The sequence below is a fragment of the Eleutherodactylus coqui genome, chromosome 6, assembly GCF_035609145.1.
Source record: "Eleutherodactylus coqui strain aEleCoq1 chromosome 6, aEleCoq1.hap1, whole genome shotgun sequence".
Taxonomy (NCBI): Eukaryota; Metazoa; Chordata; class Amphibia; order Anura; family Eleutherodactylidae; genus Eleutherodactylus; species Eleutherodactylus coqui.
Window position 1 is genome coordinate 76,486,080 of NC_089842.1, and position 60,948 is coordinate 76,547,027.

The 60,948-nt window shown below is 45.2% G+C and overlaps 2 protein-coding genes across 4 annotated transcripts in view; one reads left to right on the top strand and one right to left on the bottom strand.

Annotated features, from left to right (window-relative positions):
- The window catches only part of LOC136631348 (apolipoprotein A-I-like), a 6,091-nt gene extending 2,770 nt beyond the window's left edge, over positions 1-3,321 (bottom strand). The window contains exons 1-2 of the mRNA XM_066605609.1: positions 3,263-3,321; positions 2,150-2,225 (exon numbers count right to left, since the gene is read on the bottom strand). Of these exons, the coding sequence (XP_066461706.1) occupies positions 2,150-2,189 (40 nt within the window). The 5' untranslated portion in view covers positions 2,190-2,225; positions 3,263-3,321. The remainder of the gene's footprint in view (positions 1-2,149; positions 2,226-3,262) is intronic.
- A 24,054-nt stretch (positions 3,322-27,375) lies between these two features.
- On the top strand, positions 27,376-43,954 carry LOC136631349 (apolipoprotein A-I-like). Of its 3 annotated transcripts, none has more exons than XM_066605612.1 (5): positions 27,376-27,526; positions 29,394-29,494; positions 40,255-40,317; positions 41,787-41,934; positions 43,294-43,954. In XM_066605612.1, exons 2-5 carry the CDS (start codon positions 29,431-29,433, stop codon positions 43,832-43,834), a joined length of 816 nt encoding a protein of 271 aa, XP_066461709.1. In that variant the 5' UTR covers positions 27,376-27,526; positions 29,394-29,430; the 3' UTR covers positions 43,835-43,954. The 3 variants fall into 3 exon arrangements, with proteins under 3 accessions (XP_066461709.1, XP_066461708.1, XP_066461710.1); XM_066605611.1 differs by having other exon boundaries at positions 27,379-27,526; positions 29,375-29,494; XM_066605613.1 differs by lacking the exon at positions 29,394-29,494 and having other exon boundaries at positions 27,382-27,526.
- The last annotated feature ends 16,994 nt before the right edge of the window (positions 43,955-60,948 follow it).

The following is a 60,948-nucleotide window of genomic DNA, read 5'->3' on the forward strand; positions in this document are numbered from 1 at the left end:
CAATCTCGCTCTGTCCGCAGTCATCCCTGTCTGTAGCGCCTCTCCTGAAAGTTAATCTAAACTCAAATACTATTTGATTTATTTGTACTTTATTAGCATTTTTAGATTTGAGCTTAGATTTACAAAAGCGATTGGGGCTATGAAGACAGTATAGGATTAAGCACCTTGCATTGTATTCTATCACATGCAAACTGTAGAAGCCAAGCAGAGAAAAACTTTTATTATAAAGAAAAACAATTGCAAATCTCTTTAATTTGTAAAGGTACATTCAATGCAAAAAAAATGTTCAGATGTGTCCATAGCTTTTAGTGGGGATGCCTCGTGGAGTCACCCCTTGTTCATATACTCTTTTAGGGCACATAGTTTTTATAGAAGGGTCCCCTACTTAGGGAAATAGAGGATTTGACCATTTATTTAAATAACCATATAATGCAACATGTCCCATGCTGATCACCAGGAGGTAGAGAAGCTAGAACCATTGAGATCAGCTGATTGCTGTGCCATCTTCCAATTACATATGGGTTACCTTGATAAGTAGTGATGAGCAAACTTTTGAAAAGTTTGTCCAGTTCACTGAACTTTTTCAAAAAGTTTGGTTTGGTCTGAACTAGTTCAAACCGAACTAGAACTTCACCCAAACCCCTTTACAGTGTTATACGGGGCTTTTATGGTTCATAGGGCGCATTGCACTAAATTTTTCATCTGAACTCAGCACGAGTTAATTGAAAATCACGTAGGAAAGTGTTGCATTACCATGGTTTAGCCCGTGATCTATGTTCAAATCTAGGTTTATTCTGATCCCCAAGTTTTGGCTGTTCAAACTATTTGAAGTTAGTTTAGCAGCCGAAATGCGAGATGGCAAACTCAGCTGAAAGCCTGAGAAGATTTTCCTGGGTGGTGAAATTACACCAACATTTGCTGCTGGTAGCGGACATATTTTTATTAGCACTATGTATGCTGGGAAGATCACTTGACTACAGTAACCAATCACTGTGTGCGATACATTTCTTCTAGGATCAACCTTTGATCACAGATCAAATTAACTTCATTTTATAAATCTTATATCAGAAGGTGTTGTTGCAACACTTATTCCTTAAACCAAGTTCAACAGCTAATCGCTATCTAACTAAACCTGGATCAACAGCATGGTTGGTGCAACCAGCCCACAGACTGTATTTCAGTGTTCAGGGCTAGTGTTGAGTAAACCTAACCAGTAGAACGCTGTTTTGAGTAGAATTTTGCTAAAAGCTTGGTTCAGGTTTGTGTTAAACTGAGCAATTAGCAAAGTTTGACCTGAAACAGAGTTCTACTGGTTTGGTTTGCTCAACACTATTAATGAGACAAAGTATGTAATCTATAGCAATTAGAGATGAGCGAGCATGCTCGTTTAAGGCAGATACTTGAGTGAGCATCGGTCTACTCGAGTAACTGATTACTTGTCCGAGCAAATGCGGGGGGCGGTGGGCGGGAGAGTGAGATGTCTCTTTTTTTCTCTCCCCCGCTCACCCCCCTGCCCCGCCACACCTCCCCCCCCCCCCCCCCCCCGCATTTGCTCGGATGAGCAATCAGTTACTGGAGAAGACTGATGCTCGCTCGAGTATCTGCCTTACATGAGCGTGCTTGCTCATCTCTAATAGCAATGTTAATAAAAGTGTATTCATATCTTTTTGGAAAAGCTGAATGGAGAGATCAGGGTTCCTAGTCGGCAATGGTCAAAAAATTCTACAACCCACATCTGTTTAATACCGTAGTGTTTGCCACAACTCAACAAGCCCTCCTATAAAGCAAGCTATGGGTACAACTACTGAAACGCCGGGGGATCAGCTGTTCGGAATGATGGGCAATACAGCCAATCCTCACATTTCTACTGTGGAGGATACTGCAAGTAAAATGTAGCATTACATGACATCTAGTCAAGCTGACCATACAAGATCAGACATTTGGATGGAGGTTGTTGAGTTGGACAATTCCTTTAACAATATTGATTCTTCTTAACATCAAATACAAGCTGGTTTTATGACCTGCGTAGAGTAAGATGGCTGTACAAATACAATAATGCTAGTCAATAGTTACATAAGACGATACAAAGGTGAAGGATAAGTGTGCCCCAGTAAAATTAGTCATACAACTGTCCAAAGAGTCATCATACCTGTGAGGAGCAGGGCTACAGATAGTAGCAAAGCTTTCATGCTTAGGCAGACCCTTCGATACGCCAATTAAGCAACCTGTAATAGATGTATAAAGATGATATAACTCACAGGTACTAAAACTAAATAGTATCAGGAGATTTATTTACTTTTCTAACACACATAAGTAGTTTGTCATCTTATCATATTCTTTATTGCTTTACTAGCAATAGGTTTGTTAGCAAATTAACCCTTGGTTAGGATCTATTAGTACACTAATAAAGTTTCTCATTAGGGTGCGATTACATTATAGCTAGCGTGCAGCAGATTTTGTCTCAGATTTTAGTGTGGATCTGCGGCACATTTCACCCTTTCAATTAAATTAAATCAAATGATTGAAATGTGCTGCAGATCGGCACCAAAATCCACAGCAAATCAACATGTTAACACACCCTTAGGCTTTATTCCCTTGAGTGCATATATGCTGCGTTTTTACGCCCGGGCGCATATATGGTACCCATATGAAGCATTGATTTCCAATGTAGCAGTTCACATGGGCGAATATGTGGCACGTAAATATGCCGGCAGCACAAAAAAAAGAACATGTATGCGGCCGGCACATATACGCTCAGCCAAAACATAGTTCTGCAACTGTGTTTTGGCTAATATACGCCGACGGGTCCTATAGACTCCCATGGGAGCTGGGAAAGAGGAGGGAGGGGAAGGCATTTTTGCAGCATCCAACGCTGTAAAAAGCTTACTAGTGCCTCTATATAGGCACTGGAAGGCATCCCAAGGATTTTGGCAGAGAGAGAGTTTTCCAGGGTGCAGCGTATTTTTTCCGCTAAAAACGCTGATTGTGATCGCGGAAAAAAGCCCATTTAGGTGCTTATATGGAGTAAAAACATCAAAACGCTGTCACTGTATATGCGCCCGTGGGAAAGAGCCCTTAGGGTAAGTGCACATGGGTTGGAATTAATATAAATCCACAAACAATATAAGCAAGTCCCCAGAAAAATCCACAACTTTTCTTCACATGTAATTTAACCCTTATGTTGAGTAATTTCAGTTTTAACATATGCAAATCTCTACACTGTGGGAAATAAACTACATATTCAGCTAAAGAGGTAACTTACAGTTTTGCGAACATCCAAGATGCAGTGTGAGCGGTCGTTGCTCAGTGACTGGCATATATAGTGATTCTATGACTGATGGGCACCTATCCAATCAGATTACTTAGACACGTTTAATACAAAGTTCAAAAATACCAATAGCACAGTACACGAGTGCAGAGTGAAGATTAAGAGGAGGGAGCAGGAGCAAAATCCATGAGATAAGGGGAGGATTCCACCTCAGGTAGTGGAGTGGTATCATCTTGAGATTCTTGACACATACACAGTCTACTTCTGCATTTCTTTAATGTAAAGTTTTGGGCTTATTTTTTTTCTTTTGTGTTCACCATGTGGGATAAATGTGTTCATCTTGGATTATGGATGCAATAATACTAAATATGTATTTTTTACAATTTTATTCTTTTACAATAGTTTTTTAAATAAGAAATTCAGCTTGCATTTATTTTCTACGTCTCAGTTGGGGACTTGAACATGCAAACTTCTGATCGATCATATAATACGTGGCCATAATTCCATTCCCTGTATATTCATAGCCACAGCAGGACTGTAGACCATTGTTGGGCCTCTGGCTGCCAAGACGACCTTTCACCTCTCCGGTGATTTGCTCATTATGGGTGACTGATACAGTGACAAAGAGAATCCTCCTTTGTCAGTCTCTTAGATGCTGCAATCACAATTGACCATGACATCTGAGGGATTAAATGGCCAAGATCCAAAAAGAGAAACCCTGTTTCCCCAGATCCACATTAAAGACCTTTCACCCAGCCAATCAGCAACCAGTATTGATTAGGGGCAAACACACAGAAACAGCCTTTCTGCAGATGATTTTATTTTCCTTCTTTTGAAGAATTTGGCTCGGCTTATATCCCTAGTCATGTTGCAAGGCCTGATAAAAGGCCTGTCGGACATTGATTTATAGCAAGTCACCTTCCATGTGGAGGTACTTTTCCATCCACTATTTTCAAAGTGTGGAAGTCAGGGGCATCACTAGCATTCGAGATCCAGGGCATATACCTCAGACCTCCAGCCAAGTGCCATGAAACCCATGTGAGTGCCGCACTCAACTGCAGGATGCTGATACAGTTGCTAACAATGGAAGACCAATCACTGAAGCCACACATGTGCATAAAAAAATACTACACCTACCTAAACCCTAAGTAGCACAGCATCTTCTTTCTTGCAGGTTAAAACAAAAACAGAGTATAATACCAAACAATTAGTTTCTTAACCCCTTAGTGACCAGCCCATTGCCTTTTACGTCCTGCCCAAGTGGGCTTTATTCTCTGAGGACGTAAAAACATGTGTCCTGCAAAGAATAAAGCCACGTGGGCTCTGGACGTCACAGCTCCATGCGGTCGGTGCCCGCAGGTAGCCGACAGCATGGAGCTGTCATCCTGGGCTGCGGGCAGTCCCCCCCAGCAATGCAATCGGCGCTATCCAATGGATAGCGCCGATCGCATAAAAGTTGAAAACAGTTTTTAAAACGTTAAAGATTCAGCTTCCCTCATGGATCAGATCCATGGGGGCAGCTGAGATTACTCACCCCCGGCCGCCACACTGCTCCCCGCTGTCCTGGTCCTCCGGGCCTCGAAGCCGGCCTTCTGCGCATGCACGCCAGGCGGCATTACGTCAGTCGCATGCACAGAAGGCCCGGGAAATTTAAAATCTTCTGGCTCCCGGCTCCTGTAGGTAGCCGGGAGGCAGGAGATGTCAGCGGAGACAGTGGTGAGTGGTCCCCGGTACCGCGATCGCTGTTATCCAATGGATAACGGCGATCGCGGAAAAGTGAAGAAAAGTGTAAAAAAAAAGAAAAGTTTCACCTCCCCTCATGGATCGGATCCATGAAGGAAGGTGAAAAATCCTCACCCCCCCCTTCCTCCATGTCCTCCGGCCGGTCTCGGGACAAACCGCTGGCTTCTGTGCATGTGCAGATGTGGCGAGCATGTGCAGAAGGCCGGCGAGCCCGGCAAATTTAAAATCTCCCTGCACCCAGCTGTCACAGATAGCCAAGTGCAGGGAGATATGACTGGGGACCGCTGTATGCGGTTCCCAGTCACATGATCACCGTTATCCATCAGATAACGGTGATCATATAAAGTTAAACAGTAAAAAAAAAAAAGTTAAAGTTTCATCTACCCTTACGGGGGACTTGTGATCCGATCTTTTACGACCCTAGCAATGCCCCCGTTGGAGATGAAACCAACCACAAAAATTGCCGTGTGATTAGGTACCAAACTAGGCTGCATACTTGAGGAGTTAAAGAGTTGCTATTATTATGCTAATAGAAAATGCCTACATTTAGCATAAATTAATTTAGCAGTTGAAGCTCCATTCGTCATATTCACATATTCATTTTTCAGAATCCCGTGTTCCATGGTGTAAAAATTCTGGCTGCCTCTAGATGGCGCTTGGTGAAAAAAGATTTCTGCTGGTCCCATAAAACTGCAATTCACAGTTCAGCGATGTCCCGGGAGATAAGATTATTTGTAAGGGTTATAAAATGCAACATCTGTCTGTTTGTTCATTTACAACATGGAGAACCGCTGGTCTGATTTTCATGCAGTTTTCCTTATCATGTTCAATTCAATTAAAAGGGTGAAATGTGCTGCAGATCTGCATCAGAATCCACAACAAAATCTACTCCAAATTAGCTGTGTGTGAACGCACTCTTAGAGACAATGTCACGTGACTCAACAGGTCCTCAAGGAATAAGGCCTTATGTCCACGGGCGGGTCGGATTCTGTGGGCGGAAGCCCCCAGCGGAATCCCACCCTGCCCGTGGCAAGAGAACATTATAGATCTTCTGCGTGGGTGTGCGGGTCTTCCGTCTTCTCCTCTGTGGATGTGACTGGGCGCGTCGCAGACAGGTGCAACGGGACGGACTTCACATCTTTTCAGTTGGAGCACAAGTCAGGAATCAGTGAGTGTTTGGAGTGCCCATTAGGTTCAGGTTGAGAGGGTTCTACGAACAAGAGACTGTCCATTTGCTCTCTTTTAAGAATCCACCGTCAGATAACTGAGACTGACGGCAATTGTGTTGATGGAATGGAGTGTTAACAAGGTGGTTGGCAACTCTAATGGGAAAAAGGGTCCAGATCCGTTGTTACCTAAGACTGTTGCAGCTTGTAAAGAGAAAACCAATGTTATCCATGTTAAGTAAACCATGTACCTCCGTTTCAACCAATGAATGGATTATTGACTCTTTATTTGATTCGGTTATTTCACAACTCTAAGAGGAACTGGCATCATGTGAACACTCTAAATTAAGCGGTTACCACGATTTCTGTTATTTTACCACTGTGCGCTACCATGCTGTGCCATGCCCAAATACTCCAGGGAGGGATGGTAGAGCTGCCGTTGACAAAACCATCTTAATCCCCGCTGTCTCCTCCAGAAGGCCTCCGCTCGGCTGCCATAACTGCAGAGCGTGGAAGAGATCAGAAGTGACCACCCCTATGTTAACTCTGCCAGCATTCTGTTGTCATTTCAGGAATCATTCACTAGAAACCGCTTTTTTATACTTAAAAATATTGTGTTGCATTTTTTAGTCCATACCACTGGAGGCTGCTATTTACACTTAAACTTGCTCTTAACCAAGATGGCCAATAGTAACTCTTACAGAAGTCATCTTGCTTCCTGTTTGGGGCTACTTAAAGGGGTATTTTGTAGAGGGGGCATTTTGTCCAGTTTTCACCCACTTCCCAGGGATCCCCCACCAATTCCTAAAAATGGGGGTTTCTATTTCCCCCCTTCTGCTCACTGTTGGATCGCTGTTCCGACTGTTGGCATGGCACATTAAATTGATCACTGGCTACTCATGTGCACTGCCGCTCCATTCATGTCAATGGGGCTGACAGAAATAGCGAGTGCTATAGCCAAGTATACTCACTGCACTACATACAGATATTAGACAAGGGGCATCTCTGCCATCCTACATGTCCATATAATAAACTGACCAGTTTATGTATTTATATAGATGCATAGGCTGGCTGAGATAACATTGAGGTGTACTGGAAGGCAACCCAGTGTCTTCCCTGATAGGCAGGGTACCGAGAGGCTCCCCTGGGCAGAAACAGCCAAAGGAAAAGGCCAAGCAGCAGAATACTTTTCGCCACAGATTGCTTTCCACAAGGAACCTTCTTAGGGATGAGGTCAGACGAAAAGCACGCTGACATTCAGTTTTACTACAAATCGATAATTTTCTAATTGACTGTTAATATACACATGGTTTTTTCGCCATTCCCGCAAAACCACATTGACATTAAAAATCAAGTTAAAAACCGTGGCTTTGCAATAAAAATGCACATCAATGTACTTTTTGGCCATGATTTGGCCATTACTTATGACCTCACTCTTCACGGAATATGCTATTAATGCCAACTTGCATTAATAACGCTGTGACCAATCAGATGCAGCACCCAGCCATTCAGGGGTTGCCTTCATCCCGCTCGGCAGCAGCGCCACCCCCATTGAAAGCAATGTGATAGCATCGCGCTCCTCTGCCACTGCAGGGAGTCCTATCATCACTGAACACTGTGACAGTGCTGTCAGTGTTCAGTGATGTGGGGACCTTCGTGGAGCAGCTGCCCGTTCACACGTTTTCCGCGTATGTGAGGAGTGCATTTTTTTCGCGCACATAGGCGCACAAAAAAACAGGCTTCTCTGACCAAGGCCTTAATCTAAAATGCACAGAAGCGTCCACCTTCTATTGCTTTCCATGACTCTCTTCCATTTTTCTTCACCTGCACAGCGGCCACAGCACAGAGTTTACATGTCCCTCAGTTTCTGCTGGCCTTCCCCGCCTCTCTGGGCCTCCCTTCCATCATTTTAGGTATTTCTGGCCACTCTTCAGCATGAGGAGATGGCTGCCTCCAGCCTCCACCATTTCAATGACTGTCTTATACTGTTTTTCTTGCTGCGTCACACCTCACTTTATATATGTCAACATGGCGCCTGCTTAGCACCTAGAACGCCCTCCTCTGGGGACTAGGCTTAGCCTCTTACATTGTTGCTTACATGAGGCCAGATCTTCTGGGTGGTGACACCAGTCCCATCAATGCCCACGTCACAGAGAAAATGGAGCCTCGGTTTTCTGGCACGCACTTACGGCACCTGACACCCTCTCCTCCTGCCCACATCACAGGCAGGGGGCAAAGCACCTGGCAGAGTAATTTGGCTGCTTGTCACCTCCTTACACTCAGAATACTGGTAGAGTATTGATATAGGTTATTTGCTTAAAGGACAATTACAGTTAAGTAAGATAAAGTGTTTAAAGGATAATTGCTTAAAGGGGTCCTGTCATTAAAAAAAAAAATTCTATAATTCTATACTTACCTATTCCTCCCCCGTCAGTCTAGTTTTCTGATCTTCACCTCCCCTATCTTCTCCTGTCTCCTGCAGTCCAGGGAAGGGGGTCACTTCACCTTCAGCTGCCTGATTCTTCTGCTTCCTGTGAGGTTACGTACATTCACAGGCAGTCTTCTTCCTGCTGGCCATTGTAAGTGACTCATGTTGCTCATGTGAGCTGTCTCTGCAATAGATCAGCATTCCTTCTTAGGCAGTGAACTCCACCGCGCAAGACCGTGACCTTCACTGACCCGGCCGGAAGGAATGTGAGGAATACCGGCTTCATAACAAGATGGCCAGCGTGCGGTGAGGTGACCTGGGACACTGCAGAAGCTTGACGGGAAAGTATAGAATTTTTATTTTATGACAAAGCCCCTTTAAGTTAACTTTTTTTGTTCTGAGTTGGAAAGTAAATAGTGAAATGTAAATGTTAAACTACTGTGCCCTCCTATGGAGAGAAGTCGAACTTTATTGTTATGCAGAGTCAAGGTATTTAACCCTTTTGTGGAGGGCTGAAATGTAATTAATATTTTTTCTATTTAGTCAAAGTTTATGTGGCTGCATTGAACTGCTTCTACCTCCATCCTCAGAGAGTTAAAATGTGTTTGTGGTGATGGACTATAAGATGCACCAAAATAACAACATACACCAAAATGTATGCTAAACCTTGACACGCTAGAACTAGGCATGCTCCATAAACACTTGTCGATTGGCTGAGGCTGAGATATAAAAAGACAATTCCTGCTGCACCACAGGGAGAGCTCAGGGTGCTACCAGCTGAGCAGGAGGTGCTGCCAGGGAGCTGCTGGAGACTGCAGGGAGTGGCAGTGAAGAGGACAGGACACAAAAGAAGAGGAGGATGCTGATAGAGAGCAAGCACAAGGAAGATAAAGGAGAGTTGAGCTAAGCTGAGCACCAAGCAGTAAGGAGGGCATGGAGAACCTTTCCCCGAGCGGGCGAAGGAGGATTCTGTGGCTCTCAGTGGGGAGGACCTGACCAAAATTGACCAGGACACAAACAGAGGAGACTGGAAAGTTTGTCTGCAACGATTTGTAAGTGAGGTAGGTCTCAGAAAAGCAGCTAAGTCTGCACACAGTGGAGAGGATTAAAAGGTCAACTGCATATTCATTACTATTGTATCATTGGACATTTCTACATTTCCTTTGCTTTAAATAAATATTGTATATTTTAGAGACTCCTTCTGCTGCATCGTATCCTCACTCGTGCATCACAAAACCTCACCAATAGAAATAGCTCACTGTGGCAAGTTGGGGTTACTTGCCCGGGATCTCCTGCTTACTTTAGCCTGCCCAGGGGTGGCAGCATCACAATGATATCCAGCATTTATTTAAGCATAGCAGGGTTTTCAGCATACATACAGTCCAGCATGTCATATACAACTTCACACTGTTCTCAGTCACAGTGCACACAGCAACGCAAACCGCTTCCTTCAGCGGTTCAGGAAGGTGAATTCGCCTCAACAGGCGATGACCGAGGGCCGACTACCCCTTGTCCGCTCCGTGTTTCCGGGTCCCTCACAGACCAGCATCAGGTCTACATAGACCTCAGGCCCCAAAGGACTGAAGCTCCACAGCTTCAAGGACCCTGAGTTTGTGAGGGAGGGGAAATTTAAACTGTGTAGCCGCACCCTTGCAGGTGCAGGCTAACTAAATAAAACACAGTGACTGTGCTCAGAGGCCCTCTACAGGCCATTCTTGCTACTGCACTGTCACATCAATCACACGGCAGTATGTCACCCATGTATTATGCATGTATTTTTCACACACGTAATATGCAGTGCTTAAAGCCCATTCTTTCTATTGGGTTACTAATTATCTACTTAGGTCCCAATTCAGTCTTAGAGCTCCTTCAGATGACGGTTCGCCCATATATGCTCACAGCAGCGTATTTGCGCGTAAATGATGTTTCAAGTGCATAGCAGATATGAAAGACTCTGGGAGCGATTAAGCTGCAGTTCTCTGCAGGGGCACAGGTCCGCATCCTGCAGCGAGAATTCTTGCAGGGGGATTCAACCCAGCCGTCTGCAGGCGGCCGAAAACAGAATAAGGGCTTTTACCCACTAGCGTTTACCACTGGGTAAAAGCCCTTATTCTGTTTTCGGTAAGTCTAGTGTTGGGTAAAAAATGCTTTCCCTTTATTAAACAATCTAGACAGACATGGAGGAACAGGAAGCATGTGCCTGTGTATTGGAATCACTGGGTTCTATTCTCTGTGTTTGGCGTGCACAGATTTTGCATTTGCAAATGCAACAGGCCAGACCTAGGAGGGGTTTACCATCGAGGGAAATTAAGATGGTAGTCACGGTGTCTCTGCTGCTCCTCCTGACAAGGTGGTATAGGTGGTCTGGACCAGAGGTGTAACTTGAAGCTCCCCAGCCCCGATGCAAAAGTTGTAACGGAGCCCCCAACAATAATGCTTTACTCATAGTACTAGGTTCCCTATATGGAGAAGAGAGGCCTTATGGGCCCCCTAAGACTCCTGGGCCCCAGTGCAACCGCATCCCCTATAGTTACGCCACTGGTCTGGACGTGATACTGCACAGTGGCAAAATTCATCAGTTGTCACTGCATGCTGCCCGCGGGGTCGGGCAGGGTAAGACAGTGAGACAGTGATACCCCAATGGGATGCTACCCGTGGAGTCGGGTAGAGGAAGATGTTGTTGTGCCGTGATGCCAGTCCGTGTACGGGTAGGGACTAGAGATGAGCAAGTATACTCGCTAAGGGCAATTGCTCGAGCGAGCATTGACCTTAGCGAGTACCTGCCCACTCAGGAGCAAAGATTCGGCTGCCGGCGGCGGGCAGGGAGCTGCGGGGGAAAGCGGGGAGGAACAGAAGGGAGATCTCCCTCTCCCCCCTGCTGACTGCCGCAACTCACCTGTCACTCACGCCGGCATCCGAACCTTCTCTGCCGAGCGGGCAGATACTCGCTAAGGACAATGCTTGATCGAGCAATTGTCCTTAGCGATTATGCTCGCTCATCTCTAGTAGGGACTCATTCCGAACAAAATTGTAATTATACAACCTCTGTCCTGCCTGGAATGCTTAGTGTGGAACCTCAGATGTTGATGATGGAATAGATGGTGGGAAGTGACTCCAGGAGTCGGGTCATACAGTAAACCAAAACTGTTTATTCTTCAAGAGCACTTGAGAGATAAACTTAACTTGTTGCTTACACTTCACATGTAGAAACGGTTACAGCTACAGGCATTAAGTAATTCTCCACATCCTCAGGGGCTTGATACAGGGAAATACATGTACCCTCTGTGAGCTGCCTTTAATCTCTGTTCCCTGGCTGGGCCTGACTCTGATCGACTTGCTTTCCTTTCTGCTTGGTGCCTAGGAATGGCTGACTTAGATCTCGTTCTATTCTCCTCTTCTCTCTCTCCTCTGTTACTAAAACATTCTTGCTCTTGAATACTCACACTTTAGATGTTCAATTTCCCACCGTACAGGTTTTCTCCCCGGTCTCTTTCACAGGCTTCCCTGGACTGGGGAGGAACAAGACTGGCTCAGACTAATTAACTCCACCCACTCTCTACCCTTTATACTGCCAAATTAGCTCTACCTGTGACAAGGATCTAAACTACTAATATGAGGCCCTCTAGCCTGACTAAACACTCCATTGACTGTTGCTAGGAGACCTGTATATACCAGGGTCTGGAAAATATTGCCAGAACACACATTGCAATGGAGAAATACGAACAATAACATCATAACTTTTTACACTTATTAAACATCACATTAAGACCTGACTAAGGCTGTAGTCTGCATAGAAAATGCTGGAGTACCCAACTCTGGGTAGATAGGCAGATTGGGGCCTATCCACACAACATTGAGTTGCATGAGCCCCTGTTAAAAGTAAATCCAGGGAAAGTGAAAAAGGGCCCATGTCTAAACTAACTTCACTGGCTGCATAACATTCTTCTGGAGAACACCCTCAGATAACTGTGGGAATCCTGTTTGAGTAACCTTTGAATGCAAAGAGAATGAGAGAGCGTTGAGGTTTAAACTGAAATGTGTTATACTGAAACTTGGAGCAACGTTATTCTAAATGCAAAGCAATACCTCTGCCATTACTACTGAACTTTACAGTTCACTTTGAACGTTACCAAAAAGCTAAAGTAAACTGAGTACCTCCAGTTTGTAAATCAAAGCTACCAGGACTCATGTCATTTATTTCTTCATTAACTCTTAGAGACAAAGTACCGTTGATAATTGCTAATTGTAGTAAACCTTTTGCCACTGTGTGCAATCGAGCCAGGCCCTTTGTTACCATTGTAGGGAGTGATCGCAGAGCCACCCATGATATCCATCTAGTTTACCCGTGGTCTCCCCCACTTTGGCACGTCTCCGCTCAGACTCCATATATCGCTTTGGCAGCACAAAACGGAATCTTTCAAAATTTCTCCATAAAATCACGATGAAAGATTTATTGCAGTAAATCCACTGGTTACAGATACATGATAAGCAACGTTTCAGGGTTAGTTAGCTTGATAAAGACCGCATCAGGATTCCCTTTTGTGCTGCTTTCCATGTGAACTTTTGTGTACTTTGCCGAGGAGGATCTTGGGAAGTCCGGATCCATGAGTGAAAGTGTACACATCGCATTGCTCCCCCTGCTATTGGATTCCAGGTGTGCTGCTGACCTACTGTTTTGTTTGTGGTCTAACTCTATGGACTTCAGCTAGCGGGCACTCGCCGGGAGCCTTGAACTGACGTTACACCTTGAAGTTGGAACACGGGTTATCACACTGTGTTTGCCTACACTGAGGCTGATGCACAACATATTTTATTTGGTATATATTCTGAGGGTTCTTTCCTTGCAACACCCAATTGCCATGTCATACAAGTGAGGTATGAAACATGCAGTAAGAAACTGATCTCTCTTCGCTTGCATGCAATAACTTTAAAGGAATATTATTCTGTGGCCCGTATTCCCATGGGGCTTAGACCCCACGTGAGACCTACTGTTTTGCCTAATAATGTGGACTTTTGCAATACATTTATCAGTATTTCAAATAAGTACGCCTTTGATTTGATTCTCCTTAACCTCGAATTTCTGCATATCGAGATATCTGAACAGACAAAAGTAGTTGGCGACTTGAAGAAGTAACTGCGTGTTCTATTGACAGAAGAAGATTTCGTAGGCTATACTAAGATGCTTGATATTTCCTTGAAGAGATTTAGAGAAGAGATTGAGACGACAAAAAAGCCTAAGTGGCATCTGGATGCTGAAGACTATAAGAACGGACATATTTAAAATTGGCAACCGGGTGGTCATGGATTCCTGCCCCCCAAAAAGGGACCACTCCCACATTGACAAAGATATAATCGGCACCGGAGGACCAGTGCTCAACGTTATTTGCCATCTGCACTATCCAACTCCACGGATCAGTCCACACATGGCACCATGTCGGAACGGGATGGGCCTTTTATAGATAGACGTCCCCCAATGGCCATGAGAGACAAGCCTATCACCGGGGTAAGCTACAAAGGGGAGGCAGAAAACATGGGAGGTCGCACAAGAGGAGGTCTGAGTGTCCAGACAAGATCTGGGACACGCAAGAAGAATCAACAATAAGTAATGACTCCCTTGTTGTCAACATCTCCCCCAAAACCTTGACTGATTTACAAATAAAGGCTCTTTTAAGAGGCCTCTTGTACTGCTAGGTTCCAATAACTGGTTTTCTCTTGATCTTGCTTGTTGGAGATTCATCAGAAATCTCAAATTAAGGGCACATTTTTCCACTGTCTCTAATGCTGCTGTGCCGGTTGCTGCGCAGTCCAACCCCCGTGAGGGCTTTGCCCCGAGGGATGTTGGACTGCACAGCAAAAGTTCGTGTGTTTCATCTGGTAATTTTCCTGCCATAGACACCTTTGAAAAACTGATACAGAGTGACATCTCGAAGTTGAAAATTCCTTTCTCAATTGCAGGATTCTGCTTTATATGAGCCTTTGAGTGTTGACCCTACACTTAAACATCAAGCAGAATTATGGAATGTTTTGAATGATGCCGTTACCTCAGGCATTATTGACATGAAATTACGAGATTATCTGTACCCTAAATTTACTAGGGTGCCGATTTTGTACTCTTTTTCCCAAGAAACATAGGGTCCTCTCCCACCCCCCCTGGACATCCTGTTGTCTCGGGAAGAGATTTGCTATTCAGTAGCTCATCCAAATTTTTAGACAGGATACTGAGGGATTTTGTCACACAAGCGAAATCTCACATTAAAAATACTACAGGTTTTTTGTTAAAGATTAGAAATTTCTCGGTCATGGAGGGGTGCCTGCTGGGTTCATTCAATGTGGTCTCTCTTTATACAAATATTGAACATCATAGAGGGCTACAGGCCACTAGAGACTACCTCATTGAATCTAAGCTGACTAATTCAAGCATTGAGTTTCCTCTTGCTCATCTAGAGAATGCTCTACGTAAAAGCATTTTTTTGTATGATGACGCATTTTACCAACAAAGGCGTGGCACTTCAATAGGGAGCAATGTGGCCCCCACGTATGCCAACCTTTTTATGACTCGAGTGGAGGAGATGGATGTTTCTACCTGCCCATCCTGGACCAAGGTCCAGGTTTGGTGGAGGTATATAGATTATATCTTCTTCATCTGGACAGGAACTGAGAGCGAACTCTTGGAATTCCATCATGAGTTTAATGGCATTTTTGAAGAACTAAAATTTACTGTCACTTATTTGCCATCAGGTCTAATTTTTGGATGTGCGTATTACGGTTTTTGGAGGTTTGTTGACAACCGACCTGTTTACCAAATCAACTGATCAGAATAATCTCCTCAGGTATGACAGTTGCCATACAATTAGTATGTTAAATTTTGCTCCCCTGGAGCCAATTGCTCAAGGTGAGGAGAATTGCTGATGATTCATATCTTGACTATCGATTGAACCAAATGTGCAGTAAGTTCTTACAAAGAGGGTACCCAGGATCTTTGATGGATAATCTCCACTCAAGGATACGCACCGTGTCACATGTCCCTACCCTTAGTAGTCTAGTCCGGCAAGACCAAGACAAGTGATTGCCGTTTGAATCGGTGCATGGACCATTAAGTGGCCGGGTATCATCTATTCTGAGAAAACATTAGTCCATCCTTCACAAGTGCTATCCAGAAATAGAGACGTTCAAAGCTCCACCTATGATGTGCTACCATCGGGGTCCTAATATCAAGGACAAGTTGGTACGTACTGGTAGAAGTATTAAGTGTGCCAGTGAGAGCCGCACATTTATTCCGGTCAAGCGGAGAGTTTGCTATCCCCTGTCTGGGATGTGCGAGTTGTGAAAACCTTGTCAAAGGGAAATTCTTCTCACATTCCAGTACAGGCCAAAAATTTAATATTCGTGGTATGTGCGCCTGCTCATCCTCTTTTGTTTTTTATGCGATCAGTTGCCTGTGCAGCTTGTTATGTTGGTGAGACCCCCACTGAAATAAGAAAGCGTATATCTAAACATAAGAGCACCATCCGGACCGGTAACACTGAGGTTCCTGTGGCTAAGCACTTTGTTGCAATGGGCCATTCCATTACCCCGCTAAGATATCGCTAATAGTTGGGGTCTCACGTTCGCTATGAGGAGGGGACAGAGAGGGCAAGTTAAAATATCTCGAAATTGATGTGGCTTTTTAGGCTGGATACTCTCCAGCCAAGAGGATTGAATATTGGATATAATCCAGTACCATTTTTTTTTAATGCATTTCTATGCTTTAAAAAAAAAAAAAAGACATATTTTGTTCTGTCCTTGTCTTCTAATATGTATTTTTTCTGTGTTTTTTTTTTTTTTTTTCTTTCAGTTGACTGCGGAAAAGGCATCTGCGTGTGGATTTAGTATACTATCAAGATGGATGCGATACTCTTCTTATGCTGTCACTTTTTCCTGCTTTGATCCGTACCTGTGGTTCTTCAGGACCTTATAGTTTCCAGGATATATCTAGAATAAAAGATTTTTTTAAAGCCAGAAGTCATTTCATGTGTGATCAATCATTATCTATAGTCTATCTAGATGTTGTTTATGAGTGATGTTGACCCTTAAGCTCGATTTTGTAAAAGAGATTGTGAACGAACATTATCAACATTCCTCTAGGTTTTCTTAAAATTTAATTTTTTATACAACTTCTGTTGAATGAGCTATATTACTTTTTATTGGCCTTATATGGTCTATGTTTTGGCCCCGAGCAATACACCACCTGTCTAGATTAAACTAGGCTGTGGATTTCTCCCTATGGCCTTTTTATCCCTGGTTTATGATGTTACATGACTCCGCTATGAATGATTCATGCATGCGCTACTTTGCCCAGCTAGGGTGCTTAGCGCAGGCATTATGCATTATGGGAATTCCCAGTTAGGCACTTAATGCATGCGCTCTCTGATAGGAAATCTCTGGCCAGATATTGGTGACGTTCTGGCCGTGTCCACGCGGTTAGTCTCGCGAGACTTGGGTGCTGAGAGTTATCGCTGGCACATGCGCACACTGGATTTGTTGATCCTCCTACTGAGGGATCCATTGCGCCTGTGCAGCTTTAAGGCTCCAGCGTGCTAATAAATTGCTGGGACTGCAGGATTATGATGACTTTATATGGAACGGACAGCACTAGATGATCCTGTGTAGCTTACACCTGATGCCTCTTCTTAACAGCCAATTGCTAGAAGGTGCGGTGGAGGTGTGTTATTTTGTCAATGTCTGATTGGTCAGATTTGTATATATATATATATATATATATCTGTGTATGTGTCAGTTTTAGTTAGCTTGATAAAGACCGCATCGGCGGTCGAAACGTCGCTTATGTATCTGTAACCAGTGGATTTACTGCAATAAAGCTTTCATATGATTTTATGGAGAACTTTTGAAGGATTCCCTTTTGTGCTGCTTTCCATGTGAACTTTTGTGTACTTTGCAGTGGAGGATTTTGGGAAGGCCGGATCGTTGTGTGAAAGCATGCACCTCGCATTGCTCCCCCTGCTATTGGATTTCAGGTGTCCTGCTGACCTACTGTTTTGTTTGTGGTCTAACATATCACTTTGGTATCATGAACAGGAAAAACTGCCTCTGTGACCGCATGCAAAGGACTGAGTGAAGCCAATCACCAGGCAATCAGCAAGCACTTGCTGCTGCTCCAGTAGTTGCCCCAGATCCGGTGCTTGCTGCTCCTCCAGTAGTTGCCCCAGATCTCGTGCTTGCCACTGCTCCAGTTGCCACAGCGTCTGCAGATGCCGTTCTGATAGCCCCTAGTGCATCTGGGTTCGCGCCATTAACCATGCCGTACTGTTTAGGTGCTCCATGGCTGATGAAGTATAGCGGAGAAAAGCATATGTTAAGAGATTTTAAAGGAAAAATGGGAGCTGTGTGTAGACTGTATCCGTTAGCAGTAGAACAAAAAGTAAAGATTCTAATGAGACAGTTGGAAGGAGCTGCATCTAGAGAGGTTAAAACTTGGCCACGAGAACATAAAAAGACTATAGAATATTTTTGATGTGCATACAATGTCTGAAATTAAGAAAAGTCATCAAGAGAATACATTTTGGGCTTTAAATGGGCGCCACCTGGGAAGAAGGACCGTACCCCAGGTGGACAAGGAATAGGTCCAAAACCCCTTAACAGGATTTCTAAATATGTCAGCCCACATCCCGAGGTAATATTCTATGTGGACGGCATGCCTTTGCCTGCATTATTGGACAGAGGGTCGCAAGTGACCACTATACATAAAATAGATTTTGAAAAATATTGGTCGCCAGATGTATTGAGCTCCTCACCCAAACAGTTACTTAACGCTGCAGCCAACAATGGACTACCTGTACCTATAGTCAGGTATTGGGAACCCACAGTCATTGCAGGAAAAGCTGAGCTGCATAAACAAGGCATTCTAATTGTGGATGTGCCCCTATTATCATGCTTGGTATGAATATCCTCAGCAACTGCTACACAGAAATGTTAGAAACCTTACAGCATACCATGCCAACAGCATCGCAGGCTCAACGGCCTGTGCTGAAGACCGCTATGAAAGCATTGTCAGCACTTCAGAGATTTGCCAACTCGAAGGGCCATGTGGGAAGGGCCCGTGTTAAAGACATAAGAACTGCAATAGTCCCACCTGAGTCTTAATTTATATTGTGGTGCCAGACGCGGCCAGGTCTGGAAGGATGAGAGTATGAGGCCTTAGTGGAGCCCATACATGTAGATGGACACCCTTTCTTAATAACTGCTAGAAGCATAGTCACAGTCACTGATAGGAGAGTCCCGATCCGTCTGATAAACATAGGAAGTGTCCCTATCCAGCTAAAAAAATATACTGCCGTAGCTCAAGTGTCCTTACTGTCACCAGAAGATGTGTTGGATTGTGAAGAAAATAGTATATAGCAGGGGGCGAAGAAAATCAATTTAGATCCTTGCAGTTCACAGTCCTGGGTCAATGACCTTCACGTAGGAGATACCCAGACTTCAGCAACATGTTGCACGCCTTCAATTTGGGTTGCGGAAGAGAAACAAGCTGCCTTTAGCAAACATAACTTAGACTTTGGCAGAGTAAAAGGCATGCTTTGCTGGCTCTACCTCCCCTCCTCTTCCCTTGGCTGTTGGGGTCCCCCAGGGCTCAGTCCTCGGCCCCTCCTCTTCTCCATGTACACAGCCCCCATTGGACAGGCCATCAGGAGATTTGGTTTCCAGTACCATCTCTATGCTGATGATACCCAGCTATACACCTCCTCCCGGGACATCCCAGCAACTTTCCTCCAGAACGCCACCAACTGTCTATCTGCTGCCTCTAACACTATGTCCTCTCTCTACCTAAAACTGAACCTCTCAAAAACTGACCTTCTCCTGTTTACGCCCTCCACTAACCAACCTCATCCTGACATCTCCATCTCACTGTGTAGCACCACCATAACTCCCAGACAGCATGCCCAGTGCCTTGGAGTCATATTCAACTCTGATCTTTTCTTCACCCCCTACATCTAATCTCTGGCCCGAATATGTCAGCTGCACCTCAAGAACATCGCAAGAATCCGCCCTTTTCTCACCGTTGACATGATAAAAACGTTCACTGTTGCCCTCATCCACTCTCGGCTCGATTATTGCTCGCTGCTGATCGGCCTCCCCTGCTCCATACTCTACCCCCTCCAATCCATCCTGAATGCAGCAGCCAGGCTCATCTTCCTGTCCATCCGCTACTCGGATGCCTCTGCCCTGTGCCAGTCACTGCACTGGCTGCCCGTCAAATACAGAATACAATTTAAACCCACTACCCTCATCCACAAAGCTCTCCACAGCACTGCGCCGTCCTACATTGCTTCCCTCATCTCAATTCACCACCCAGCCCGCACCCTCCGGTCTGCTAACAAAATCAGACTAATTGCCCCTCTAATTCGAACCTCTCATTACCGCCTCCAAGACTTCTCCAGAGCAGCCCGGTCCTCTGGAAAGCGCTACCAAAAATAACCGGGCAATCACGGACACACTAAACTTCAGGCGTGCTCTAAAAATGCACCTCTTCAGGGAGCCATACCATATCTCCGAAACCAAACCCCTCTGAACTCCACCTGATAACATGCTCCCTGTCCTATCGACTGCAGCTCCTGCTAGCTGAAACAACCGATATCTGCAGACATGCCGACTCCGCCACTATATGGCCTGACCATTGTCTGTGTGTATAGCATTCCTCACTCTGCACCTCGCCTTACTGTGCACATCTCCAGCCCCATTACCTTCTGTATCACCCCATTATCTGTAGTATGTAAGCTCGTTGGAGCAGGACCCTCACCCCTACTGTTTCCATCAATTGATTACTTCATGTAACCGTGGTCTTGTGTTATTTCCCCTGTATTGTAAGTGCTGCATAATATGTTGGCGCTATATAAATAGAGATTATTATCTCAGTCACAATACCCACTACAGGCCATGCCCCAAATAAAAGAGAAGTACCGTCCTATACCCCTTCGACCTATCAATAGAACTCAAGAGCTTTAAGTCAGTCTTGCTGTACCTAGATGACGACATTGTATATCCAAAGACCGATGAAGATCACTTGCAGCACTTGAGAGAAGCCACATTGTTAGTGCAGATGGAGTGTATCCTGACCCTGACAAGACTGATGCAGTCAAAAATTGGCCCACTCCCAAAATGCTCAAAGACAGCAAAAGTTTTCTAGGATTTGTAGGCTATTACCGGCGCTTCATACCTAATTTCGCACATGTAGCCACCCTTCTGCAAGAAGTCCTGAGGGAACACTCAAAAGAGTCACATTAAAGGCCTTTACTAATTAATTGGGAAAATGAGCAAGAGAAAGCATTCCAGACCCTCAAAGGAAAACTAGTTACTCGTCCTATTCTAGCATACCCAGATTATACTCTCCCCTTCAATTTGTACACAGACGCTAGTTTTAAAGGGCTAGGCACAGTACTTAGTCAGGTCCAAGAAGGCAAAGAGTGAGTAGTTGCCTATGCTAGTCGCTCACTGAAGGTATTAGAAAGAAGTGATCAGAATTATAGCTCTTTTAGGCTAGAATTGCTTGTGTTAGTTTGGGCTGTAACAAAAAAGTCCAAGGATTACTTAGCAGCTGCAATATTCACTGCTTATACAGATAATAATCTAGTGGCTCATCTAAATTCCGCAAAACCAGGAGCATTAGAGCAGAGATGGCTCTCCAGACTTCAACTTCAACGTCAAATACAGAGCTGGAAAAACCAACATAAATGCTGATGCTCTCTCTAGGTTACCCAAAGCAATAGACTACTCCCTGAGGAAGACCAGTGGAAAGAAATAGAAATGCCCATCAAGTTCATCAAGCTCAACAATGTTGTTATACCTCAGTAAATGACTCTAATCCTCCAAGTGATTCCACTGATACTTTTCAAAGATGGCTCCCATTACAGCAAGATAGCAGAACATTTGGTGAACTACAAGAGTATTTGTTATCTGTAACTATACCCAAAGGTATGCCTCCAAGTCTTCTGATCCAGAACTACAACGTCTGTGGAGACAAAGAAAGAGACTATTTCTAAAAAAGAGTCTCATCATAAGGAGTTCCACTGATCCTTTATCTAGCAACAGTGTTCATCAGATTCTAATTCCCCGCCGAGATGCAATTCAAATACTGTTAGCATACCATGATCAGTCAGGTCATTTTGGAGTGCATAAAACTGAAGCTACCATAAGACAGAGATTCTACTAGATTGGAATGCACAATGACATTGAAAAGTTGTGTCAGGAGTGCACTGTGTGTGAGACCCACAGAAGAGCTAAAAATGACCAAAAGGCCACTCTTCATCCAATTGTTGCTAATAGGCCTCTTGACTAGAGATGAGCGAGTATACTCGCTAAACGCAATTGCTCGAGCGAGCATTGCCTTTAGCGAGTACCTGCCCGCTCGAGACAGAAGGTTCGGGTGCCGGCAGCGGGGGAGTGGTGTGTAGCGGCAGTCAGCAGGAGGGAGCAGGGGAGAGAGAGGGAGAGAGAGATCTCCCCTCCGTTCCGCTCTGTTCTCCCCCGCAGCTCCCTACCCGCCGCCGGCACCCAAACCTTCTGTCTCGAGCGGGCAGGTACTCGCTAAAGGCAATGCTCGCTCGAGGAATTGCCTTTAGCGAGTATACTCGCTCATCTCTACTCTTGAACTTTTGGCTATTGATCATCTTAAAATAGAGACTATCTCCTCTGGATACAATTATGTACTCACCAGAATTGATCATTACACTAAATTCACTATAGCTGTTCCAGTAAAAGACTTAATTGCAAAAACCACTGAAGCTATTGTTTGGAAACCATTCATTCTCAATGAAATACTATCTGACAGAGGTTCTACATTCGAGTACCAACTATTTCAGGAACTACGTGACATGTACCATTGCAAAAAGTTGAAAACTACAGCATATCATCCCCAAGGGAATGAACTGAAAAAGCTAATCAGACAATCCTAGAACTATTGAGAACTATTCCTCAAAGACAACGAGTTCATTGGCCAGCGTTATTACCTGAACTAATCTACACTTATAGCAAGACTTCACATTGCTCTACTGGCTACACCCCATACTACTTTATGTTTGGGCAGCAAGGAAGACTACCTGAAGTTGGGTGTTCAAGTTTCTGACAATACAAACCCTTTGCTTAAAACTGAATGGGTTCAAGACTGTCAGCATCGCCTCAAAGAAGCTCAAGATATTGTTGATAATCATCTGTACCATTTAACACAGCCCAGTGGACATGTTCAAGTGATGCATTGTGACCGTTTAAAAATTTGTTTGGCCCCGTTATCATCACCAGGATCTACTGATTCAGGAACTGAAGAAATTGAGACAGAATCTGAAACTGAGACGGATGAGCGTCAGGACACTGAATGTTCCTCACCATTTGACTTAAATAATCAAAATGTAAAACGAAATGCAGTAGACCACAGCACACATATAATCCTCCACTAGGAGGGAGGCTTCTTCCAAAGGTATAGGGATGCAACGCTTACAGCTTGGTTCTGGATCCTGAACCAACGTTACAATAGATAGTCCAAATACTGGTGGAAGCAGCGTCCAGGGGAGTGACTCTGTAGTAGTATTGAACTCATAACATTGAGTGCAAAAGTTCTTCCTTATTGTGCCCATAAAATCAGACAACGTTTCGACCCCATGAGCGGTGGTCTTTGTCAAGTCTGAAGAAGAACTTTTGCACTCAGTGATGTGAGTTGAATACTACTACAGAGTCACTCCCCTGGATGCTGCTTCCACCAGTATTTGGACTGATTTAAATAATCAGATATTGTGGTACCAAAATCCCTTTTCTAGACTGCTGTATCAACGACCAGCATCTGTACCACCACCACCAATACTACAGCAAATTCCAGCATCTGTACCCCTTTCACCAGTTCCTATGGCACCCACTCCCAGAAGAAGACTTTCTAGAATACCTGTCCTGAGGAAATCTACCAGGAGTACCTGTGGACAACTACTCCTGCATCTGCAGGACTAACTTTATTTAATCAACTAATTAAATCCCATGGATTACAAATACCCTTGAATAAAACTTTAATAAATTAAACAAGGTTTGTGCCCTGAGGGATTTCTTAGTGTAAAGCAACGTGGCATTTGTTCCACTTAGAAACGTTTTTTTTCTTCTTCATTTTGACCTTCACATGCATAAAACGTGAAATAAATATTATTGACCCTTTCTTTGATCTGTCAACATCCTACTATTTGATTTGTAAGCAGAATCTGAGGTTTGCTGCCTATGCATTAATCAATACACATTACACAACAGGTTATGTTCCTGGGACATTCGCTATGGAGCACAGCAATGTTTTATGGTCTTAATATAACATGTTTTGTTTATATGACATTTACAGCGCCAAAGAAATGAAGCGCCTAAAACCCAGTACAAAGCTTATGACTGCAGCCCTGCCCAAGCTAGGAGGAGAGGTCTAAGGGCTCAGTCAGACAGACGCTTTTTTGTGCATTTTTTTGTGTGAAACGAACCCAAAACACATGCATCAAAAATTTGCATGACCAAAGCGGGCGTCACATTCTAAAAAAAAAAAATTTCAAAATCACACTTGGGTGCGCTCAAAATTCGCACATAAAATGCGGTGCCATTGCTATCCCCTGCTGCAGCTGTGACAGCTGCAGCAGGGGATTCCTTGGATATGACACATCCAGGGGTTTCACCTTGTGATCAATAAGGCGTCCCCATTGACAACATACAGAGAAGATTGCGATCCTCTGCCACAGCTGTGAAATCTCCACGGGGAGTCCCCTCATCACTGAACACTGTATATATCCAAAAGAAAGCAGCAGGAGCATCCAGGTGCAGTAAAATAGGTATTATTCCTTTATTCCATCCTCAGTAATAATGCAACGTTTCGGCCGTTACAAACAGCCTTTGTCAAGCATGTTTCTAAAGATGAAAGATTAGCAATTAAGTCTCTTGCTGGTGATGCCAACATAACAATAAGGGCTGCTGACGAAGGCGGGGCAGTTGTTGTGATGAATACGGAGCAGTATGTAGAAGAGATTAGAAATCAATTGGCCCAAACAGATGTTTATGAAAGGTTGGAGACAAATCCTACAATGCGTTTTCAGAGGGAGTTAAGGATTATGTATAATGACGCCCTTTTGGAAGGTATTGTGGATCAAGCGTTGGTGAAGTTTCTTGACATTGAATCTCCCCGAATCCCTATCCTATACACGTTGCCAAAAATTCACAAAGATCTGATCCACCCCCCGGGCCGCCCAATTGTTTCTGGGTGTGATTCGCTGTTTTCAAATGCCTCGAAATTCCTGGATAGGGTGTTACGTGAATTTGCTGTGAATTCTACATCGTATATCAGAGATACAAGCCATTTTTTGGAGAGATTGAGAGAAGTTCAGATAACGCAAAACACCATACTAGCGACATTTGATGTCATAGCTTTATATACTTCTATCAAGCACTCCAGAGGCTTGGAGGCAGTTGAGCGTTATCTGAACGGTTCTGGTATCTCCACGCGGTGTGTTAGGTTTGCCCTGTCGCTGCTGGAGTACATCCTCACCAACAATTATTTTTTGTTTGGGAGGGTGTGCTACCGGCAGCGACAGGGTACTGCCATGGGGGCGCACATGGCTCCGACATACGCGAACATATTCATGAGGGCGTTCGAGGAGGACCATGTGTACACCTCCGGGTTTTGGCGACATGTAAAATCATGGTTGCGCTTCATCGATGATATTTTTGTGCTTTGGGAGGGCACTGTTGAGGAGCTAAACTGTTTTCAGGAGGCCCTGAACAGTGTCCTCCCTGAATTGCGTTTCACCTTAACGTGTTCGCAGACACAGATCCAATTTTTGGATGTATTGATTAGTAAAACAGCGAATACCTTGAGCACAGACATCTATAGGAAGCCCACCGATCGGAACAACCTGCTGAGATATGAGAGTTTTCACCCTAAACCTATGATCGTATCTTTGCCGGGTAGCCAACTCTTGAGAGTGAAAAGAATTGCTAATGAAGAGGTGGTGGAAGAAAGGTTACAGCAGATGTGCGATAAGTTTCGCCAGAGAGGTTACCCAGAAGTGGTGTTAGAAAGAGCAAAAGAAAAGGTGGAAGAGGGTGAAGTGATAGGCACACAGAAGAGAGGGAGGACAACTAACAGGATTCCCTGTGTAATGACTTATAATAACATGAGTTGTAGAATAGCGGATACACTGAAGAGGCATTGGTATATATTGCAAAGAGGCTGTGATGAGATTTGTGAGTTTCGTTCCCCTCCAGTAATGGCATACAGGAGGGGAAGGAACCTTAAAGACATGTTGGTACACACAACAGTGGAGGGGAAGAGGAGTCCCGAGCAGAGAGTGTTGCAGCCTTGTAGGCCTGGCAATTTTCCCTGCTTGGGATGTGCCTGTTGTGGCAATTTAGTAAAAGGTAACACGTTTAGGCACCCGTACACAGGAAAAGAGTTTAGAATTAAGGGGAGATTCACTTGTAACTCTAGATTTGTAGTGTACCTAATAACCTGCCCGTGTGGGCTGGGTTACGTGGGGGAGACCACGCAAGAGGTGAAGCAGAGGATTTTCCAACACAAAAGTACAATTCGCACCGAAAAGAAAGAACTGCCTATCCCCAAACATTTTCTAGAGCATGGTCATACCGTGGATCAACTACGATTTAGGGTTATAGACCATGTCCCTATACTAACTAGAGGGGGGGATAGAGAAAATCTCTTGAAACGCAAAGAATTGCGATGGATCCACACGCTTGACACTATGGCACCGAAGGGGCTCAATAATGAATATTGTTACTTGCCGCACATCTAGAATGTGATTCTGAAATGTATTTGTTTTTAATCAATGGAGAGTTTGTATAACATGGGTGGATATTAATATATTCCTCTTTGCATATTTTTCAGGACCAGAGTTCCTCCTTCTCAGGTTGGGCTGCATCACCGAAGCTCTGATGCGTTTTTTGATGGCAGAAGGGGCGACATACAATAGTAATGAAAAGATATTACTGTGTCTCGGGACATTCTTGTGCTATTTTCTCAACTTTTGTATCTAATAAATCAATGCAAAGAGATTCATTGTGAATTGCGTAGTTAATATTGCAATAAGTGATCTAGTGAGGGATATAACTAGGGTTATGGTAATGCGTTATGGGAATTATTGATAAATAGATTGGGTGCAACATACTTTGGGATTCGCTGAATAAAGGGGTTAGATTTGTGTAACACGTTATTAATGATGCTGGGATGTTGAATTATGACCCATGCTATAGTGTGCATTGTTTGCATCAGAGTAGCTTTAAAATAAATCTGTGATTTGTATTATGCACACATAAACATACTGAGTGTACGTCATAATTTGCAGGACCTAATGCAGAGGTTAGGATAATGAAGAGATTGACATAGCGTTGTGGCAATGAGAAGGAGTTATTGTTATGACGCTTAACGCTAAGGTTGCTGCTGCCCTTAATATGTTGTGCAGTGTTAATATCAAAATAGCTTCAAAAGAAACTTGTGATTCACAATATATACACATAAATACATTGAGTGCCCATTATAACATACAGGACCTAATGCAGAGGTTGCAATAATGGAGAGAATAACACAGCATTGCGGCAGTAAGAAGGGGTTAATACTATGCTGCCTAACACTAACTGCTGCTATGGACGCTGTAACATGATCCTAGAGTCTGAGCTGATAAAATGACCTGGATACATAGGGCTGTGATTGGATGTGGAACACGTGGTGAGACGTAGGGAATGTGATGACGTCATCAGGAAGCCCCACGGACATGCTGCTTCCATGGAGACGCTGATAATGGTGATGGAAGCTCTGAAGGTGGTGTGCCCAGACAGAGAGGAGGACTCTGAATTCCTGAGTGTCCCTGATTGGACACAAGAACGTTCGTGGTGCAGCTGACAGCTAATTAAGCGGTAGGAGGAACAATTTACTATCCAATGTGATGTTTGCACTCTCCTTGTTTTAAACTATTTAAGGGGGGGGGTGGAGATTTTGTATAACATGCTTGACAAAGGCTGTTTGTAACGGCCGAAACGTTGCATTATTACTGAGGATGGAATAAAGGAATAATACCTGTTTTACTGCACCTGGATGCTCCTGCTGCTTTCTTTTGGATATATTCTGAGACTTTGGATGATCTGGATCCGTCTCCTAATTAACGGCTGTGCAGGAAGAGCCTCCCCTTGGATAAGGGTTTGTTGTAGTGCTGCGGGTATCTATATATCACTGAACACTGTGACAGCATTGTCACAGTGTTCAGTGGCAAAGAGACACCCTGTGAGGATGAAGAACTTCCCTGCCACAGCTGTCACAATGCTATCCCATTGAGTAAAAAAGCAGATTTATGAAGCCAAAGATTCTCAATCGTTTTCTTCCCATTAGTGATGTTAATACTGATGCAATGTTACGAGAGTAAAAATTTGCGGCATGCTCTATCTTTAGGCTCACACCCACTGGCGTTATTTTTTTCTCTTGTGCTGTGAGAGCAAGTGAAAACACTCGCCTCGCAGGGCAAGAAAAACGCTGTGATATAGCCAGTGTCTTCAATGGGGCCAGCGGCAGCAGCACTAGCCCCATTGAAAACATAGAAAGAATACCGTGGACTTCTGCCACAGCTGTGGCATGAGTTTCCTTCATCCCCGCGGGGACCGTGGAGAGGAAGGAATCCTCTGCCACAGCCGGCCCCATTGAAAGCAGTGGTTTGTTGCAACCCCCACAGCATGAAATATAAGCCCTTCCCTTAAAATCATCATAAGCTGGTTAAAAAAAACAAAAAAAATAATGTACTTACCTCTCCGCCGCTTAGAGGCATTCTCCGGCTGGCTCCCCTGCACTGCTGTCCAGCACTTTCATGAATCAGCCAATCAGCACAGCCCTTTCAGGAGGCGGGGATTTTTAAATCTCTGCCTGCTGAAAGTGTTTGACAGCAGTTCAGGGGAGCCAGCTGGAGGACGCATCAGAGCAGCGGAGAGGTGAGTAACATTTTTTTTTGCTTTTCTAACCAGCTAATGATGATTTTCAGGGAAGGGCTTATATTTCAAGCCCTTCCCTGAAAATCATGCTGTGGGGGTTGCCGACAGCAGCGCCAACCCCATTGAAAGCAATGGGATAGCATGCTGGACTTCTGCCACAGCTGTCACAGCTATGACAGCTGTGGCAGAGGATTCCTTCATCCCCGCGGTCCCTGCGGGGATGAAGGAAACTCCTGCTACAGCTGTCACGGCTGTGACAGTTGTGGCAGAAGTCCGCGGTATTCTCCCTATGTCTTCAATGGGGCTAGCGCTGCTGCCACTGGCCCCATTGAAAACACTGGCGATATCACAGCGTTTTTCTTGCGCTGCGATGCAAGTGATTTCACTTGCTTTTGCAGCGCAAAAAAAAAAAACGCCAGTGGGTGTGAGCCCTTTCTGCAATGTGCAATTTTTTTATCTCCCATGTTTCCCTATGGAGCCTTCTTTTTAGCGCATTGCAACGCACAAACTTGTGATGCGATTTTAACATCAGAAAGTCCTATTGACGTCCGCGCTAAATTGCATCATAAAATTGCAAGCAGCAGCAATGTTTTTGTAAGAAAAAGCAGGGCAGATGCTCACAAATCGCAAAACAAAAAAGGCATTTTTCTTATGGTAAAATCGCCATCGCCCATATAGAACTAGCCTAAGTGTGGAATTTTTTTGAAATATATCAATCCTGAAATTTCTAGGTCCTATATATTTAGATACAGCATAATAGCTGATGGACACTGCTTCTCTTGCATACAGACTTTCCCTGCTATTGCAGATCATCTAGACGAGCAGAAACTACAGAAACATCAAAGATGACAAGAGTGAAACTATTTCCGCACAACCCTTTTAATTTCTACAGCTACAAACAGCCCAGAGGTATGGGGTGTAAATTTCCTGCTGTTTCGTCATTAGCTTAGAAATAATACATCTTGCATTATGATAGTGTCACATCTGTCTCTAATTGCAGACTACAGGCTGCCATAAAAAGCATTATATAATAATTGAATTTCCCTTCTCGGCACAGTCAGTGGGTCCAGAAGAAGAAGGCGCCAAAAAACACGTTAACGGCTAAATTGTTGGAATTACTACTAATTGAAAACTACCAAGTTGGAACTGTTTGTTGAAATCTTTGCAAGTGTGGAGTAAACTGTGTACCTTTGGTTTACGTTATCAAAGCTGATGTGGATTCTTTATTTTCGACCCGACCTGATAATTTTCCCCTCCAAGGTACTGGTGTTATGAAATCAATTCAATTTACCTGCTATTGTTACTGTTGTTTCTATTTGCCACTGCGTGCAGCCAAGCTGGGCCACGCCTAGGCACTACGGACTGGGATGGTAGAGCCACTGTTGACAACCATCTGATTTCCCCATTGTCTCCCCACAAAGGTCTGCACCTGGTTGCCGCACATGGTGTATATTCATTCACAAAGTGACGGATAAATCATCATTCAGAAAAACTTTAGATAACGTCAGAACAAAACCCGAATTTTTGTCTTACCAAAGTATAGAACAAGGAAAATGTGCCTGAAGTTTCACTGTCTGTATGTTCTAAGAATTCCACTCTCTGTCCCGGCAATATAGAGATCACCGACCGCAACTCCTTAGCCCCTTCTTGACGTGTGCTGTACATGTCCAGTGCATGTCAGGTGTCATTCTATGGAGCAAGCTTGGGAGCCTGGTCCGATTTGTATATCTATGACAGCTTACACCCACCTGCAACAACCATGATCGAGATAATACCAATTGTGGCTATTAAGCTTTTAGATGCCAATGTCGATTAATTTAAATGTCTTGATTAGAATTCAAATGTTCCAAATGTTTTGTCCATTCCCAACAATGAGATTGCCACCATGACTGCCAGGGGGTTTCTGAAGGCCCCTAGAGTTGTCATGAAAGTTTTCCTATTAAGACCTGCCTACAGCATATCTTAATAGAATGACATTAAAAATTAAAGTCTCCTATGGAAACTAAAAGAGGTAAAATTAAGCAAAATAAAGAAATGTTAATTATCAGAAAAAATAAATAAGAAAAAAACTTTTTCCCAGTTTTTGGAACAAAAAAATAAAAAAAATGTAAAAATTGGTTTGTCTGCACCCATAAAATAATGTCACATTATTAATATCCCATGGTGAACCATTATTAATGCTAGAAGTGCACTTTTTTGCTCATCCTGTCTTCAAGAAAAAAACTAAAATAAAAAAGTGATCAAAATGTTGCACCAATATACCATAAAATGGTACTAATAAGAACTACAGGTCACCCACAAAAAAAACAGCCCTTACACATCTGCATTATCTGAAAATAATTAGGGAAGTCAAAAGGAAAACATTTGTTTAAGTATTAGAAAGAAAAAACAATATAAATGCGATATCTCTGTAATCATAATGACCCACAGAATAAAGATAACATAATGCCACAAAAAACTCAAAAAAGGCACAATTGCATTTTTTTATTTCCAACTTAGCATTTTTGCCCCACATTTTTAATGTTTTCCAATATGTTATACAGTACCTTGAATGGTAGCATTCAAAAATTCACCCTGGCTTTATTGCAAGCAATGAAAGTGAATGTGGTGACATTGTGAACAACAATTTACTGCAACCACAACATGACAGTCTTAACACATTCAGCAGGGTTGGATGTCTTACTACTAACCTTATCATGGCAGCTTGAAGCTATCATGGCAGCTATCACATCCCCTGATCTAAGGGCAGGAGCAGGAAAGGGGAATCCCCATGGCCGAACAGTTCTGTCTTAAAGGAGATGTCTCGAGGAAGCAGTTACATTTTTTTTTTGCCCAGTCCCCCCCATTAAACATACATTACAAAGCCCCCCTGTAAATGACATTTCTAGCTGGTTCGTACTTACCGTTCCAGCGTTTCAGCAACTTATAAAAGTTTCCTCAAGATGGCCGCCGGCTATTTCCCCGTCGCTCGCTGCAGCCCGACGTGCGCGCTCCCGAGACGCCGCCAGCTGTGTCTCCATGGCAACCGGACGCATCGCAGCCGCCGACCAGACGCCCCGCAGCCGCCGACCAGACAGCAGGTAACCGGCGCTAGCCCCCGGCTCCCCAGCGCTAGACCCTCAGCCCAGGTGAAGGCCCCGGAGCCCAGCGCTAGGTTCCGGAGCCCAGCGCTAGTTCCCCCGGCCTAGCGGCAGCCCCCCCCGGCCTAGCGACAGCCCCCCCGGCGCAGCCCGGCGCAGCGGCAGCCCCCCCCGGCCTAGCGACAGCCCCCCCATCACAGCGGCAGCCCCCCCGGCCTAGCGACAGCCCCCCGGCGCAGCGGCAGCCCCCCCCCGGCCTAGCGACAGCCCCCCCATCACAGCGGCAGCCCCCCCCGGCGCAGCGACAGCCCCCCCGGCGCAGCGACAGCCCCCCCGGCGCAGCGACAGCCCCCCCGGCGCAGCGACAGCCCCCCCGGCGCAGCGACAGCCCCCCCGGCGCAGCGGCAGCCCCCCCCCCGACCCATCACTTACCTGGGAGGCTTCTCGGGGCTGCTGGGCTGGGCTGGGCTGGGCTTCTCCGCTGGGCAGCTCCAGTTTCTGCACCTTCCTCTAACAGAGGATGGTGCAGAATGGCCGCTTCAGCGCGCTCCCGAGCAGTGACAGCTCGTCTGCGCATGCGCAGAAGAGCTGTAGCGGGGAGCACACTGAAGCGGCTCGTGCTGAATGGAGAAGACCGGACTGCGCAAGCGCGTCTAAAAAAGCAAGCTGCCAGCGAATTTAGACGGAACCATGGAGACGAGGACGCTAGCAACGGAGCAGGTAAGTGGAATAACTTCTGTATGGCTCATATTTAATGCACAATGTACATTACAAAGTGCATTAATATGGCCATACGGAAGTGTATAACCCCACTTGGTTTCGCGAGACCACCCCTTTAAGAAGGAACCGAACAACCCAAATAGACCCCATTGACTATAATGGAGCCCTTTCGCTTTCTGTCTAGCTGGGGGCTTTTAGATGGAAGAAAAAGCACTGCCTGCAGCCCTTTATCTTCTTGTATTTTGTGCTGGATCTGCTACAGAACCTCCGACCAAAGGCAAATGTAAAAAAGAGTGGCATCTCATCTCAGGCAGCACTCTTACCTGAATGCTGGGGGCTGCAAATTCAAAAAAAGATGCTATGTAGTCTCCTGGATTTTGGACACTACAGCACTTTTCATGGTCACTTCTGGTTTAAATGTGTTCATTCATTATAGATGTTGAATTCAGGTTTTTTTGGACTTTTATTTGCCTTCTGTTTACCACTATACTCTGTTTTTAGGCAAGTTACCCATCCCCTTTGGGTTCTCTGTCCACCTAGAAACAGTCATTAGGGGAGTTCCTTACTCTGGTAACAGCCGGAGTAAGATAGCCTGTGATTGGAGGCTCAGATCTGCGCATGGGTTGGGTGAGAGGAAGCAGTTAAAGGGGAGAATTGGTGGAGTTTAGACAGTCTAGAGAGGCGAGTCTACAGAGTTGGAATGAAAAAGCAAGGAAGGAAGGAAAGAAAAGCAGGGCCTGAAGGGAAGAGACAGTGCAGTGGGAAGGCAGAAGTGTAAGTACCAACAAGGTGGGATGTATGGAGGAAAGAGAGTGAGAGAGAATGGGAGCAAAGGAGGAGAGAAAAGGAAGGGGTACGAAGGTGTGTTCCTGTACTTAATCCTGTATACCCTCCATACGTATAGAAACTGCTAGAACAGTGAGTACAGAATCTAGTTTCTATTCCCGGGAATTACGTGTTTGGAGTGACACGCATAGAGGTGTTAACATATAGTTAAACCATTAGCACCTAGAGCCAATCGTGAGTTCTTATGATTAAAAGGAGGCATGCATTTCTGATTGTACATAAGTGAACATATATATATATATATATATATATATATATATATATACGTTGTCTTTGTAATAAACTCAGAAGAGCTTCCATTGTCAGATAATACAGACTGTGTCATGTGTCAGTAATTTGTGTACACAGCTTCTCATTTAATAAGGACCGGGCAATAAAACGCGCTAAGAAATCTCTCTGATGATCTCTCTAACACCCTTTTTATTATTATGTTGTCTGGAGTAGGTCTTGGCCTATGTATGGACAGGCGTCATGAACTTGGCAAACCAACACCTTTTTCTGCCCAACTTTGCGGGTAGCAGCAAACGCAAACCAGAACACCTATTCACAGTGTCATGTGGCATTTCTTCTGCAAATTGCATTTGCATTTAAAGAGGACTAGCGCCACTACCGCCAATGTTTTCAAGTGAGCATGGTGAAATCCAGGGAGAATCTGCCACAAAATCCGGAGTGACACTTGTGGATTTTGCCACAGATTTCTTACTGATATTTTGCTACAAAAAATATGTCCTCAGTGGACGTACCATTAAAGGTTTTCCTTGCCCGCTCATTTGCTGATGTTTGCATCATTATTTATTTTGTCTGTGAATTCTGATTTTCAAGTGGTCTTCCACATCTTTTTGTTCTGCTGTTTGCAGTCTATTTTCAGGGAGGGGTGTTTACCAAGCCTAACTTTCTACCAGTAGTTCCCTGTCCTGACTTTCTTGCCATTATTTCCCATGCTGCATTGCACTGTCTCTAGTTCAATCAGCAGGGAAGCAGTATCTGAATGCCCACCCCTCTGCTTTTCCAGAACAATCAGGGATTTAAAGACATTCTGGGCAAATAATTGGTAAACGCAATACAATGTATGTGTGATGTATGAACATACACACACAGACACAAACCCACACACTGTAACAGCAGAAGAGACAGAGATTGTGGAGATGATTATCACAGTGTTCGCAGATCTGTCAACCTGCAGCTTGTAAGTGTGAGTGTAAGCTTTCGCGTTCGCCGAATCTCATCCCCTTGGATTTCTACCTGTGGGGTAATGTCAAGTCTGGGCTCTATGCAGTGGGAATCCAAAGAAACAGTGGATCCTCGACGCCTGTGAAACCATTTCTGCTGAGGTGTTGCACTCAGTGCATCATGATTGGGAGAGCATGGGAGCAAAAGATAGCTTTGATGATTGGATAGAATTCTGTTCTTGATACCAATAGCACCCCTAGCCCAATTCTATTCTTGATTCTGATACTATTCTTGGTTAGGTAAGCCAGAAACTGTAAGGTGATATAATACAGTATTCTGGTTAAAGATAGATTTGTATAGCGTACAGTTCTTGATTTGAGTATTATACCCAGTTCTGTTCTAATCATAGATGTTAGTAATGGTTCATCGTAATCATAAATATTAATCCTGGTTTGACGCGTCTCCTTGGGACAAACCTCTAACGCAAATTAAATCAACAAACAAAAGCAAGACCGTCAGCCCCGATGGTGGACTGACGTTTAGTATCTTACATAAAGGGTGAAGTTTCATTATAGATCTCATGGGGTACTCATGTTACTCCAACACAACTTTTATCACTGTTTATGACTTGAGGGAATGACTTTCGAAGTTTAGCTTTGTTTATTACAATGTCATTTGATTCTACATAATAACATTCAGTATTTCAGTTTTTTAATGTCTTCAACGAGCAGCGTTACTTTTGGGAGTAATCCATTCAGATGGCAGAATTCCAGAATTACCAAAGTATTTTATTGTATATATACATAAGATCCTTGGGTCTCATTTATCAAAACTATCTAAAAGAAAAAGTGTCTTTGTTGTCCATAGCAACCGATCAGAACTCAGCTTTTATTTTAAAACAGCAATATAAGAAATGAAAGAGGTGATCTGATTGGTTGATGTAGGCAATAAAGACACATTTTTTTCCAGAAAGTTTTGAAACACGAGGCCCAACGTATCTATTTCATTAAAGAAACACTACAGAATAAATATAAATACTGTGTTATGCCTAGTGCAGCATCTATGTGGATAGTGCATGACACAGTGATTCAAAAACCACCAAACAGAGCATCCCTGTGTCATCCATTTTTGTCCACGGTGTTATTTAAGCATGCAATGAAAAACCATCTAGTGGTGCTTTGGACCTCCTTTAGTCTACAGAACTGTAGCTATTGGCAGTGGCACCGATTCCCCTAGGTGTTGTAATCATTCTGCAGGAATACTGGCCCTTGCGGACAGGAAGCTTCTTGTAGTTGCTGCACCTTAGATAGCAGTACTGACATGTTCTGACCAGCTGACAGGAATGGTTCATTAATTTATGCTGCTTGCGTTAAATTCTGACTCTCCCATCAGCATGGGGAAGCAGAAATCTGGATTCATCGGAGCAGGTTAAGTTTTTCCCACTGCTCAATGTTACAATTTTTGCACTCTTTTGCCTAATGGAGTCTTGTCTTTTGGTTTCTCTTAAACAACAATGGCCCTGGAACTGGTTGTCTACTGTAATAGCTCATCCATGCTAAGGAACCACGAGTTGTGTATTCAGACATGTTGTTTGGAGCACCAGCATTGCATTCAGCTAGAATCTTCAATTTCCATGACTGTGCAGCTCCTGTTGGTCAGAATGATTCTTGACACCCCTATCTGACTCCTTTCCTCAACAAGTTGTCTGTCCACAGGATCCTTATTGCTGGATGCTTTCCTTCGATCACACTATTTTTGATATACTCTCCATATAGTTGCATGAGAAAACTCCATAAAAGTCGGCAGTGAAATCTTGGCACCGACTAGTCTAACACTGATGGCCAGGCTTCATTGGCAGTCAAGCAGATCACTGGATTTTCCCAACTAATATGGATTTGCATTCAAACTGATCAAAAGAAAACTTGTCACTTTATTTTATGCTGCACCACGGGGTCTAATTTCCTTACATGGAAGCTCCAATGGTGAAAAGCTAGGGTCTCTAATAATGTGGACATTCAGAATATGTCAATCATTATAGATTTTCAGCCTCTCTGTAAAGGTACCGTATATACCGGCGTGTAAGGCGACGGGGCGTATAAGACGACCCCCCAACTGTCACCTTATACGCCGGTATTCAGTGGAGAAAAAAAAAAAAATTTTATTACTCACCTCCCACGGCGTTCTGTCGCGCTCCGGCAGGATGTCGCTCGCTCCGGCAGGCTGTCGCTCGCTCCTCGTCCCCGGCGCAGCATAGCTTTCTGAATGCGGGGCTTGAAATCCCCGCTTCCAGAAAGCTAATACACACGCCGGCAGCCATGACATCATTGAATGGCTGTGATTGGCTAAAGCACACGTGGCTTCAGCCAATCACACTATTCAATGACATCATTGAATGGGTGTGATTGCTAACACGTGCGCCTTCAGCCAATCACAGCCATTCAATGATGTCATTGAATAGTGTGATTGGCTGAAGCCACGTGTGCTTTAGCCAATCACAGCCATTCAATGCTGTCATGGCTGCCGGCGTGTGTATTAGCTTTCTGGAAGCGGGGATTTCAAGCCCCGCATTCAGAAAGCTATGCTGCGGCGGGGACGAGGAGCGAGCGACAGCCTGCCGGAGCGAGCGACAGCCTGCCGGAGCGCGACAGAACGCCTTGGGAGGTGAGTAATAAAATTTTTTTTTTTTACACTTTTTTTTTTTTGTTTTACCGGCGCATAAGACGACCCCCGACTGCAGAGCAGATTTTTCGGGGTTCAAAAGTCGTCTTATACGCCGGTATATACGGTAAGTGTTTGTTCCCTTTGGACCTTCATATAGATGTATGCAGCTTAATTCTTTATCTATTACATGGGACCAGCCATCTGACCTTATATTAACCCAAGTCATGTAACCACCATTTATTTACATTTCTAATCAGTGTAACTATGCTCCGGCTCTCTAGTTGGGTATGTGCCTAGTCTAACAGTGGGCGTCCAGGTCAGTGGGTATAAAGAGCCGCTGGAAAAGCCAATGCAATGGAATTGATTCTTCTCTGAGAGGTAAGATACTTGCAGTGCTGTGTAATCCATGTATGTTTCAAGCTTGGTAGGAAATGAAAATTAAGTTTGGCTCTATGCTGAAAAGTGTCCCTAATTGTATTAAATATAATGTTGTATGCAGAAATTAGGTAGACTAAACAAATGGAGCAACTGTGGGAGGGCTTAAACACATGGGCTGGGAAAAAGACGGGGCGCAGAACGGGACAAAACGAAACTATTGATTTCAATGGTTTTGTATTCACTGTCAGAATTCTTGTGCATTAAAAGATGGGGCAGGACATATCTTCCCGCTGTTTTATTATTTTTAAACTAACGCAATAGCATGGAGTTTGAATAGTCAAAAAAACCCCAGTTGATGTGCTAATACACTCCATGGCAGAGAACGTATTAGGGAATTTGCCCGTCTCTTTAAGTCCTAAGGGTCCTTTAAGATGAGCCGATTCTTGTTCTCTCTCATGCACTCTGTTTAGACAGGCAGAGGCATCATTGACTCATTCAAATGAGAATCGCCCAGAAACTTTTAGTCTTTCCCATTCGCTGTATAACGGAACCAGAATGACTGGATGATTGCTGTTTAGGCCTCGGTCAGACAGGCGTTTTTTCACGCGATTTGCGGATTGCATGACGGATGCGCATCCGCAAATTGCGTGACCAGGGCCAACGGTTCGCCGAAAAATCTGCAGCTAGCAGCGTTTTCGGCGAAACGGGCCAGACACGAGGAATTGCAGATCGTGCCTATCTGCGATCTGCAATTCCTTGTGTTCTATATATGCGCTCAATGGGGCCGGTGGCAGCAGCGCCGACCCCATTGAGAACATATACTACAAAGATCATTCTCCTCTGCCACAGCTGTAACAGCTGTGGCAGAGAAGAACGATGTTCGCCCTTTGAATTCAATGGAGCCGGCAATACAGCCGGCTCCATTGAAAGCAATTGGCTGCTGGCGAGTGCGGGATGAATTTTCCCCCAAAATAAAAAAAAATATATACTCACCTTGTCCCTGCAGCCGGAGTTCAGCCGTGGCCGGCCGGCAGTTCTCCTGAAATTGAATGACAGCTGAGAGCTGGCCCTAATTGGTCCTTGCGCTGAGCCAATCAGAGGCAGCACTCACTCACCCATTCATGAATTCATGAATGGGTGAGTGAGAGCTGCCTCTGATTGGTGAGGGCTGTGACCAATCAGAGGCAGCCCATTCAGCAGGCGGGGATTTTAAATCCCCGGCTGCTGAATACTACACAGAGCAGTTCAGGAGAACTGCCGGACGGACGCGGCTGAACTCCGTCTGCAGGGACAAGGTGAGTATATTTTTTTACAAATTTTTGGATGATTTTCAGGGTAGGCCTTAAATTTTTAAGCCCTTTCCGAAAATTCATCCCGCGCTCGCAGGCAGCCCATTGCTTTCAATAGAGCCAGCTGTATTGCCGGCTCCATTGAATTCAATGGGCGAACATTGTTCTTCTCTGCCACAGCTGTTACAGCTGTGGCAGAGGAGAATGATCTTTGTAGTATATGTTCTCAATGGGGTCGGCGCTGCTGCCGCCGGCCCCATTGAGCGCATATATAGAACACAAGGAATCGTAGATCGCAGATAGGCGCGATCTGCGATTCCTCGTGTCCTATAATTTATCGGACATCTGCATAAAAAGCGGCCATGTGACCGATCCCATTGCGAAGCAATGGTTCTATTTATGCGCAGATCGCATGCGCAAATCTCACAAAAAAACGCCTGTCTGACCGAGGCCTTAAACTGAATGAGCCAACGATGATTTTTGTACCTGCATAAAATGAACAACGAACAAAAAGTGATCGATTATCGTTCAGTCGTTGCCTCGCATTTAGACCGAACTATTATCGTTTGCTTTCACTCGTTTAAATAATTTTTTAAACAATAATCATTCCGTCTAAAAGCACCTTAAAGGGCAAAAACACACGAGCACATGCGCTAATACACTCGCCACTACGGAGCCCGTCCCAGCGTATACATATTACATATTGTATTATAACATTACAAGATATATTCACTAGATCATTGGAGAACATCCAGAGATTCTGATTGACAGGTATGACGTTTGGAAGAAATTCTTCTCCAAAAATGAGAATTAGCTTCTACCTCAGGTTTTATTTTTTTGCCTTCTAATGGCATGATAGGCTGAACTGGATGGCTGGATGGCTTTTTTTCAGTCTTAAACTAGTTACTATGTTACTATATAACTAGCTTACTTTATTACTTTGTTACTATATTACTATGTTACTATCTTACTATATTACTGTTGCTATATTACTATCTTACCATGTTACTACATTTATATCCTACTATACTACTATCTTACTATTTTATTATCTTACTGTATTACTATATTGCTACCCATGTTACTATATTATTATCTTACTGTGTTACTATGTTACCATGTTACTATATTACTCTGTTACTATCCTAATACGTTACTTTATTTGTATATTACTGTATTACTATATTATCTTACTATTTTACTATCTTACTATATTATTATCTTACTATAGTACTATGTTACTATAATACTATCTTACTGTATTACCATGTTACTTTATTATTATGTTACTGTATTACTATCTTACTATATTATTATGGTACTATATTATAATCTCACTGTATTACTATATTACTCTTACCATATTACTATATTATCTTACTGTATTACTATATTATGTTACTATAATACTATGTTACTGTATTACTATCTTACTTTATTACTATTATGTTACAGTATTACTATCTTACTATATTGCTATCTTACCATGTTAATATATTACTATGTGACTGTGTCTTTCTTGCAGATTTAAGATCAGTTCTGATCATGAAAATCCTGGTTTCCTCATTGCTCCTCTTGTTCCTATCAGGTATGGTGAGCTGTTCCTTCTAATGTAACATTAAGGCTAACTTTACACTGGTGAGCGCGATATGGGGCAGTGAATCCCGCCCCCCATCCATATAGCGCTCCCCACCATGGGAACTCCTCCAAGGATGAGAGGAGTTTGCATGTCAAAACAGCCTCGTATCATTTGGGGAAGAAGGGATCCTTCACTGTGGCGGTTAGCCGAGGCAGAGGATCACAGAGTTTCTACTATTGTTTTCAATGGGAGATCTCGCGATGCTGACGCTGGCCCCATTGACAACAGTGGGCACTTCCATGCGAGAGCATGCAGGGAGATAGAACATGCCACGATTTGTTTCCTGCATAGCATTGCGGTGACATACAGGAAAACATCGCTCATATGTATCACCCCATGGTGTGAGAATTGTGCGTCTCGCAACACACAAATCTCGTGCGAGTTCCTCACCAGCGTGAAGACGTCCTAAGGGCTTCTTGAGATTTCCATAGTTTCATTTTGACTAGTGGGATTCTTGCGTGATATTACTACCTGCCAGAAAAGATAGGACTTGCACTATCTTTCTCGCACGTAGTTTTTCTGCATATGAGAAAAGACAGGGCGGACTTATCTTCCTGCTTTTTTTTTATTTGCACACAATAGCGGGAGTTTGAATAGTCAAAAAAATAATTAAAAATTACCGGTTCACGCACTGATATGCTCGGAGCGGCGCGGGATTTCCCGCGGGATTTCCGCCACTGAAAGCCTGCATAGGAGTGCATTACAATACGCACTCCTATGCAGACGGCCATGGTTTGGCCACGCGAAATCTCGCGCGGCAAACAAACCGCGGCATGTCCTATTTCTGTGCGGGGCTCTCAGAGCCCCGCACAGAAACGTCACCCACCCAGCCGCCGGCTCCGGTCAGCGCATACGCCGGCTTCCCGGCAGCCGGCACATGAAAGAGCCGGGGCCGCCGGGCGCGGGTGAGTACGCGCTCGTCCCTGCAGGCGCTCGGGTCGGATCGCGCGGCGAGAATCCTCGTCGCCGGATCCGATCTGCTCGTCTGCAGGCGGCCTAAGGAGACCAACTAGAATGTGAGTGAGGAGACATATAAGGCCATGCATGCTCCTCTGGAAAATTTGTAAATGGGAAGATAGAACAATACCTTGGTAGCGCCACCTATTGGAGGGCAGCATTCCTGCAAGTCAATGTCAGTTTTTGCCTCCTGAACCTGTGTCGCACCACCATCCACAACCAGTTACAGGAGATCCCAGTGGTAGGACCCCCAGTGATCAGACAGCTAGAATCCATTGCTATGGATAGGTAATGAACGTCAGTCTTGGCTCAGCCTATTTAATAAGAAATTGGCTGTTTCGGTTGCCATTTCCTGCGCTGGCACTGAGGAGCATTAGTGCTGTACATGTTGGGGGACTTAGAGACCTCAGATAGTGAATAGGTCGCACTTCTGTTGCACTAATTCAACTTTATTCTTATAGGAACATATAGTAAACCCATTGAAGAGCAGGATGTAAAACCACCTCCGAAACCTGATACGAGGGAGTGTGTGAAAAGTCTGTTCTCTAATATATACGCGTTGGGTGCGGATTTGGTCGGAAGCTGGGAGTCATCAGAGACTGAAAGAGTGTAAGATGATTGAAAGTATTTTCATATATAATTCAAGGGCTAAAAAGGGCTGAAACATGAATATCCTCCAATATTTAGTAAGAACGGCTTCAGACAACCGTATGCGCTGCTGCACATGCTTCAGCGCAACGCGTTTGTGCCATGAACGAGTTTGATTTGCACGTGTCTCTGTCCATGTATTGCACTTTTGTTCACACACGTGCGCAAAACACTCCCGCCCTGATTTAAAAGTCTTAACGAGGTCTAAACGTGTTCTGTTTTTCCCACAATTATGCAGCGTGTTGCGTATTTGCGCGCATATGCTCACCTCCCATAGGTTTCTATAGGGGCCTTTGTTTTGTAATATGCAGAAAGATAGAGCAGGTCCTATTTTTTTGTGCATGCCCAAAAATCATTCATGAGAACAAAGCAATTGACATCAATGGGTTCTGTTCTATATGCATTGCGTATATATGAAACGTGCGCAAATACGGTCATCTGAAGCGAAGCTGCCCTAAGACTGCCCATACACTTTAGATAGCTGTCAGCCAACAGCTATTCCCCACCTCCCCATACATATACACACTCCAACATCTTTGTGAACTAATATGCATAACCAAGCGTCCATTAGCATCATTGATGAAACTAATCACCCCCATATATTTATCAAGGATCTTGTTATAGAGGGGAGCAGAAAGATTTAGCTATGGCCAGGTCTACAGAAAGCCACCACCTCATCGGAATAGCTTGGATCCCGGCTTGTTGCGCTGCAGACCAGATAGTACAGCATGCTGTGCTATTGTGTCCGGGAAAGGATTTTATGCACAAGGCTCAGAAAGTTCTCTTCTGATGATGGTCCCATCACCCCTCCCTAAAATCCTTGGTGCACCCTACATGGCAAGAATAAGCACAACATGCCTCAAAATTGTGCTAAAATGGATCATAGTCTAAGCTTTAAGACATTAAAGAGGGTATCTTACAATGACTATCCCTCGGCATGTAAGCTATCAGAACATATGGGCATCATAGAGATGGTCCCACATCCAGGACCCTGCTGGGTGAACCAGAACAAGTCACAGTGGTCCTGCTCCATTGGACCTGGCCCGTCCATACATCACCTAGTTGATCATACATCTTCTCTCCAGACATGGCTTCCCCAGGGGTAACTGCCCATTGACAATCTTACTGATGCGCTGGCATCCTTTTTAATGTACAGATGGAAAAATGTTTTTTTCTACTGCTAGAACCTGATGCTGCTTTGGGCTTCACCATTGGTCAAAGTCTATAGCAAAATTAAAAAATGTACCAATTATAAATCCTTATACAAAAAGTTTCAATAATTCGGCAATCACTAATACATTTTCTCCTGTTCTCACACAGGGCCGTATTGAGTAAAAGAGTGGAATCAATATATGCAAGTTATTTTAACTTGGCTGTTAGCGCTAGCGATTACATGTCAGGCATCATGGCGGAGGTGAGCAAGGAAATGCAAGAGAAATACCCAGTTTACAGTAAAAATGTACTTCCGGTTTTGGCCTCAGTTGCGATTCATGCTTTTGAAAAGATAACAAGTGCTGCTGAGGAAATGAAGCCTTATTTTGAAAAATTTGAAGAGCATCTGAAACCCCTACAGAATGAATTGTGGGAAGGAATACGCCCTATTATAGAGAATAGAACAAGGTCTACTATAGACGCTCTCAATGCCAATATAAAGCCCTTCCTAGAGGGCGTCCGCAAAGAGGTAGAAGCTGCAAACATCAAAGAAGCTGCTGAATCGCCAGCTGAAGAGAAGAGCCCTACCATCCTTTTAATGGAACATGTACTGAAGTCTTCACAGAAACTACAACACATGTATGTGTTCGACAGCGACATGCTTAACAAGATTGCATCTCAGCTACACGTTTTCGGTAACAGAGAATAAAGATACAGTCTTGTGGCAGAGTCAGTTAGAGAGCAGTTTGTCATCATTGAGAATAGCAGCAATGGTGCCATCAACCATGTCATTAGATGGAAATTTTAAATAAAAATCATTTTCAAAGTTTTTAGCCTGAATTGTACATTTATCACATTAAACTAATTCATGACTGCAGCTAAAGTTTTCTTAAGTGATCCCAGTGCCCACCTTCTGAATTATGCATCATGCATGGCTTATTCACAGGTGCATGTATGTTCCCAAAGGACTTCACATGATCAGCACACCGACCGTTGGTAGTCCTTGGGGCTATCCACACATCTTTTTTTCACACAGACGGATGGTGTCCATATGAAAAACCAAAATCCCAGCATGCACTATTCTAGTCGGAATTGCATGAGTCAACAGATGTGTTGAATACAACACACGAACGTCTTTCTTTACAGGCAGTTTTTGCAAACGCAACACTGAGTCATTTTTAAGCCATTTAACCGCCTTCCAAGAGCCAAAAGTTTTTTTTATTTTTCCATTATGAATGCATGAGATTTGTATTCTTGTTGATGAAATTTAATGTAGCAGATAGTGAACTGAAACGCGTCTAGAGTATTTAAGTGGGGTGAAACGAATAAGTGCAATTGCGCCATTTTTGAGTGGTTCATTTTCACAGCATTCATGGTGCAGTAAAAACTAAATTTATTTTGTTGGTCAATACAAGTACAAATTTTTCTTCTGTTCTTATGTTTTACTACTTTTAAAAAAGTTACGTTTTTATTTTTAAACAAAAATTAATTTCCATCAGGCCCCCTGCACACGGGCGGAAATTCCACGTTGGGATTTCCCGCAGAATTTCCGCCCGTGGAAGCTGCCCTAGGATTGTGTTAGAAAATGTAATCCTAGGCAGACGGCCTCTATTTCTGTGCGGGGCTCTGCGTACTGTCACTCTTCAGCTGACCATACTGCAACAACTCAGGAAGGTATTGTAGGCGCAGCTTCCACCAAATTCTCATTAACCTTTTGCAATCCAATTTTGGATTCAGGGTTTCCCAGGGGGCTTTCTCTTCCTGCCATTATACAATGGTACCATTTGTTGGCCAGAGCCAGTACTGCGGTATGGGACATGCTTGAGAGGCCCCTGACAACAGAGTGGCCAGTAATATACAGAAAGAATACCCTGCCGGATGTCTTCAATTGGAATGTCTTTAGACGTCAGACAGTGGATTGGAAAGGATTAAATCAATAAAATCTGTGCCTGCAGTTACAAGTGCTGGGCAGTACATAGGCGTCGGAGCAGCAGCTTCAGTTCCATACCCCAGTGTGTTGCAGCGCAGACAGCGGGTTCCTGAGCATCAGACCACAGCTTATCAACTATTGATGGCTTATTCTGAGGACTTGTCTTGCCTTTTGGTTTCTCTTAAACAACAATGGCCCTGGAACTGGTTGTCTACTGTAATAGCTCATCCATGCTAAGGAACCACGAGTTGTGTATTCAGACATGTTGTTTGGAGCACCAGCATTGTATTCAGCTGGAATCTTCAATTTCCATGACTGTGCACCTCCTGTTTGTCAGAATGATTCTTGACACCCCTATCTGACTCCTTTCCTCGACAAGTTGTCTGTCCACAGGATTCTTATTGCTGGATGCTTTCCTTCGATCACACTATTTTTGATATACTCTCCATATAGTTGCATGAGAAAACTCCATAAAAGTCGGCAGTGAAATCTTGGCACCGACTAGCCTAACACTGATGACCAGGCTTCATTGGAAGTCAAGCAGATCACTGGATTTTCCCAACTAATATGGACTTACACTCAAACTGATCAAAAGAAAACTTGTCACTTGATTTTATGCTGCACCACGGGGTCTAATTACATGGAAGCTCCAATCGCGAAAAGCATGGGTCTCTAATAATGTGGACATTCAGAATATGTCGGTCATTATAGATTTTCAGCCTCTATGTAAAGGTAATTGTTTGTTCCCTTGGGATCTTCATATTGATGTATGCAGCTTAATTCTTTATCTATTACATGGGACCAGCCATCTGACCTTTTATTAACCCAAGTCATGTAACCACCATTTATTTACATTTCTAATCAGTGTAACTATGCCCCGGCTCTCTAGTTGGGTATGTGCCTAGTCTAACAGTGGGCGTCCAGGTCAGTGGGTATAAAGAGCCAGGGGAAAAGCCAATGCAATGGAATTGATTCTTCTCTAAGAGGTAAGATACTTGCAGGGCTGTGTAATCAATGTATGTTTCATGCTTGGTAGGAAAATTAAGTTTGGCTCTATGCTGAAAAGTGTCCCTAATTGTATTAAATATAATGTTGTATGCAGAAATTAGGTAGACTAAACAAATGGAGCAACTTAAACACATGGGCTGGGAAAATGATGGGCCGCAAAACGGGATAAAAGGAAACTATTGATTTCAATGGTTTTGTATTCTCTGTCAGAATTCTTGTGCAGTAAAAGATGGGGCAGGACATATCTTCCCGCTGTTTTTTTTTAACTCACATACAATAGCTTGGAGTTTGAATAGTCAAAAAAACCCCCAGTTGATGTGCTAATACGCTCCATGGCGGAGAGCGTATTAGGGAATTTGCCCGTCTCTTTAAGCCCTAAGGGTCCTTTAAGATGAGCCGATTCTTGTTCGCTCTCGTGCACTCTGTTTAGACAGGCAAATGCATCATTGACTCATTCAAATGCGAATCGCTCAGAAACATTCAGTCTTTCTCATTCGCTGTATAAGGGAACGAGAAGGATTGGATGATTGCTGTTTAAACTGAACGAGCCAACGATGATTTTTGTACCTGCATAAAATAAACAATGAACAAAAATTGATCGATTATCGTTCAGTCGTTGCCTCGCATTTAGACCGAACCATTATCGTTTGCTTTCAGTCGTTTGAATGATTTTTTTAAACAATAAGCATTCCGTCTAAAAGCACCTTAAAGGGCAAAAACACACGGGCACATGCACTAATACACTCGCCACTACGGAGCCCTGCCCAGCGCATACATATTACATATTGTATTATAATATTACAAGATAGATTCACTAGATCATTGGAGAACATCCAGAGATTCTGATTGACAGATATGGAGTTTGGAAGAAATTCTTCTCCAAAAATGAGAATTAGCTTCTACCTCAGGTTTTATTTTTTTGCCCTCTAATGGCATGATAGGCTGAACTGGATGGCTGGATGTGTTTTTTCAGTCTTAAACTAGTTACTGTGTTACTATTTTACTAGCTTACTTTATTATTATCTTACTATATTACTGTTGCTATATTACTATTAGAGATGAGTGAGCACCAAAATGCTCGGGTGCTCGTTGCTCGAGTTGAGCTTTCCGCGATGCTCGAGGATTCGTTTCGAGTAACGAACCCCATTGAAGTCAATGGGCGACTTGAGCATTTTTGTATATCACCCATGCTCCGCTAAGGTTTTCATTGGTGAAAATCTACAAAACCCAAGAAAGTGATGGAAACAACACAGAAACGGATAGGGTAGGCGAGGGGCAACATGCTGGGCTGCATTTCAGGTTCCCAGGTCCCACTATTAAGCCACAATAGCGGCAAGAGTGCCCCCCCCCTAACAATTTTTACTTTGGACAAACCCTCATTAGCAAGGCACACCTTAGCTAAGCACCACACTACCTCCAACCAAGCACAATCACTGCCTGTGGGACACAACGCTGCCTCTTCTCCTGGGTTACATGCTGCCCAACCTCCCCGCACGACCCTGCGTCCACAGCGCACACAAAAGTGTCCCTGCGCAGCCTTCACCTGCCCTCATGCCACACGCTGGCTGCATGGCCACACCACCCTCATTTCTCAGTACATCTGCGATGAGGAGGAACCGGAGGCACACACTGCAGAGGGTTGGCAGGGCCAGGCAGCGACCCTCTTTAATAGGGGCGGGGCGATAGCCCACAATGCTGTACAGAAGCAATGAGAAATTCAATCCTGTGCCACCTCCGTTAGGAGCTGCAAACGTGGGCATAGCAATGGGGAATACATGTGCCACACAGTATTCATTCTGTCAAGGTGTCTCATAGCTCAATCGACTCTGCAAGGGGAAAGCCGTCTGCGCTCTGCCCTCTACCCAAGTCAGTCAGTGTCTTTGTGCCAGACAGGTCAAACACCACGATGGGAACTAAATGTGCACCAACAGCATAGGTGGGTCCTAGGAAGCCCAAGACATGAACCAAAAATTGATCTGAGCGGCCAAACATGGCAGACTTGCACCGTGCCCACGACATAGGCCTCGGCCCACAGATTTAGCAATCATAGGCAGGAAGCGGACTTTCACTGCACCCAGGACATAGGCCTCTGCACAAACCCTCAGCAATCGCGGGCCTACAGCGGACTCCAATGCTAGCGTAGCTGTGCACGTCTCATTAGCGCTGTATTGCTCCTGTAATTTGTCCCAATGCAGTGCCACGGATAGTAGAGCTAACGTCAGATGAAATACAGGTGGGATTCGGCCCACACTGCATGCCCCAGTCAGACCGGTGTTTTTTATAAATAGTCACAGGCAGGTACAACTCCGCAATGGGAATTCCGTGTGCACCCACAGCATGGGTGGCTCCCTGGAACCCATCGGCGGTACATAAATATATCCCATTGCAGTGCCCTGCACAGCTGAGCTAACGTCAGATAAAATACAGGTGGACTTCGGCCCACACTGCATGTCCCAGTCAGACTAGGGTTTTTATAAGTAGACACAGGCAGGTACAACTCCCCTGTGTGAAGTCCCTGTGGACCCACAGCAGGGGTGGCTCCCTGGAACCCACCGGCGGTACATAAATAAATCCCATTGCAGTGCCCTGGACAGCAGAGCTAATGTCAGATTAAATGCAGGTGGGCTTCGGCCCACACTGCATGCCCCAGTCAGACTCGGGTTTTTTATAAGTAGACAAAGGCAGTTACAACTCCCTAATGTGAAGTCCGTGTCGACCGACAGCATGGGTGGGTCCCAGGAAGCCACCGGCGATACATAAGTAAATCCCATTGCATTGCCCTGCACAGCTGACGTAATGTCAGATAAAATACAGGTGGGCTTCGGCCCACAGTGCATGCCCCAGTCAGACCGGGGTTTTTAATACATAGACACAGGCAGGAAGAACTCCCCTATGTGAAGTCCCTGTGGACCCACAGCATGGGTGGCTCCCTGGAACCCATCGGCGGTACATAAATACATCCCATTGCAGTGCCCTGGACAGCAGAGCTAACGTCAGATAAAATGCAGGTGGGCTTCGGCCCACACTGCATGACCCAGTCAGACTCGAGTTTTTTATAAGTGTACACAGGCAGGTACATCTCCCTAATGTGAAGTCCGTGTGGACCGACAGCATGGGTGGGTCCCAGGAAGCCACCGGCGTTACATTAATAAATCCCATTGCAGTGCCCTGCACAGCTGAGCTAACGTCAGATAAAATACAGGTGGGCTTCGGCCCATACTGCATGCCCCAGTCAGACGGGGGGTTTTATAAGTAGACACAGGCAGGTACAACTCCCCTATGTGAAGTCCCTGTGGACCCACAGCATGGGTGGCTCCCGGGAACCCACCGGCGGTACATAAATATATATCCCATTGCAGTGCCCAGCACAGCTGAGGTAATGTCAGATAAAACGCAGGTGGGCTTCGGCCAAAACTGCATGCCCCAGTCAGACTCGGGTTTTTTATAAGTATACACAGGCAGGTACATCTCCCTAATGTGAAGTCCGTGCGGACCGACAGCATGGGTGGGTCCCAGGAAGCCACCAGCGTTACATTAACAAATCCCATTGCAGTGCCCTGCACAGCTGAGCTAACGTCAGATAAAATACAGGTGGGCTTTGGCCCACACTGCATGCCCCAGTCAGACCGGGGTTTTTAATACATAGACACAGGCAGGTACAACTCCCCTATGTGAAGTCCCTGTGGACCCACAGCATGGGTGGCTCCCTGGAACCCACCGGCGGTACATAAATACATCCCATTGCAGTGCCCTGGACGGCAGAGCTAACGTCAGATTAAATACAGGTGGGCTTCGGCCAAGAATGTTTTCATTGTTGGTGGAGGAGGATGTTTTTGAGGCAGTATGTGTCCTGTCCCCATGTCCGTGGTTATATGCACCTTACCAGTAACCGCGTTGGTGGGATAGTGGTCGCGACTGTGGACCTATTAGCGCGGTTTTATTTCGTTGGTTTTCGGAATGTGGCCAGGATTAAGTGGGCCATGGTGGGGGGCTTTCTTATTGTGTCGTTTAAGGTGAAATTCTTGGACTGCCGCCAGACGGACCACTGCGAAAGCATTTGCCAAGAATGTTTTCATTGTTGGAGGAGGAGGAGGGGGATGTTTTTGAGGCAGTATGTGTCCTGTCCCCGTGTCCGTGGTTATATGTACCTTCCCAGTGACCGCGTCGCTGAAACATTGTCGAGCCTGGGGACCTAGTAGCGTGGCCTCGCCACGATCATGTCTTTGGTAAGCCTCCGTTTCCACAACCCTGTAACATAGCAGTAGCAGCAGTATAGGCAGAGCCGAGAATTAGTAACATTTCAGTGGTAAGAGTATGGACAGACCCCACTAACATTTCATTTGCAGCAGTATACACAGACCCCAGTAACATTTCAGTAGTATAAGTATAGACAGACTCCAGTAACAGTTCAGTAGTATAAGTCTAGACAGACCCCAGTAACATTTCAGTTCCAGCAGTGTAGACAGACCCCAGTAACATTTTAGTTCCAGCAGTGCAGACAGACCCCAGTAACATTTCAGTTGTATCAGTTGCGACATGCCCCAGTCACATTTCAGTTCCAGCAGTGCAGACAGACGCCAGTAACATTTCAGTAGTATCATTAGAGACAGGCCCCAGTAACATTCAGTGGTAAGAGTATGGACAGACCCGAGTAACATTTCATTTACAGCAGTATTGACATGCCCCAGTCATATTTCAGTTCCAGCAGTGCAGACAGACGCCAGTAACATTTCAGTAGTATCATTAGAGACAGGCCCCAGTAACATTCAGTGGTAAGAGTATGGACAGACCCGAGTAACATTTCATTTACAGCAGTATTGACATGCCCCAGTCACATTTCAGTTCCAGCAGTGCAGACAGACGCCAGTAACATTTCAGTAGTATCATTAGGGACAGGCCCCAGTAACATTTCAGTAGCAACAGTATACACAGACCCCAGTAACATTTCATTTACAGCAGTATTGACAGACCCCAGTAACATTTCAGTAGTATCAGTTGCGACATGCCCCAGTCACATTTCAGTTCCAGCAGTGCAGACAGACGCCAGTAACATTTCAGTAGTATCATTAGGGACAGGCCCCAGTAACATTTCAGTAGCAACAGTATAGACAGACCCCAGTAACATTTCATTTACAGCAGTATTGACAGACCCCAGTAACATTTCAGTAGCATCAGTTGCGACATGCCCCAGTCACATTTCAGCTCCAGCAGTGCAGACAGACCCCAGTAACATTAACGTAGAAGCAGTATGGGCAAAGCAGCAGATTCACATTGCCCTGGCAGCAGTGTAGGGAGAGTGCAGCATTTGTAACATTTCAGTAGTAGCAGTATAGACAGGCCCCAGTAACATTTACATTGAAGCAGTATGGACAAAGCAGCAGATTCACATTTCCCTGGCAGCAGTGTAGGGAGAGCATTGTATTTGTAACACTTCAGTAGTAGCAGTATAGTCAGACCCCAGTAACATTTACGTAGAAGCAGTATGGGCAAAGCAGCAGATTCACATTTCCCTGGCAGCAGTGTAGGGAGAGCACAGCATTTGTAACATTTCAGTAGTAGCAGTATAGACAGGCTCCAGTAACATTTACTTAGAAGCAGTATGGGCAAAGCAGCAGATTCACATTTCCCTGGCAGCAGTGTAGGGAGAGCACAGCATTTGTAACATTTCAGTAGTAGCAGTATAGACAGGCCCCAGTAACATTTACTTAGAAGCAGTATGGGCAAAGCAGCAGATAAACATTTCCCTGGCAGCAGTGTAGGAAGAGCACAGTATTTGTAACATTTCAGTAGTAGCAGTATAGTCAGATCCCAGTAACATTTACGTAGAAGCAATATGGGCAAAGCAGCAGATAAACATTTCCCTGGCAGCAGTGTAGGGAGAACATAGTATTTGTAACATTTCAGTAGTAGCAGTATAGTCAGATCCCAGTAACATTTACGTCGAAGCAGTATGGGCAAAGCAGCAGATAAACATTTCCCTGGCAGCAGTGTAGGGAGAGCATACTATTGGTAAGATTTCAGTAGTAGCAGTATAGACAGGCCCCAGTAACATTTACGTAGAAGCAGTATGGACAGAGCCCACTATTAGTTACATTTCTGTTATAGCAGTATAGACATGCCCCAGTAACATTTCCGTTGAAGCATTATGGGCAGAGCCCAGTATTAGTAGAATTACAGTAGTAACAGTATACACCAAGCAAGGTAACATTTCAGGAGCAGAAGTATCGGCAGACTGAAGTAACATTTCTGTTGCTGAAGTCTAGTCAGACCCCTCTAGCGTTACAGTGGCTGAAGTATAGGTAGGCAGAACAGAGTTAAATTTCTGTAGCAAAACTGTAGGCCAACCCCAGACACAGTGATGTACCATGAGTGCAGGCGAAGCCCATAAAAATTACTTGGATTACATTGTAGGCGAGGGCCCGAAAAATTGGTGTACCGACAGTACAAATGTACCCCAGAAAAATTGCCCATGCCCAACCCAGAGGGCAGGTGAAACCGCTTAGCTTACTGTGGCTTAATTTGTAACTAGGCCTGGAGGCAGCCCAGTCAAAATAACAATTGGTTCAGGTGGAAGTTTCAATGCTTTAATGAGAATTGAAACAGATAAATATTATTTTGAAAAGTTATGAGCCTTTTGACCCACAGAAAAATTGCCCGTTCAGGGTGATTACATGAGGTTTCAGGAGGAGGAGCCGGAGGAGGAGGACGAATATCATACACAGATTGACAAAGTTCTTTAGGTACCGCTGCTGTCCGCTGGTGGAGAAGAGAAGTCCTGGGAAATCCAGGCTTTGTTCATCTTTATGAGTTTAAGCCTGTCGGCGCTGTCAGTTGACAGGCGGGTACACTTGTCCGTGATGATTCCCCCAGCTGCACTAAACACCCTCACTGACAGGACGCTAGCTGCAGGGCAAGCCAGCACCTCCAGGGCATACAGCGCGAGTTTGGGCAACCATCTTCTTACAGTGCTCCCTTCGACTCAGCCTGGACTGGGGAGGTGTGACACAGTCTTGCTGGGGAGCCATAAAGCTGGCAAAGGCCTTGGAGAGTGTTGCCCTGCCTGCGCTGAACATGCTGCCTGATCTCCGCGCCTCCCCTTCTACTTGGCCCTCGGAACTGTGGCTTCTGCCACTAGCGCTGTCGGATGGGAAGATTACCATCAGTTTGTGCACCAGGGCCCTGTGGTATTGCATCACTCTCAAACCCCTTTCCTCTTCGGGAATGAGAGTGGAAAGGTTCTCCTTATACCGTGGGTCAAGCAGTGTGTACACCCAGTAATCCGTAGTGGCCAGAATGCGTATAACGCGAGGGTCACGAGAAAGGCATGCTAACATAAAGTCAGCCATGTGTGCCAGGGTACCTGTACGCAGCATATGGCTGTCCTCACTAGGAAGGTCACTTTGAGGATCCTCCTCCTCCTCCTCAGGCCATACACTCTGAATGGATGAGAGGCACGCAGCATGGGTACCCTCTGCAGTGGGCCCAGCTTTCGCTTCCTCCTCAGGCTCCTCCCCCTCCTCCGCCTCCTCCTCCACGCGCTGAGATATAGACATGAGGATGCTCTGACTCTCCAGCGACATACTGTCTTCCCCCGGCTCCGTTTCCGCCCGCAAAGCATCAGCCTTTATGCTTTGCAGGGAACTTCTCAAGAGGCATAGCAGGGGAATGGTGATGCTAATGATTGCAGCATCGCTGCTCACCATCAGGGTGGACTCCTCAAAGTTTCCAAGGACCTGGCAGATATCTGCCATCCAGGCCCACTCCTCTGTAAAGAATTGAGGAGGCTGTCTCCCACTATGCCGCCCATGTTGGAGTTGGTATTCCACTATAGCTCTATGCTGCTCATACAGCCAGGACAACATGTGAAGCGTAGAGTTCCACCGTGTGGGCATGTCGCAAAGCAGTCGGTGCACTGGCAGATTAAACCGATGTTGCAGGGTCCGCAGGGTGGCAGCGTTCGTATTGGACTTGCGGAAATGTGCGCTGACCCGGCGCACTTTGCCGAGGAGGTCTGACAAGTGTGGGTAGCCTTTCAGAAACCGCTGAACCACCAAATTAAAGACGTGGGCCAGGCATGGCACGTGGGTGAGGCTGCCGAGCTGCAGAGCCGCCACCAGGTTACGGCCGTTGTCACACACGACCATGCCCGGTTGGAGGCTCAGTGGCAAAAGCCAGCGGTCGGTCTGCTCTATCAGACGGTGCAACAGTTCGTGGGCTATGTGCCTCTTCTCTCCTAAGCTGAGTAGTTTCAGCACGGCCTGCTGACGCTTGCCCACTGCTGTGCTGCCGCGCGACACCGACTGCTGGCGACGTGCTGCTGCTGACACGTCTTGATTGCGAGGTAGAGGTTGCGTTGGAGGAGGAGGGTGGTTTAGTAGAGGAAGCATACACCGCCGCAGATACCAGCACCGATCTGGGGCCCGCAATTTTGGGGCTGGGTAGGACGTGAGCGGTCCCAGGCTATGACTCGGTCCCAGCCTCCACTAAATTCACCCAATGTGCCGTCAGGGAGATATAGTGGCCCTGCCCGCCTGTGCTTGTCCACGAGTCCGTTGTTAAGTGGACCTTGCCAGTCACCGAGTTGGTTAGGGCGCGTACAATGTTGCGTGAGACGTGGTCGTGCAGGGCTGGGACGGCACACCGTGAAAAATAGTGGCGACTGGGGACAGAGTAGCGCGGGGCTGCCGCCGCCATCATGTTTTTGAAAACCGCAGTTTCCACCAGCCTGTAGGGGAGTATCTCCAGGCTGATCAATTTGGCTATGTAAACATTTAAAGCTTGAGCGTGCGGGTGCGTGGCGGCGTATTTGCGCTTTCACTCCAACGATTCTCTTAGCAACAGCTGGACGCTGCACTGAGAGACATTGCTGGATGGGGCCGAGGACAGCGGAGGTGAGGGTGTGGGTCCAGGCCAGAAGACGGTCGTGCCTGTGTCGTGAGAGGTGGGTTGGATCTCAGTGGCAGGTTGGGGCCCAAGGGGAGAGGGAGTGGCGCAAGCTGGAGGCGGTGAACGCCCTTCATCCCACCTTGTGGGGTGCTTGGCCATCATATGCCTGTGCATGCTGGTGGTGGTGAGGCTGGTGGTGGTGGCTCCCCGGCTGATTTTGGCGCGACAAAGGTTGCACACCACCGTTCGCCGGTCGTCCGCAGTCTCAGTGAAAAACTGCCACACCTTAGAGCACCTTGGCCTCTGCACGGTGGCTTGGCGCGAGGGGGTGCTTTGGGAAACAGCTGGTGGATTATTCGCTCTGGCCCTGCCTCTACCCCTGGCCACCCCACTGCCTCTTCCAACCTGTTCTGGTGCTGCTGTTGCCACCCCCTCTGAAGACCTGTCCTCAGTTGGCTTATCACACCAGGTGGGGTCAGTCACCTCATCGTCCAGTGGGCTCTTCCTCCGAATCCTCTGTGCGCTCCTCCCTCAGACTTACTGCCCTTACTACTACCTCACTGATAGACAACTGTGTCTCATCATCATCGTCCTCCTCACCCACTGAAAGGTCTTGAGACAGTTGCCGGAAGTCCCCAGCCTCATCCCTAGGTCCCCGGGAACTTTCCAAAGGTTGGGAATCGGTCACAACAAACTCCTCCGGTGGGAGAGGAACCATTGTTGCCCAATCTGGGCAGGGGCCCGAGAACAGTTCCTGGGAGTCTGCCTGCTCCTCAGAATGTGTCATTTTCATGGAGTGAGGAGGCTGGGAGGAAGGAGGAGCAGCAGCCAGAGGATTCAGAGTTGCAGCAGTGGACGGCGTAGAAGACTGGGTGGTCAATAGATTGCTGGATGCACTTTCTGCCATCCACGACAGGACCTGCTCACACTGCTCGGTTTTTAATAAAGGTCTACAATGTGGACCCAAAAATTGTGATATTAAGCTAGAGACCCCAGAAACTGTCCTCTCTCCTACTCCCGCAGCAGCCGGCTGAGATTCGCCTGGACCAGGAACTCGGCCTATACCCACACCCTCACTTGTAACTCTGCGTCCTCGCCCACATCCACGTCCTCTACCCCTACCCTTCAGCATGGTGGATTAGGAATCGAGCAGACAGTGAGCGGTGCGAAAATTTTTTGGAATTATTGCCGTGCTGTTGGTGCCTGCCAACGGTTATACAACGCAAAAAGAAGCCTGGGCTAAATTATAAGGAAGGATGCAAGCAGGACTAGCTGTGCACTATGCAGTTTAGATTCACCTTCAGTTTCACAGGCCACACAGTAATGTGCACTGGGTTACAAGCAGACGGAAAAAAGGAGTCCTTTTTAAAAATTAGCCTTTTGCCAATAAAATGCAGGCAATAGAGCGTGTATTGGCCTCTCCCTCTATGGCTGTCTGGCACCGTACACTGCGTCGGCAGCTGTCTGGTAACCCAGAGCGCAGAAAAATATTAGTGTTTTTTAAACATGCACTTGGATGCAGAGAGCGCTTACGTAACTCTAACTGCCCCCAGCAAAAAATGACACGGAAGGCTGAACTGAGACCTGAGGTACTACAACTCCCAGCAACCACGGAGTTAAATGCACAGGTAGACAGGATTCCACACTACCGCTGTCCTTGCCTCACCATTACTTCCCCTATACTACTTAGTACAGACTGCAGCCTGAGAACGCTATAGCTGTAATGGGCTGCACGCCCGATATACCAAAAAAAAGAAAAACGGCAAAACTGCTCCCAGCACCCACAACAGTAGTGCACTAGGTGAGCTGTGGCCCTAAGAAGGACTGTTGGGGTTCTTGTAGACGCTAACACTGTCCCTAAACCAGCAACAGCAGCAGCAGCACTCTCCCTAATCTCTGCCAGCATGTGTCTGAGGCGAGCCGCGGGCGGGACTGATGCAAATTCTCGGGGGTCACTTGATCTCGCCAGCCACTCACTGCAGGGGGGGGGGGGGGGGATAGGGCTGGAACGTCACAGGAGGAAGTTGTAATGCCTTCTCTGCATTTCTATTGGCCAGAAAATGGCGCAAATCTTTCAGGGAAGGAAATATAATGGAGTCGAGCACCGCGTGGTGCTCGTCTCGAGTAACGAGCATCTCGAACACCCTAATACTCGAACGAGTATCAAGCTCGGACGAGTATGCTCGCTCATCTCTAGTTACTATAATACTACGTTACTGTATTACTATCTTACTTTATTATTATTATGTTACTGTATTACTATCTTACTATATTGCTATCTTACTATATTACTATAGTATTATGTGACTATGTCTTTCTTGCAGATTTAAGATCAGTTCTGATCATGAAAATCCTGGTTTTCTCATTGCTCCTCTTGTTCCTATCAGGTATGGTGAGCTGTTCCTTCTAATGTAACATTAAGGCTAACTTTACACTGGTGAGCGCGATATGGGGCAGTAAATCCCGCCCCTATCCATATCGCGCCCCCCACCATTGGAATTCCTCCAAGGATGAGAGGAGTTTGCATGTCAAAACAGCCTCGCATCACTTTGGGGAAGAAGGGATCCTTCACTGTGGCGGTTAGCCAAGGCAGAGGATCACTGAGTTTCTACTATTGTTTTCAATGGGAGATCTCGCGATGCTGACGCCGGCCCCATTGACAACAGTGGGCACAGGAAAACCTCGCTCATGTGTATCACCCCATTCAAAAAAATGGGGTTCATATTTGTGTGAGAATTGTGTGTCTCACAACACACAAATCTCGTGCGAGTTTCTGACCAGTGTGAAGCCATCCTAAGGGCTTCTTGAGATTTCCATAATTTCATTTTGAATAGTGGGATTCTTGCGTGATACTACTACCTGCCAGAAAAGATAGGACTTGCACTATCTTTCTCGCACGTAGTTTTTCTGCATACGAGAAAAGACAGGGCGGACATATCTTCCTGCTTTTTTTTTTTTTGCACGCAATAGCGGGGAGTTTGAATAGTCAAAAAAAAGAGAAAAATTATGTGCCTTACGTCTAAGGCCTTAGTCACACGGGCGTTTTTTCACGCGATTTGCGCATCGCATGACGGATGCGCATGCGCAAATCGCGTGACCGGCGCCGAAAAATCGGCCCAAAAATCGCCCGAAAATCTGCTCCTAGCCGCGTTTCATTAGAAACGGGCCGGAGCTGTCCAGCACATTGCATTCAATGGAGCCGGCAATACAGCGGCTCCATTGAATGCAAGCGCTGCGGGCGAGTGTGGGATGAATTGTCGGGAAGGGGTTAAATATATAACCCCCTTCCCTGCAATGCATCCTTAAATGTGAAAAAATAAAAAAAAAGGATGTACTCACCTGCTCCCGGCAGCTGGAGATCCCGGCGGCCGGCCTGCAGTGGGTGTGAAGGAGGTGTGACTCAGACTTGCCCCTGATTGGCTCAGCGCTGAGCCAATCAGAAGCAAGTCTCAGTCACACCCATTCATGAATTCATGAATGGGTGTGACTGAGATCTGCCTCTGATTGGCTCAGGCTGAGCCAATCAGGGGCCAGTCTGAGTCACACCCCTTCACACCCACTGCAGGCCGGCCGCCCGGATCTCCAGCTGCCGGGAGCAGGTGAGTACATCCTTTTTTTAATTTTTTCACATTTAAGGATGCATTGCAGGGAAGGGGTTATATATTTAACCCCTTCCCGACAATTCATCCCGCGCACGCCGGCAGCCCATTGCTTTCAATGGAGTCGGCTGTATTGCCGCTCCATTGAATTTAATGGGCAAACATTGTTCTTCTCTGCCACAGCTGTTACAGCTGTGGCAGAGAAGAATGATTTGTCTTCTGTATGTTCTCAATGGGGTCGGCGCTGCTGCCGCCGGCCCCGTTGAGCGCATATAGAGAAGAGAACAGGAATCGCAGATCGCAGATAGGTGCGATCTGCGATTTCTGTTCTCTAATTTATCGGACGAGCGCATAAAAAGCGCTCATGTGTCCGATACCATTGCAAAGCAATGGTTTTAAAAAATCGCCGGACGCATGCGCATGCACAAATCGCGGCAATAAACGCCCATGTGACTAAGCTCTATCAGGAGGAACTATTGAGGAAGTGAAAGAGATGTATGTTGCTTTAAGAATACTGCTACTTTAAGTGAAATAGTTTAATGCAAAGTTATTCTGCAACGATAAAGTAACACAAACCCTTCTAAAAAAAGAAAAAAAGTGCCACCTCTGTTTGTCATCGCTGCGCCATCCTGAACCTGTGGGTCAGGAAGGATATTATTTCTCCTTAAGGAGACCAACTAGAATCTGAGTGAGGAGACTTATAAGGCCATGCATGCTCCTCTGGAAAATATGTAAATGGGAAGATAGAACAATACCTCGGTAGCGCCACCTATTGGAAGGCAGCATTCCTGCAAGTCAATGTCAGTTTTAGACAAGCCTTGTATTAAAAGTCTGACACTGACTTGCAGGAATGCTGCCTTCCAATAGGTGGCACTGCAGAGGTATTGTTTCATCTTCCCTATTTGCCTCCTGAACCTGTGTCGCACCACCATCCACAACCAGTTACCGGAGATCCCAGTGGTAGGACCCCCAGTGATCAGACATCTAGAATCCATTGCTATGGATAGGTAATGAACGGCAGTCTTGGCTCAGCCTATTTAATAAGAAATTTGCTGTTTCGGTTGCCATTTCCTGCGCTGGCACTGAGGAGCATTAGTGCTGTACATGTTGGGGGACTTAGAGACCTCAGATAGTGAATAGGTCGCACATTTCTTTTGCACTAATTCAACTTTATTCTTATAGGAACATATAGTAAACCCCTTGAAGATCAGGATGTAAAACCACCTCCAAAACCTGAGATGAGGGACTCTGTGAAAAGTCTGTTCTCTAATATATGCGCGTTGGGTGCGGAATTGGTCGCAGGGACTGTAAGACTGTAAGATAATTGAAAGTATTTTCCTATATAATTCAAGGGCTAAAAAGGGCTGAAACATGAATATCCTCTAATATTTAGTAAGAACGGCTTCAGACAACCGTATACGCAGCTGCACATGCTTCAGCGCAACGCATTTGTGCCATGAACGAGTTTGATTTGCACGTGTCTCTGTGCATGTATTGCACTTTTGTTCACATACGTGCGCAAAACACTCCCGCCCTGATTTAAAAGTCTTAACGAGGTCTAAACGTGTTCTGTTTTTCACACAATTATGCAGAGTGTTGCGTATTTGCATATGCTCACCTCCCATACGTTTCTATAGGGGCCTTTGTTTCGTAATATGCAGAAATATAGAGCACATCCTATTTTTATATTTATCAAGGATCTTGTTATAGAGGGGAGCAGAAAGATTTAGCTTTGGCCAGGTCTACAGAAAGCCACCACCCTATCGGAATAGCTTGGATCCTGGCTTGTTGCGTTTCATTTTCCTAGACAGATAGTACAGCATGCTGTGCTATTGTGTCCGGGAAAGGATTTTATGCACAATGTTCAGAAAGTTCTCTTCTGATGATGGTCCCATCACCCCTCCCTAAAATCCTTGGTGCACCCTACATGGCAAGAATAAGCACAACATGCTTCAAAATTGTGCGAAAATGGATCATAGTCTAAGCTTTAAGACATTAAAGAGGGTACCTTACAATGACTATCCCTCGGCACGTAAGCTATCAGAACATATGGGCATCATAGAAATGGTCCCACATCCAGGACCCTGCTGGGTGAACCAGAACAAGTCGCAGTGGCCCTGCTCCATTGGACCTGGCCCGTCCATGCATCACCTAGTTGATCATACATCTCTCCAGACATGGCTTACCCAGAGGTAACTGCCCATTGACAATCTTACTGATGCTGAGGCATCCTTTTTAATGTACAGATGGAAAAATGTTTTTTTCTACTGCTAGAACCTGATGCTGCTTTGGGCTTCACCATTGGTCAAAGTCTATAGCAAAATTAAAAAATGTACCAATTATTAATCTTCATACAAAAAGTTTCAATAATTCGGCAATCACTAATAACTTTTCTCCTGT

Coding starts and splice junctions, on each gene's coding strand:
- LOC136631349 (XM_066605612.1), top strand. CDS start 29,431: ATGACAAGAGTGAAACTATTTCCGCACAACCCTTTTAATTTCTACAGC. Junction 40,318..41,786: donor GCTCCTCTTGTTCCTATCAG/GTATGGTGAGCT, acceptor TTATTCTTATAG/GAACATATAGTAAACCCATT. Junction 41,935..43,293: donor TCATCAGAGACTGAAAGAGT/GTAAGATGATTG, acceptor GTTCTCACACAG/GGCCGTATTGAGTAAAAGAG.